Here is a 72,089-nt window from a genome sequence, read left to right as displayed (position 1 = left end):
AGAAACGGAAGACATTGATTTCATTCATATCCAATCTGTAAATGCGAAGTCAGGGGAAACAATTTCCCTAAGGTAAACGGGTTCATGCTAGATGAGGACAATAAATGCTTTTCCTATTGTAACCTCTGCCAACCATCAGTACCCTGATGTCATCACCATGATGAGAAAGAGAAGAATTGTTGATTTTTCTTTGATTGTTTTGGTCTGGTTGGTCTCTTAGGATAGAGAAAAGCTTCCAAAGTAGGAAGATAGGCTATGGCTTTTTTAGTTTGTCCTGAGTCCAATCTGTGGCCTTGTAAGTACTTGGTCCCCTGTCATACCTGCTCTGTCTGAGAGGCTGCCAGGGAAAGACACAAGACTTTGAGGGGTGAGGATGATCCTTTAAAAAAAAGTCATGGAAATTCCACAAGGCACGAGAGTAATGAACAGAAAACACTCCTCTGTATGTGTTTGGGCAAGTTGGGGATACTTGAGACGCCCAAGGATATGTATTCAGAAACTATAAATATTTAGCAAAATGTAATGACTGAGGGCCCTAGAAAGACAGTGTCTGCTGACCTGTGCCCTGATCAGAACAGGACCAGAAGAAGAGGGGCCTAGAAGGAGCATCTTTGTACAACTCTGGAGTGCATAGAACCAGTGAAAAACTTTGCCTTAAGGTGACTCACGCAGGAACGTGAGTGGAGCACATTCGATTGAGTTGGAGCAAAGTAGCAAAGGGATGAAAGCAAAGAGCGGGTGGAGGGCTGCACTGGAAACAAGGGTAACTCCAGATTTGGACTGAGTCATGGCCACGTTAAGTTAATGAAAAGGACCGGAGCAGTGCTGCATTTGCACAGGCGGTTTCTCTCCCCGCAGTAGTTATTTTTTTATTTTTAACTTTTTTTTTTCTTTTTTCTTTTTTTTTGACAGGCAGAGTGGACAGTGAGAGAGAGAGACAGAGAGAAAGGTCTTCCTTTTTGCCATTGGTTCACCCTCCAATGGCTGCCGCGGTAGCACGCTGCGGCCGGCGCACCGCGCTGATCCGATGGCAGGAGCCAGGTGCTTCTCCTGGTCTCCCATGGGGTGCAGGGCCCAAGGACTTGGGCCATCCTCCACTGCACTCCCTGGCCACAGCAGAGTGCTGGCCTGGAAGAGGGGCAACTGGGACAGATTTGGTGCCCCAACCGGGACTAGAATCCGGTGTGCCTGGGCCGCAAGCCGGAGGATTAGCCTATTGAGCCGCGACACCGGCCTAACTTTTATTTAATAAATATAAATTTCTGAAGTACAACTTTTGGATTACTGTGGTTTTTTTCTCCCCATAACCTCCCTCCCACCCGAAACCATCCCATTTCCCACTCCCTCTCCCATCCCATTCACATCAAGATTCATTTTTAATTATCTTTATATACAGAAGATCAACTTAGTATATACTAAGAGTTCAACAGACTGCACCCACACAGAAAAACAAAGTATAAAGTACTATTTTAGTACTAGTTATACCATGAATTCACATAGTACAACACATTAAAGACAAAGGTCCTACATGAGGAGTAAGTTCACAGTGATTCCTGTTGTTGATTTAACAATTGACACTCTGATTTATGGCGCCAGTAATCACCCGAGGCTCTTCTCATGAACTGCCCAGGCAATGGAAGGAAGCCTCTTGAGTTCACAAACTTCAATCTTATTTAGACAAGGTCATAGTCAAAATGTAAGTTCTCTCCTCCCTTCAGAGAAAGGTACCTCCTTCTTTGATGGCCCCTTCTTTCTGCTTGGATCTCATTCACAGAGATCTTTCATTTAGGTGGTTGGTTTTTTTTTGTTTGTTTTTGTTTTTTGCCAGAGTGTCTTGGCTTTCCATGTCTTAAATACTCTTGGGCTTTTTGGCCAGATCCGAATGCCTTAAGGGCTGATTCTGAGGCCAGAGTGCTGTTTAGGACATCTGCCATTCTATGAGTCTGCTGTGTATCCTGCTTCCCATGTTGGATTGTTCTCTCCTTTTTAATTCTATCAGTTAGTATTAGCAGACACTAGTCTTGTTCATGTGATCCCTTTGACACTTAATCCTATCATTATGATCAATTATGAAAAACTGATCACTTAACAAGTAAGATGACATTGGTACATGCCACCTTGAAGGGATTGAATTGGAATCCCCTGGCATGTTTCTAACTCTACTTTTAGGGGTAAGTCTGAGTAAGCATGTGGCAAACTGTATATCCTCCCTTTTTTATTCCCACTCATGTATTTAACAAGGATCACTTTGCAGTTAAATTTAAATGCCTAAGAATAATTGTGTGTTAATTAAAGAATTCAACTAATGGTATTAAGTAGAACAAAAAAATACTAAAAGGAATAAAATAGTAAGTTGTTCCTCAACAGTCAGGACAGGGGCTGATTGTGAAGATTTATTTTATTGATTTGAAGGACAGAGTTACAGAGAGAGGTAGAGACAGAGAGAGAGGTCTTCTATCCACTAGTTCACTCCCCAGATGACTGCAACAACCAGAGCTGGCCAATCTGAAGCCAGGAGCCAGGAGCTTCTTCTGGGGCTCCCATGTGGGTGCAGGGGCCCAAGGACTTGGGCCATATTCCACTGTTTTCCCAAGCCATAGCAGAGAGCTGCATCGGAAGAGGAGTAGCCGGGACTAGAACTGGTACCCATATGGCCAAGGCATCAACCCGCTGTGCCATAGTACTGGCCCCTAGGCTTACATTTTATAAAAATATAAAAACATCATCTTTGGTAAATTCATCTTTCCCTACCTTGCCTTCTCCCAGTATATTATAACTATATGTACTTTAAATGTTACTGTAAATATTAAATAATTTGGTACTTATAAGGGTCTTAGAATCTTGTCTGGTACACAAACATATCTCACTATGTAACTGCCAGATAAATGTCACTACTTTATTAAATTTCATACCTGGAATTTAAAAAGAATCCACATTTGCAAGGTTATATTTAATGTAGTATTTTCTAACCCTTTCACACATTATTAGAAGAGAGGAGAAATCCTGTCCTTTAGAATTTTATTTATCTTTGATTTCCTTATATTTACTTACAATGAATACACACACTCAAAATAATACAGCAATGAGCAATATTTAACTTGATTCTCCATCTTTTGAGAGTTTTCTACTATTTTCCTTCATTTATTTAGTATTCTTATCATAAGTAAACCATTATTTAGAAATGGCATTAGATTCTTTGTGAAGATATGTACTTAAAGAAACACTAACATGGAAGAGAAAGAAGACATAACTTATTTATCTATTGCTTTAATAATATTGTCTCAACATCTGTTGCTGTAGAATTGAACTTTGCTCTGAACAGTGGTTTTCAAATCTAGCATGAATTGCAATCACATGAACAACCTCTTAAAACACAGATTGCTGGGGTGGGCATTTGACACAGTGGTTAAGATGCCTTTAGTGATGCCCACAAACTGTATCAGGGTACCTGGATTTAAGATCCAGCTCCATTCCTGAATCTACCTTCCTGCTTATGTACACCTTGGGTTGCAGCAGTGATAGCTTATGTACTTGGGTCCCTGGCACCCACATGGGAGATCACAATTGAGTTCCTGGCTCCTTGATTCAGCACTTGCTGTTGCAGGCACTTGGGTAATGAAGCAATAGATGGAAGATCTCTGAATCTGCCTTTCAATAGAATAAATATTTTAAAAAATTTTTTGAAGACAGCTGATTCCAGCTCAAAATTCCTGACTCAGTAGGTCAAGGTAGGTCTAAAAATCTGCATTTTTTTAACTTTTATTTAATGAATATAAATTTCCAAACTACAGCTTATGGATTACAATGGCTCCCCCCTCCCATAACTTCCCTCCCACCCACAACCCTCCCCTTTCCTGCTCCCTCTCCCCTAACATATTCTCAGATAATATAAAGCTTGGGCTCTCTACTTTGTGAATGTCTACTCTAGATACACATTTTGTAGTCATTTGGGTACATTTTTAAAACTCTATGCCTATTAAAATTAGAATCTGTGAAAATCGGTCTGGGCACCTGCATGTTTGTCAAGACTCTCCTGAAGCGAGTCAAAGGTGGAGCCAAGATTGGGAACTTCTGCTCTAGAGAAAGATCCCTCATGTCACTCAGGACCTACAGAATCTCAGGTAGTTTTCACAACATACTGAAGTTTGAAAACATCACTAGTTCAGAGGTAAGAATGAATGGGTTATAATTCTTTCTAGCAGGTGAGAAGGAGAATGGGAAACCTCATGGTTAAGTTAATGGTTGGTTCAGTGTTCCAAGGCACCATCTTTGGGGGAGTAGGAGGAGAAGGATCTAACCAAGAAGGCAAGCAGAAAGTAAACATGATGGGAGGGAGCTAAACAGGGAATGCTGACAGTGAGTCTCTCCGCTGAGCAGATCCAGCAACCCCACAGCTGGCCCCTTCTCCAGTGCACCCTGGCACAGGTGAATCCGTGTTCCTTCGACACACAGTTTTCTGCTGACAGCAAGGCCAGCTGCTGTCTCATATTGAAAAAGTGCCAGAGCAAAGGAATTTTGCAAGGAAATTTTTTCTTTATTTTCCCTTCTAAATAGAAAAAGGAAAACCATATTTGGGGAAAATAGGATGTGAACATGATTTTGCTAAGTACTGAAAACAAAGATTAATGTAAAGTAAAATTTTTAGGATAATGGGAATTAACAGACTGTCCTTTCTGAATTTGCTTACCTTCCTAACAGCATATATTCTAAATTTATCAATATTTACTTGTATATAATCCTATGAACAATTATTTCAAATAGTGTTTCTAAGCATTTCTGCCAGAAAATGCAAATGAATGCAGAATTCTCACATCACTTTGGAAAAATAAGTATCACCTACTATTGCTGATATTGGCATAATCACTCTCCACCGGTAGATGGCTTATCAGATTATGTAGTTTTGTGCCTAGATCTGATGATTTCCTGATGCCTTTGTAACAAAGGGGAACCCAACTGTATTAGCTAGATTCCAGGTTAATCTCTTGGCTGATGTGTTCCACCAGCCTACAGATTTTTTGTGCATTGGCAGCTTTGGCAATGCAAGGGTTAGTAAAAGAAAAAAGCAATTGGTTATACTTGGTGAAATCCACCAAAAAGAATTGTACAAGTTGTCTTCAAAAAGATGATGAAAATATTATGAAAAACTACACACAGATTTCAGTATTTTTATGCCAGTATAAACTAATCTTGAAATTCCATTTTTCATGGACTTTTTGAAGACATAGGTTTCTACAGAAATTCTGAAATAAGACCTCCTAAGATGTAAATAGTTCCCCGATTAATATGACAAAACTCCATGCATCTTTTCTCCAAGAACACAGGCTGGGCATTCTAACTCCTTATCATGATTTAAACTTTTATCATGAAAATGTCAAGTACATGGAAAATCCATCTAAACGTATCAAAGTTTTAAAGTCAAATGAGTCCACTATGATTGTTGCTGAAAATAATAGGAAATTCAAAGATTTGTTTTACTTCCACTTTATCTGAAGCAAACAGAGGTTTTGATTAAAAAAAAAAAAAAAACTTATCCAATTTGCTAAGACTGTTCTCACTAAAATGAAACTGATTCTGGAAAAACCAAAGTCCCAACATTGGGCAATTTCTTTTTTTTTTTTAATATTTATTTTATTTATCTGAAAGAGCTAGAGAGAGGGGTAGAGACAGAGAAAGAGAGGTCTTCCGTCCACTGGTTCACTCCCCAGATGACCTAAACAGCCAGAGCTACGCCGTTCCGAAGCCATGAGCCAGGAGCTTCTTCTAGATCTCCCATGTGGGTGCAGGGGCCCGAGGACTTGGGCCATCTTCTTCTGCTTTCCCAGGCCATAGCAGAGAGCCAGATCGGAAGAGGTGCAGCCGGGACTAGAACCAGCGCCCATATGGGATGCAGGCTCTAAGGCCAGGGCTTTAACCCACGCCACAATGCTGCCCCCCTCCCTTTTTTAAAATATTTATTTTATTTATCTGAAAGACAGAGCTATAGAGAGAGGTAGAGAGAGTATTTCTTAGCATTATAGAAATTAAAGTTATTCTATCATTATTTTCCAACTTTTTGGTAGACCATTTGCCATAATTAATCAGGAAAATGTTCGAATACTTCTGGAAACCATGAATAGACTAGATTTTGATGCTAGGAATGAGAAGAAAGGCAAAAAGTGAACAGGAGCAGATCCCTGTAGTACAGTTAGATTGAAGGCAGCAACTGTTCCTATGTATGTCAAGAAAGGACAATTTGCAAATCAAAAATGTTAGCTCAGTTTTCACTACATTTTGTAAATAGAATTTTTTTTATGATTTATTTTATTTATCTGAAAGACAGAGTTACAGAGAGAGGTAGAGACAGAGACAGAGGTCTTCCGTCCACTGGTTCACTCCCCAAATGGCTGCAATGGCCGGAACTGCGCCGATCTGAAGCCAGGAGCCAGGAGCTTTTTCCAGGTCTCCCAAGTGGGTGCAGGGGCCCAACGACTTGGGCCATCTTTTACTGATATCCCAGGCCACAGCAGAGAGCTGAATTGGAAGAGGAGCAGCTGAAATTAGAACCGGCACCCATATGGGATGCTGGCACTTTAGGCCAGGGCTTTAACCTGCTGCGCCACAGTGCCAGCCCTGAGAATTTATTTATTCTTTTGAGAATGACAAATTCTTACAGCACTTGTCAGAAGGCAGAAATATCACTCCATCTTCCATCGACCATAAATACAATGAGGTAAAATTTATACATTTATACACGCACGTCTTTGTTTACAATCAAAAGCACTACTATTTCCTGGGATGAACTCATGATTTTAATGAGAACAATATTAGTATAAGCAAAAAAAAGTAGCTACATAGTTAAAAGGCAAGCATGTTGAACATAAATATAATGTCTAATTTCCAGTGCAAAATACAACATACAAAACGTGATACAGGATAAGACAATTTACCTTTTTTTTCTTATGACAAGACTACAACAAATACATTTACCACTTTCTCTTATAATGTTTTTGCCTGAGCTGTGCAATATGGTATTAAATATCACTATTGTTAAAAAGGAAAATTTTCAATTTAGTTAAACTGATTACTAACAATTGGAGAAAACATATGCTTTAAAAAAAAAAATGATAGGAGGCCAGCGCTGTTGCACAGTAGGTTAATCCTCTGCCTGCAGTGCTGGCATCCCATATGGGGGCCAATTCTAGTCCCAAATGCTCCTATTCGCATCAAGCTCTCTGCTATGGCCTGGGAAAGCAGTAGAAGATGGCCCAAGTCCTTGGGCCCCTGCACCCACATGAGAGACCCAGAAGAAGCTCCTGGCTCCTGGCTTCGGATTGGAGCAGCTCCAGCCATTGCAGCCATTTGGAGAGTGAACCAGCGGACAGAAGACCTCTCTCTCTGTCTCTCCTTCTCACTGTCTGTAACCCTACCTCTCAAATAAATACATAAATAATACTAAAAAACACAAATGATTGGAATTTCTATTTTAAGAGACAGTTTCTGAGGGCAACACTGTGGCACAGTGGGTTAAGCTTACATCAGCAGTGCTGACTTCACATATGGACAGCAATTTGACTCCCTGATGCTCCACTTCCAACCCAACTCTCTGCTGTTGAACCTGGGAAAGTAGCAGAGGATGGCAGAAGTGTTTGGGCCTCCACATCCATGTGTTAGGCCCAGACAAAGCTCCTGGCTTCATAGTATAACTGCCCTGGTCATTGCTGCTATTTGAGGAGTGAGCCAGCTAACAGAATGTCTCTATAACTCTACATCTTTAAGAGAGAGAGAGACAGACAGAGAGGAGAAGAAGAAGAGAGAGAGAGAATCAAAGGGTAAATAGAAAACCTTAAACTGTATTCTACAGACCCTTCAGGGTTCCTGAGAATTTTTCAGGGGATTGAGAGGACAGTAATGTCTTTTTAAGTATGCTACGGTTTAACTGCTTCTTTCAGTGCGATCACATTCGCACCAATGGTGCAAAAGCTAAAGTGAGAAAGTAGTACTTAAACACTAAATAAGTGGTATGCCCTCAAACTTCATCTTTAGTCACTTTTAAGTAAAAAAAAAAAAAAAAACTTCAATTTAAACTGTCCTTGATTAAATGATGTTAAAAAATCTTTAAAAATCTTGTTATTTTAGTCAACGAGACTTTAACCGGCTGTAATATAATGAGTAGTACATATAATACACTTCTGTATAATGAAGTACAACAGTTCTCACAAGTAATAGCACATGTGCAGTTTTCTGAGTTACAAACAGAACTGGCTCCTTTTACATGAAATGTCAGTTTTACTTGAAAGACTGGCATACAAATTATCATTATGTAGATTTGGCCATTTGATAATTTCTTTAAAAGCGAAGAATTGAGCCAACAATTTCAAAGAAAATAATTGACAGACTTTAAATCAAAAAAATACAATTTTGAAAGGCTCCTTGGGTTTGATAACTTGTGACAATGCCATTCAAAGCAGTGTTACCCTTTTGAGCCAAGTACCTGTGTCAGGCTGGACTTTTCATAGATTTCATCCAAAACAACATATTACAAGATACTGACTACAAAGCAGATGTGAGACAATCAGTTATGTTTCATTAAGTCAGACTTTAAGACCTTAAGAGAACTGAAAAAAGCATAAATAACATATTTAAGTAGTTATAAAAGTATTCCATATATGTTATCATTTTAAAATTTATTTTTTACATTCTGAATTTTACCTTCTGACTCAGTAAACACTGAAAGATATCACACACATAAACAAGAGCTTGGGGAGTCCTCAATAACTTTAAGTTCAATGTGTTCCTGAAACATTTGAGAACTGTTGCACTAGCCTAGGGTGATCATCCTCACTGTCATCGTGAGAACAAATTGTGGCCATGGCACACTTAGCCAGAGAAACATTATGGCATATATACCATTCAGAGAAGGCTAGAAGAGTTGGCACAGATTCTGAAAGGTTCCAGTAACCTGCATGTTGTGACATTCTCAGTGTCCTCCTGAGCCAGTCTCCAATCACACACAGTAAAGGTGCATAACATTACCCTTACTTGACACATTGGTTTTGGAGATTAAGGAAGTGTACATGTATATTCCAGCAGTTTAAGAGTAACAAATTTTCCTTGGCAGGAATGAACAAATAAAAAGAAGTCAGAAGAAAAGAAGTCAGAAGAAAAGAAGTCAGAAGAAAGCCAGTTCCAGGGAGTCCCAGAGTCAAGGCCAATGTAATGGGTTTGGTGTCACAAAGACTGAAATGAGAAAAAAGGACAGAAATTACTTCAGCAAATGTTATGAAACCTGTTTATTCTACTAATACTTTCATATTTATTGATATACTTGAGAATCTTAAGAATCATCATAGAAGATACCTATGGTATCTCACACATTCCATATCCAAAGCTAATCTCCTATAAGAGCTTATTTCTACTTTCGAGTGCTTTCAATCAGGGCTAAGGGAGAATGAAATGGGGAATGATTGGCTGATTTTGTCGATGGTGTTTCTATCACCTTAGCTCTACCATCAGGAAACTGAAGTCACTTCGTTTCTTTCTTTGTTTTGAGAGACAATGCTCCCATGACCACAACAGCCAGAACTGGGCCAGGCTGAACCCAGGCTCCTGGAACTCATTCCAGGTCTCCCATATGAGTGGCTGGTACTCAATTACATGAGCCATCACCCACTGCCTCCCTGGGCGCATGTTAGACAGAAGCTGAAAATGGAATCAGAGCCAGGACTCAAACCTGGGGACTCTGGTGTGGCATGTGGGTCCCCACAACAGCCAGAACTGGGCCAGGCTGAACCCAGGCTCCTGGAACTCATTCCAGGTCTCCCATATGAGTGGCTGGTACTCAATTACATGAGCCATCACCCACTGCCTCCCTGGGCGCATGTTAGACAGAAGCTGAAAATGGAATCAGAGCCAGGACTCAAACCTGGGGACTCTGGTGTGGCATGTGGGTGTCCCGAGTGGATGGGCAACCACTTCACCAAGCACCCACTCCCATGTAGATGTTTTAATAGAAACAATGTAACTGAATGGATTGTGAGGTGTTATGGAAGTAGACACTGCTGGAGACAGCTAATACTCCCTAAATCTGAGGAAGCAGAGAAAAGTTGTTTTAACAACTTAAAAGTTTGGAAGAGCAGCCCTATAAAAATGGAACCCACATCTCTGAGGCACAACTTGTGTTGGACTGATACTGGTGTGTGAGATACCTGAACAGAGGTGCTGCCCACCTGGGCCCACGTGGTGCTGATGATGCCTCAGTAGCAACAGTGTGAGTTGACTTCTAAGAACAGCTATTTCGGGTACAGAATGCTTAGGCATTAGTGGTCAATCTACCTTGGAATTGAGAATATTCCAAGTGAAATCAAAAGGAGAGAAAAGTAGGGCCGGCGCTGTGGCACAGTGGGTTAACGCCCTGGCCTGAAGCATTGGCATCCCATATGGGTGCCAGTTTTAGTTCCAGCTGCTATACTTCTAATCCAGCTCTCTGCTATGGCCTGGGAAAGCAGTAGAAGATGGCCCAAGTCCTTGGGCCCCTGCACCACCTGCGTGGGAGACCCGGAAGAAGCCCCTGGCTCCAGGCTTTGGATCGGCGCAGCTCCGGCCGTTGCAGCCAGTTGGGGAGTGAAATCAGATGGAAGACTTCTCTCTCTCTCTCTCTGCCTCTCCTCTCTGTGTAACTCTGACTTTAAAATAAATAAATAAATCTTAAAAAAAGGAGAGAAAAGTAAATAGAATATTGTGCATAGGATTATACATACACTAGACTAAATTAAAGCTGATGAGAAGTAGTAACAGGAAAAAAAAGTATGATTCAATTACTAGAAACTTAAAAATGAATGTAGGATTATGTCTATCAGCATAATTTTGAATAATTAAAATGACAAAACTATCCAATGTGGTGTTAAAAATAATATAGACTGATTGTAGCCATCTGGAGAGTGAACCAGTGGATGGAAGATGTCTGTCGGGAACTCTGCCTCTGAAATAAATTGGAAAGTTCAAGAGGGCAGAGTAGGGATGGAGCTTACTGTGCTAATCTAGGAGAAGATAATTTTTAAAAAGTAGAGAGTGCAGTCTCAAGGAGAAGTTAGGAGAAAACAGCAGAGGAAACTCCACGCAAATTAGAAGGAAATGGTGGACCTACATGGAGGGCATGGATACCCAGAAATCAGGACTCCAGCTAAAAGCCTACACACCAGTGTTGGGAAGTGAGGTGAGACCAGAACCACGGCAGCCAAGTCATTAGCAATAAAACTGCAGGAAGAGCTTAGAGGGAACCTGGCTTGGAGCCCCATGGGAGATAGTGCACCTGCCAAACTAGAGGAGGAAAAACAAAAAGGAGGGACACATTTCTCTCTCTCCAGTCACTTTACATTGGCATCCTGTAACAAGCCAATGAGGGGGGGGGGGGTGCCATTTTGGACATATATAACAGCTGCACTGCAGTAGAATGAGAAGGTCATGCCAAGATGGCCGCTGGCAAGCGAGCATCAGTTACTCAGGAATGGCTTCAGAAACCACCTGGGAAACCACCTGGCAACGGAGCCAGCTCTGTGAGGGTGAGCACAGAGCCCACCTCCTACACCCCTTTCCTTGCCTTGTCCTCGGTCGAAGTGACCCCAGGTTAGGCACACACTGCCTAGAAGCATAACACCGCTTCTCGGCTCCTCCTTTTACTTTCGGTTTGCCTGGCAAATTCACATAAGGGATCTGTCATCCCAGAATTTGGAACCACGTCATCTTCCCTCACGCGAGAGAGGTGACACTCCAGAGACACCATATGGGCTCACAGCCTTGACCTAACAAATCAAGAAGATGTCACTATTATAAAGGAATATGCACCTAACTACAGGGCATCTGGCTATTAAAAAGAAATGTTAAGGAATCTAAATGGAGACACAGACTCCAATACAATAGTAATAGGTGATTTCAATACCCCATTTTCAGCAATGGACAGATCAACCAGATAGAAAATCATCAAGAAACCAGAATTAATCAAAATTATATACCAAAGGGACCTAACAGATATCTATAGAAGTTTTCATCCTACAGCTGCAGAATACATATTCCTCTCACCAGAGTATGGAACTCTCTCCAGGATTGACCACATACTAGGCCATAAAGCAAGTCTCAGCAAATCCAACAAAATCAAAATCAGACTATGCAACTTCTCAGATCACAATGGAATGAAGCTGGAAATCAACAACTCAGGAATCTTTAAAATATACGCAAACACATGGCAAGTGAACAACATGCTCCTGAATGAACAGTGGGTCACAGAAGAAATCAAAAGAAAAATAAAAAAAATTCTGGAAACAAATGAAGACAATGCAACATATCAAAACCTATGGGATACAGCAAAAGCAGTAAGAGGAAAGTTTATAGTAACTGGTACCTACATCAAGAAACTGATAATAGCTCAATAAATGAGCTATCAATGCATCTCAATGATCTAGTAAAACAGCAGTAAAACAAACCCAGAACTAGTAGAAGAAAAGAAACAAATAAACTTAGAGAAGAAATCAACAAAATTGAATCAAAAAATACAAAAGATCAGTTGTTTTTTTGAAAAAATAAATAAAATTGACACACCATTGGCCCAACTAAAAGAGAAAGACAACACAAATCAATAAAATAAGAGATGAGGGGCTGGTGCTGTGGCTCACTTGGCTAATCCTCCTCCGGTGGTGCTGGCATCCCATATGGGCTTGGGTTCTAGTCCCGGTTGCTCCTCTTCCAGTCCAGCTCTCTGCTGTGGCCCAGGAAAGAAGTGGAGGATGGCCCAAGTGCTTTGCCCTGCACCCGCATGGGAAACCAGGAAAAAGCACCTGGCTCCTGGCTTCAGTTCGGCGCAGTGTCGGCCGTAGCAGCCATTTGGGGGATGAACCAATGGAAGGAAGACCTTTCTCTCTATCTCTCTCTCTCTCACTGTCTATAACTCTACCTGCCAAATAATAAATAAATACATTAAAAAATAAATAAGAGATGAAAAAGGAAATGAAACAACAGGCACCACACAAATAAAAAGAATCATCAAAAATTACTACAGAGAACTGTATGCCAACAAAGTTGGAAACCTAAAAGAAATGGATAGATTCCTGGACACATACAACCTACAAAAATTGAGCCATGAAGACACAGAAAACCTAAATAGACAAATAACAGGACAGAAATTGAATCAGTAATAAAGGCCCTCCCAACAAAGAAAAGCCCAGGACCAGATGACTTCACTGCTGAATTCTAGTAGACATTTAAAGAACAACAAGCTCCATTTATTCTCAAGTTATTTGCAACAATTGAAAGGGAGGGAATCCTCCAAAATTCTTTCTATGAAGCCAGCATCAGGTTAATTCCTACACCTGAGAAAGACACAACAGACAAAGAGAATTAGAGAACAATTTCCCTGATGAACATAGACGCAAAAATCCTCAACAAAATTCTAGCCAGTCGAATCCAACAGTGCATCAGAAAGCTCATCCAACCAGATCTAGTGGGATTTATCCCTGATCCCCAGGGATGATTCAATTTTGCAAATCAGTCAATGAAATACCACATTAACAAATTGATGAACAAAAACCATATGATTATCTCAATAGATGCAGAGAAAGCATTTGACAAAATACAACACCCTTTCATGATGAAAACTCTAAGCAAATTGGGTATAGAAGGAACATTCCTCAATATAATCAAGGCAATTTATGAAAAACTCACAGCCAGCATCATATTGAATGGGAAAAAGTTGGAAGCATTCCCACTGAGATCCAGTACCACACAAGGATGCCCACTCTTACCATTACTATTCAACAAACTCCTGTAAGTTTTAGCCAGAGCCATCAGGCAAGTAAAAGAAATCAAAGATATCCAAATTGGGAAGGAGAAAGTCAAACTATCCCTATTTGCAAATGACATGATTCTACACATAGGGAATCCAAAAGGCTCCATTAAGAGACTATTGGAGGCCGGCGCCGCGGCTCACTAGGCTAATCCTCCACCTTGCGGCGCCGGCACACCGGGTTCTAGTCCCGGTCGGGGCACCGATCCTGTCCCGGTTGCCCCTCTTCCAGGCCAGCTCTCTGCTGTGGCCAGGGAGTGCAGTGGAGGATGGCCCAAGTCCTTGGGCCCTGCACCCGCATGGGAGACCAGGAGAGGCACCTGGCTCCTGCCATTGGATCAGCGTGGTGCGCCGGCTGCAGCAGCTACCGCGGCGGCCATTGGAGGGTGAACCAACGGCAAAAGGAAGACCTTTCTCTCTGTCTCTCTCATTCTCACTGTCCACTCTGCCTGTCAAAAAAAAAATTTTAAAAAAAGAGAGACTATTGGAAATCATAGAAGAGTTTGGTAACATACCAGGATATAAAGTCAATACACAAAAATCAACAGCCTTTGTATACACAGACAATGCCAAGGCTGAGGTTGAGCTTCTAACATCAATTCCATTCACAGTAGCTACCAAAAAATCAAATGCCTCAGAATAAGTTCAATCAAAGATGTCAAAGATTTCTATGATGAGAATTACAAAACATTAAAGAAAGAAAGAAGATACCAAAAACAATGGAAAAATCTACCATGTTCATAGATTGGAAGGATCAATATCATTAAAATGTCCATTCTTCTGAGGCAATTTACAGATCCAATGTGATAACAATCAAAATACCAAGGACATTGTTCTCAGATCTAGAAAAAATAATGCTGAAATTCATATGGAGGTACAGGAGACCTCAAATAGCTAAAGCAATCTTATTCTATATGAACAAAGCTGTAAGCATCAAGATACCAGATTTCAAGACATACTACAGGGCAGTTATAATCAAAACAGAATGGTACTGGTACAGAAACAGATGGATAGAACAATGTCACAGAATAGAAATGCCAGAAATCAATCCAAACATCTACAACCAACTTTTATTTGACCAAGGAGCTAAAACCAATCCCTAGAGCAAAGACAGTCTCTACAATAAATAGTGCTGAGAAAACAGGATACCCACATGTAGAATATGAAGCAAGACCCCTACCTTACACCTTACATAAAAATCAACTCAACATGGATTAAAGATCTAAATCTACAACCTGACAATACCAAATCACTAGAGAACATAGGAGAAACCTTGTAAAACACTGGCACAGGAAACAAGTCCTTGGAAAAGACCCCAGAGGCACAGGCAGTCAATATCAAAATTAACAAATGGGATTACATTAAATTGAGAAGCTTCTGTACTGCAAAAGAATCAATTGACCAAGTAAAGAGGCAACTGACAGAACGGCAGAAATTATTTGCAAACTATGAAACTGATAAAGGATTAATAATCAGAATATATAAAGAGATCAAGAAACTCCACAACAAAACAACCCAATTAAGAGACAGGAAAAGCACTTAAACAGACATTTTTCAAAAGAAGAAATCCAAATGGCCAACAGATACAGAAAAAAATGTTCTGGATCACTAGCCTTCAGGGAATTTTGAATCAAAACCACAATGAGGTTTCACCTTATCCCAGTTAGAACGGCTTTCATTCAGAAATCAACAAACAACAAATACTGGAAAGGATGTAGGGAAAAAGGTACCCTAATCCACTGTTGGGGGGAATGTAAACTGGTAAAGCCACTATGGAAGACCGTATGGAGATACCTCAAAAATTCTATTAGTTGGTTTACTCCTTAAATGGCCACAATGGCCCAGGGTGAGCCAGGCTGAAGCCAGGAGCTTCTGTCAGGTCTCCCACATGGGTGCAGGAGCCCAAGCCCATGACCATCTTCAACTGCTTTCCCAGGCACATTAGCAGGGAGCTGAATAATAAATGGAGCAGTGAGGACTCAAATAAGTGCCTATATGGGATGCTGGCGCTGCAGACAGCAGCTCCATCAGCTACACCACAGCACCAGCCCAACCAGCATATATTTCAAAGGAAAAGTTACAGCAAAAACAAATTTACTAACTTTTTAAAACAAATTTACTAGACAAGGGAAAGAGAAATGTCAAAATTATATTATAACTTAAATGTATTTGATAAAAATTTTGACATCTAGTTTGCAATGAAGAAATGTCAATGACAACATATTTTTTTCAATAACTAAACTAGTTGGTACATAATACTAGCTTAATAACCCAGAGGAAGTTCAGTGCATATGCTACTGAACAGTGACTTCAAAGTAGACACAGAGATAGGCTCACTAAGTTCCTAACTGGCACCACTCTGGTAGGGAAAGCAAATAAATTGCATTAGAATTTAGAAGAATCTCCAAGTAATGGAATGCTATGATAAAACCAAGAGATTCAATTTATCATGAATATAAAATCATGGTTTTAATATTTTAATTATACATCCCAGAATACTAAGGTCCAGGCTTGAAAATATTTGCATTGAAAAAATTATCAGATAGGCCAGCTGATCACAATATGCAATAAAACTTCCAAAAACACTAAAATGTACTGTAGTTTATGTGAAAAATGATTCATTCAGTATCTAATCAAGTTATCAGTGGAAGGGATCATTTCACTATAATTTCTAAAGTTCAGATTACCTGTGGAGAATACTTATGGAGAATCATATCAATATATTCACCTGAAAGAAACTGACAAAGCAAACTTTATTCTTAAGACACCACACAGACTAATTAATGTTTAGAGATCCAAAATTGATAAGCTCCCGACTGTTCATACAAAAGCAGGAAAGAATAATCACTCTCAAATGTTAAAAGAATATCTGTTTCTGTATTTTATACTTTGTGTTTCTGTGTGGGTGCAAACTGTTGAAATCTTTACTTAATATATACTAAATTGATCTTCTGTATATAAAGATAATTGAAAATGAAGCTTAATGAAGAATGGGATGGAGAGGGAGTGGGAGATGGGATGGTTGCAGGTGGGGAGGGTGGTTATAGGGGGAAAAAAGCCACTATAATCCAAAAGTTGTACTTTGGAAGTTTATATTTATTAAATAAAAGTTTAAAAAATAATATCTGTTTCTACTCAGAATTTCCAAGAACTTAAATTATACCCTTTATAACAAAGTACTTTAAATGATACAAGAATCAATCACAGAGCAGGCATTTGGTCAAATGTTTAAGGTGTTATTTGGATGCTCATATCCCAGCTCCACTTTGGGTCTAGCTTCCTAACATGCATGCCGTGTAGGACATCAGGTGAGGGGGTCAAGAACCTGGAGCCCTACTACTCACATAGGTGATCCAGACTGAGTTGCAAACCTCTGCCTTTAGCCTTAGCCAAATCCGGCATGTTGTGGGTATTTGGAGATGTGAACTCTGACTTCCACATAAATTAAAATAAATAAATAAAAACAGAAAAGGAGAGTCTCCTAATAAAGTCGGCTCACAAAGGACCATCAGTGCCACAAGAACTGTCCCAAGAGAAGCCAAACAATCAATGTCAAGTATAATGGAAGGATTTCTTCATTTGCTGGGAAATTTCACTAGCTTTTTCCTAAGATTTCTACCACTTCATACTTCTTTAATTTTATGCACAGTCAATATCTGAATACATCCAGCTGTGTAGTTAGCAAAACTGTATTACTCAGACCTAAATTGTTCTTCCTATATTGCCCATATACATTAAGAGAAGTTAAAGCAACAGCTGAATTATCTTGATGACTGGAGCTATGAAAACTTGGGTAGAAATGGAAAAAAAAATCACAACTATTTATAATGAAAAGCTACATTAATTGTAAGCCCATAAACGGATCTGCCATTACAATAGTAACATGATAATAAAAAGTAAATACACATCCCTGAATGTGGCAAAGCAATGTTTCATCGTACATAGTCTGTGAGAAATAAACTACTGAAACAAAATTCGATTTGGGTTTTACTGGGCTGTTCTCCTACCATGAGTCTCAAAAATCCTACTCTACTCAGACATGTGGAGACAGCCTGGTTCCAACACAAATTTTACTGGGGTTCTGCATTTCTGGGCTTTATGAAGAAACAATTAGAATAATTGAGAGCCAGGAACTCATTAACAGACACCAGTATGTACTGCAGTCTCCAAGGGAGCTCTAACACCATTTCCCAGTTAAGCCTCTACAGGGGGCCAGAGGCAGACTTTTGCAAGAATAATTAAGATAATGTTCCCTGTCTGAATAAAGTTTGGACAACTGTGTTTTGCTATGGAAGGCTGTGGTCCTCTGTGTGCTCCGTTTTCCTGTCACCTTATTGTCTCTCTATTCCAACAATATTTCCTTCTTTCAAGAGCCTTATTAACATGAGAGCAATTCCTACTTTGTTAAATACTTACTGAAAGATAACTTTACATATAAATTAACACACATAAACTAACTACAAAGGGGCACTGCTTCCCTCTAATAGGTACTACAAAATGTCTGCTCTTTCTAGTATTATTATTACCTCAAAATACTTTTTTCAAAAAGATTATTCATTGGAAAGGCAGAGTTAGAGAGAGGGAAATAGAGAGATCTTCCATCCATTGAATGCCTCCCCAAATGTCCTCAATGTCCAGGACTGAGTCATGCACAAGACAGGAGACTGCATCTCTCTCTGGGTCTCCCACATGGGTGCCAAGGGCCCAAACATCTGAGCCATCACCGCCTAACAGGCTGCACCACATTGCTCACCCCCCGGAATACTATTTCTTTACTTTGCTCCATAACATAAATGTCCTTTACCTCTTCACAATCAATACTGTTTTTTCTCTGAATTTTGAAGGCATTCATTCTGCAGTCTGTCACTGTTCTAAGGATAATACATTCTAGTCTCATCAACAGAGAAACCACCCAACTGGGGGCTATGTTAGGGAGGAAATTAGACTTCTAATAAAGCAACTTCAAGACTACATGATACATTTCATACTACCCATTACCCACTAATTGCCCTCCTTCAGGGGGTGTCTCCATGTTTGATATGGTTTTGTTTTCCTCCACTTCAAGACCTCAGTTTTGTACAACAAATATGAAAATAAAAGCAATAAACAACAAAGACTGAAAAAAATTAAGAGTTTATCTCACTCTGTTTCCTAGATAATCCAGTCCTAGTGTATTCTATTAGTTAGAAAACATTTTTACACGGAAACCTCATTCAGCAAAGTTACACCTTTGCTTTGGCATGGAATTCACTTCTGGTTAAAAGCCACAACCTTTTCACTTGGCTGTGATCAGGGACATCTGATCCTGTATTTTCTGTCAATTATCACTGTGGAGTCAGTGCATTCATGACCCTTGCGGACTCCAGTGAAATGGACACAGAAATAAGAGGTCTCATTGCTACCAGACTACTTTGTGAACATAAACAGCCCTGTGTCTCAATTTTTGTGAACCAGGATTTGTATTTGCATAGAGTTAATTGTAGTTTATTTAACATGTGCCAATATGCAACCCAATTTTGAATTAAATAAGGTTTAGAATGTGGTCTAAGTAGATTTTTAAATGTTATTTCTATGGGGAGATGCAGTCTTTTTGAAATAGTTACTTTGCAAATTATTATTAATATATAACCTTTTATAATTGATGCACTATACTGCACTTGCATTCTTCAAAATTATACATGCACCATAGATACTGTACAAGATGCATTTTTCCTAGTAGATCTCTCCTATTCGGATATAACTAGCACTAAATATTTTTAACAAAGGCAACACCATCTGGAACTGAAAATAATAAACTATCAGGTATCGTGTTCATGCTGATTTGTCCCAGCTTGCCTCGACTTGTAAAAAACAATTTTCACTCTGCTGAGAGTGGTGACTGCCAAAAAAGCAAAAATACAAATAGATTTGATTCACGCCTGCTAGGACTCAGGCAACGGACAGCTTCTGGAACTGGGCCACAAGTGGGATAGGTGATCTATCACTTCTGTGCAATCATCTATGTAACCCAAACAATCTCTGATTGCTCAAATGGTGGCTATTATCCAGATCGAATGAGAAACCTGGCAGACCTAGATTCAGGTCAAAAATTCTTTGGAGTTCTACTGTTTCTAAGATTTACAAGGAGCTCTATGAAGAACATGATTCCACACAAAGCTCCACTGCTTTCCCATTTCACAGGCTTGCTGTATTCAGTATCAAAATACGCTTTTTAAGTAGCCAGAAATATTACAAATTACTCTTATCTAATGGTTTCGAACATGTTTTGAAACAACATGGTCTTAACACACCCAATGAGAAATGAGGAAAGGAGAATCTAAGGAATGCGGGTTTTTTTCCTCAAAAGTAACTAAGAAGTGAAGTTTCAAAGCACAGTGCTGAAAAAATTTTTGTAAACTAGTAACAACAGCTGCTTAATAAATGGCTTTTGTTGGGGTCGATTAAGGAGTGCCCGCCTGCATCAGCTCTCCACATTGGCAAGCCAAACTTATGTTAAGTCAAAGGAAATTCAACAATGTTATCTAAAACATACAAAGGGCATAAACTGATATAACGTAAAATCAACTGTGTAAATATTAAGAAGCTATTATTTAAAAATCAAATGTTTTCTTTTGTCTAAACTATGAAATATGGAATTGTGTAGCTTTGCCATTTCCTTTCAGAACTGTTTAGGACTCAAACTATTTTTATTTCCTGTTTTTTCATCCTACTACTATGAACTCAGAAATATAAGCATAAATCTAAAAGAAAAAAATAGGTCTGGTCTTGCTCAATGTGTATTGTTTTAGTCAGAATCAGGTGTATGTGACAAAAACTAACAAGAGGTTTCCATCTCAGAAAGAACGTGGTGTTTTGGCCTCTATTTTACTTTGAATTACATAACATGATAAAGGACTCCTTTTCCCTAACGTTTTCTAGCAATTTCCCAATCACATTCAGTAGCCAATATTAACAAGTGTTTGTTTCCTGTTTTTCTTCTTATATATGGGGTTACAGAAATATGAAGAATTTAGCATTAGACTACAAAGCTCAACAATACCCATTGGCAGAATATCAGAAAGAACATGATAGGTACAGTCCTATATGCTACTAATAATCAGTAGGAATTCAAAGGGAACAAAATGTAAGCAGTACTGATGATTAGATAAGAATTCGCTAGGGATTAAAAGTACTATGATTATTCAAAGGACTCTTAGGATCAAGAGGGAGGAGGAGGAAAGATGGGAACATGGACAGAAGGGAAGGTAGGGTGAGAAGTATTACAATGTTCCTAAATTTATATATATGTGAAATTTGTATACCTTAAGTTAATAAATAAATAAAAACAGTGCACAAAAATATTATTATAGTTTTTAAAACCAGCAGCAATTTATGGGAGATGGATGTTGTCTCTCTGAACAGATAAGCGTAACTGCACTCTGAGGGAACATGACCAGATCCATGCTACCTCCTTCTATCTCTACAACATTGCAGGAGCTTACTTACTGCCAAGTAGTGAGAACCTAGAAAGATTGTTCTCATCAATCACAGAGAATCCATACAACAACATAACAAACTGGGATGAACCCAAGTTTTACTATCTGGCACATCCACACAGCATAACCCTTCCTGAGACTTTAAATTCTAGAAGTCAATATTTATGTTAAAAAGTCTGGAGTAGCCTGAAGAAATACAAAGATTCAGGCCAAAATCTGGCATTCTCCCTGTTCAAATCAGGCAAGGCATCCAGGCTCTTTTATCAGCTTGATCAAGAAATAATTGAATCAAATTATTCTAAGGTCTTTTTCAGTTCAAGCTTCACACATAGTAGTACTTCCCCAACTTTTCATCAAGAGTCTCCTTTCCTATTCTTATTTTTAAAACCGCTGTTACAGATGAGATACTTAATCAGTTATCTTCCTATTTTATCAATAAAAGATACAGATGTGCACGATTAATATCACCCCAACATCATAACAACTGGATATTTAAACTAAGCTGTGCAGCCTTATTTTGGGTAAACAAATGTGGAACAGCTTTGGGGTAAATTAAATATTAAATGCCTAGGGAACTAGGCATTCTTGATTGAAAAGCTGGGAGAAATAAACTATCCAATTGCACTAAGAGAAATTAATTATGTCTGTTTTACCTTCCTGATTCAGTGACCTAGAAACAAATCATTACCTTCTAGCCATCTCTCCCAGAAACACACCTCCATATGTCCTAATCCTATATCTTGAGTGGTTTGCTGTTCCTCTTGTGCATGTGAGGTCTGCACATTAGTACATAATCATCAACTAGTGGTCAATCATCAATATTAAAACCTATCCCATAGCGGGCATTTAGCCTGGAAAGGTAAGATCACAGTTAAGACAGCTGCATCCCATAATGGAATACCTGAGTTCAATGCAAGCTCTGGATCCAGACTCCAGCTCCCTGCTAATTTGGATGCTGGGAAGCAACAGTTATGCTCAAGTAATTGGGTTCCTTCCATTCATGTGGGACACCTGGATTGAGTCCCTGGGTCCCAGTTTCATTGCCAACCAACATCAATCAGTGTGTACATTTGGAAAGTAAACCATCAGAAAAGAGTGTGCTCTATCTTTATGTATCTCAAATTAATTAACTTAAATTTTTTTGAAAAGCAATCCAACAAGCAGAGGACTAGAATCTCTGGTGCTTTCAGTCACTTAAGTATTTCACATGAAACGCATTTTTAGAGACTTTTGTTTTTGAAAATTTACTTATTCCAAAGGCAGAGTTACTGACAGAGAGATCTTTGACCCACTGGTTCACTCCCCACGTGGCTGCAATGGCCAGTACTTGGCCAGGCCAATGCCGGGAGCCTGGAACACTATCTGGGCCTCCCATGTGGGTGTCAGTGGTCCAAGGATTGTATCATCCTCCACTGCTTTCTCTGGTGCATAATCTGGGAACTGGATCAGAAGTGGAGCAGCCAGGATATCAACCAACACTCATATGGGAAGCTGGTGCACTCATGAGATGCTGGTGTCACAGGTGGCAGCTTAATCTGGTACTCCACCATACTGACCTCTAGAGACTTTCAAGGTGACTCAAACTTCTCATCAGTGTTTGTTCAAAAAATGAATCAACCAGTAAATATTCTATGTACTAGTGAAAACAGTAGTTACTATACACAAGTGTACTTCAAGAAGCTCAAGGAAAGTGTGTATTTAAAAAATTATACACACATTTCAAATTTTTTGCACCAAAGGAAATTTACTTTTTAACTGCATTTTCCATGAACTTTTTCATGTGCTTTAAAATTCTGAGGGTTGGAAAAAGATGCACAGGAAAACTTCAAGTAGTCAAAGAATATTACATTGGGAAAACAGGACACAAACACAAGAAACTAAGTAGTCATGTGGCATGGGGAAAATACTTGGCTGAATCAAGTAGAGAGCAACTTTAGCCAAACTAGCTTTAAATTGATAAATCGAAGATAAGAGTTTTGGGTATTTCTAATACCACAAAATCAGTGAAGACAATTGAGAAGCAACTAATGAAGTTAGTGGTGGATTTATCTTAAGTTGAAATTGAGCTGAACCTAAAGGCCCACATATGGTTTGCAGAGTTAGAAAGTGAGAACCAAATGAAAAAAGAAAGACCAAAGTATGATCAAATAAATAATAACTAAGTACACAGAGTACAAAAGTGTTATAAACAAAAAGTGGATTGCAATTTTGAAAGGCAATTCTGGGGTTACCATGGAAGTGTTCTGACAGGATAACTGCATTCAATTCATTTATTAGTCCACTAGCATGTAATTATAGAACATATTCTAAACACAAGGCTTATTTGGGAGACTATGGGAGGATTCCAAAGTGAAAAACCTGTGTTCTTCAACTGTAGGGAAATGTAGAGACAGCTAGGGAAAGCAAGACACATGTGCAAATAACCATATGACACATGTTTCAGCTAAGTCATTCTGTCTTTTGAGATTTAGCTGAAAATTAAATCCCCATCCAAACTGAGAAAGAAATTTCCTAAGCCTCCCTTCATGAGAGGTTTACATTGTGCTTCACTACTTCTAATTCCAGTCTTGGCACAAAAGTTCATCAGTGTCTTAGTCTTGCCTCTTGCTGTGACTCCTTTTTTGTCTCCTATTGACCCAAACATAAGACAGGCCCCCTTTTCATTGATCTTCCTAAACAAAAGTCATATCATTTGTATGTGCAGGGTATTTTCTGGTTGCTCCTCCAATCACTCCCTCCATACTACTTTGCCTTGTAACATCAGAGTTTGAAAAGTATGCCTGCTCAATGATTGCCCATGCTCACTGACTTCCAGTTGACTTTGTACAATGGAAGATGTTGCCAGGATCAGAACACAGAGATAAAGTAAGGAAAAACTATTTCCCTTCCTGATGGGTTGCTAAATTTTGACTATAGTTCATCTTCCTACAGCTCTTATCAAGTGACACATTTCTCATTCAACTAGAGCAGTTTCTTCTGTGTTCCTTGTGGCAACTGCACCCTCTCTATAACCCTGCACGTCTATACAATTACGGTATCCCTCTGGGTTTCTCTAAATCCTATTCATGATATGCAATGTGCAGAGTGATCCAAGATGCCTGAATGGGGAAAAGATGTGCTGATTTTGACCACAGGAAGAACACAGAAGAAAGTGGAATAACTGCATTGCCAGGGAAGAGTTGGAGAGAAGTTTGCAGTGGAATTTCTACATAAAGAAGAGAACTGTGTGACAATACAAACACAGAGCATCTAGCAAGGATACCACCATTCACTCCTGCAGCTGGGGGCTGGCAGAGATGCTATCTTCTTGGAGCAAGGTAAGAAGAGTCTCGGGGCTGGTGCCGTGGCGCAGTAGGTTAATCCTCCACCTCTCTGGTCGTTGAGGCCATTTGGAGAGTGAACCAATGGAAGGAAGACCTTTCTCTCTGTCTCTCCCTCTCACTGTCTGTAACTCTACCTCTCAAATGCATAAATAAAATCTTTAAAAAAGAGAAGAGTCTGCAGCAGCCTGTGTCACTGTGGATATTGCCTGAGGAGAATGTTGTGGATCACACTGACTCAGTCTATTCTGTAGTGCTATTGGTGGGGACAGGAGCAGACTCTGTGAAGGGAGATCACAACGACTTCCTTACATCCCCCCACAAAGGTGCCCAGTGACTAGCAGGGAGGAAGAGCCATCTTAATAAGCCAAGTATACACTGCAGTGGTTTGTGCAAGCATACAAAACTAAGGGATTTTATCAGGGGGATAAATCGCAGTCCCCACTGACTTTCAGTCTAGCCTGCAGTGTTGGGAAGGGACAGGGAGCGCACTTAGGACTGGGAGGCACTCCACTCTGCTCACTCTGTCATGGGCACTTGGATTAACGTTGTCAAATTGGAGCACCAACAGGCAGCTGACTTGAAAATTCCTTGGCTCTCAACATGGACAGGGCAGGTGTGAGGGGCTGAATGGATCGCTTGCTCCCAGTAACTGTGGGATCCCTGTGAGCCATGACAGTGGCAATTCTCTAACTGTACAATAAGACATGGGGTATAGTCTGGCTCCAGAGGCTCAGAATTCCCTGACTGCCTGGGGTTAGGTCATTATATGGAGTTCCATTTTCACACTGGGAACTGCACAGATCCATTGTGTGGTTCATATACCTGCCTAGGTGAGGTGTGTAGCCACTGTGGGCTCGCCCTAGGCATTGATCACCTTGGCTGACAGGAGGTGACACAGTAATCATACCAGGTGACTTGATCATAACTCCCCCATACTGACAATAAACGAGATCAACCATGCTCAACTTGGGTGTCACCCTGGACTCTTGTCCCATATTCAATCATTGACCTGAGCTCTCTGGCCCCACCCAGAAGACACTCCACTAAGGGTATCCACCGAAGGAAGATGTATATTTCAAAAATAGAAGCCATCAGAAGGAAAAACCAACAGGTATTTCCACAAATGCCTAAATGCCTAAAAATAAACCTAACAAGAAGTAAGAACAAGGAAGACAATATTATTCTGTAAAGAACTAAAAGAACAAAACTGTCAGCCCACAATATGTACCCTGCAAAGACCCATTTATAAATGAAGGTGAAATAAAGGTGTTTCAAAAAAAAAAAAAACAGAAATTGAAAGAATTTGTCACTACTCATCCAGCCTTACAAAAGATGTTTAAGGATGTGCTACACAAAAACGCAGAAACATGATCATCACCATAAAAGAAAATGAAAGCAAAAAAACTAACAGTAAAAGTATGAAGGAAATGCAAAGTAAACAATAGGAATATTTATGGAAAAATGGTGGGTACAAATTGTTATTATCAATAGTCGCCTTGAATATAAATGACTTTAACTCTCCAATTCAAAGATATAGACGGGCTGAATCTATTAAAGAAAAAAAAAAAGACACCCATCTATTTCTTGCCTACAAGAAACACATTTCACCAACAAAGATACAGACAGACTGAAAGCAAAAGAATGGAAAAAGTTATTCCATACTAACAGAAACCAAAAAAGAGCTTCTGGAGTCAGCCTAATATCAGAGAAAATAGATTTTAACACAAAAACTGTTAAAGTAGACAAAGAAGAGAACTATGTAATGATTAAGGGATCAATGCAAGTGGAAGATATGACTATTATAAATGTACATGCACCTAATTACAGGGCACCTGGCTACTTAAAAGAAATGTTAATGGATCTAAAGGGAGATATTAGACCCCAATTCACAGTAACAGGAAACTTCAATACCCCACTTTGAGCAACAAACAGATCAACCAGACAGAAAATCAGCAAGGAAACAACAGAGTTAATCGACACTATAGACCAAATGGACCTAACGGATATCTACAGAACTTTTCATCCTACAGTTGCAGAATACACATTATTCTCACCAGTGCATAGAACTTTCTCCAGGAAAGAGCACAAGCTAGGCCATAAAGCAAGTCTCAGCAAATTCAAAAAAATCAAATCACACCATGAATCTTTTCTGAACATAATTGAATGAAGCTAGAAATTAACAACTCAAGAATCTCTAGAACATATGCAAACACATGGAGACTGGAAGACATCCTCCTGAATGAACAGTGAGTCATACAAAAAATTAAAACAGAAATAAAAATGATGAAGATGACAATACAACTTATCAAAATTTATGGTATAAAACCAAAGCAATGTTAAGAGGAAACTTGATGGCAATTAGTGTCTGCATCAAGAAATTGGAAAGGCATTGAATAAATGAACTGTCAATGCATCTCAAAGACCTACAAAAACAAAAGCACACAAAACTCAAAACTAATGGGAAAAAAGAAATAATTAAAATTAGAAAATAAATCTGAAATCAGAAAAACAATAACAAAGATCAGCTAAACAAAGAGCTAGTTTTTTGAAATAATAACAAAATCAACACACCATTGGCCCAACTAATCAAGGAAATAGGGAGAAGAGGCAAATCAATGAAATTAGAGATGAAAAAGGATATGTAATAGCAGATACCAAAGAAATAAAGAGAATCATTAGAAATTATGACAAAGAGCTGTATTCCAACAAATCAGGAAACCTAGAAGTAAAGAACAGATTCCTGGACATAAAAATCCACCTTAATTGAGCATGAAGACTGAAAACCTTAACAGACCTATAACTAAGACAGAAATCAAATCAGTATTAAAGACTGTCTCAACAAAGCAAGTCCAGAACCAGATGACTTCTCTTCTGAATTCTACCAAGCATTTAAAGAAAAACTAACTCCAATCTTTTTCAAGCTATTCAAAATAACTGAAAGGGAGGGAATCCTTCCAAACTTTTCTGAAGACAGCCCTAAACCTGAAGTTGATACAACAAAGAAAATCAGAACTACAGACCAATTTCCCTAATGAACATAAACCCAAAAATCTTCAACAAAATATGAGCCAATTGATCCAACAGCACATCAGAAATATCATTCACCCAGATCAAGTGGGATTGATCCCTGGTTTACAGGGATGGTTCTACATTTTCAAGTCAATCAATGTGAACAAAACATTAACAAACTGCTGAACAAAAGCCATATGACTATCTCAGTTGATGCAAAGCATTTGATAAAATACTACACCCTTTCATGATGAAAACTCTAAGAAATTGGGAATAGAAGGAACATTCCTAAACATAATCAGGGAAATTTATGAGAATGTCATGACCAGCATCCTATTGAACAGGGAAATATTGGAAGCATTCCCACTGAGATTTGGTAACAGACAAGGATACCCACTCTCACCATTACTATCCAATATAGTCATGGAAGTTTTAGCTAGCCATTAGGCAAGAAAAAGAAATCAAAGGGATACAAATTGGGAAGGAGGAAGTCACATTATCCCTATTTGCTGATGTCATAATTCTATATTTAGGGCATCCAAAAGATTCCACAAAGAGACTATTAGAACTCATAGAAGAGTTTGGTAAAGTGGCAGGACATAAAATCAACACACAGAAATCAATAACCTTTGTATACACAGACAAGGCCATAGCTGAGAAAGAACTTCTATGATCAATCCAATTCACAGTAGCTACAAAACATCCTAGATATTGGAATAAATTTAACCAAGGATGTCAAAGATCTCTACAATGAGAATTATCAAACATTAAAGAAACAAAGTAAGATGCAAAAATGGAAAAATTTTCTCTGTTCGTGTTTTGGAAGAAACAAGATCATCAAAATGTCCATGCTACTAAAAGCAATTTGCAGATTCAATGTGATAATCAAAATACGAAGGAGATTCTTCTCAGATATTGAAAAAATGATACTGAAATTCAAACACAGGAGACCCTGAATAGCTAAAGCAATCTTATATAACAAAAACAAAACTGGAGGCATCACAATACCAGATTTCAAGACAAACTACAGGGCAGTTTTAGTAAGAAAAAAAGATGTATAGACCAATAGAACAGAATACAACAAATCTACCCATGCATCTACAACCAACTTAACTTTTACAAAGGAGATAAAATCAATCTCTGGAAGAAGGACAGTCTCTTCAATAAATGGTGCAGCAAAAACTGGATCTCAACATGCAGAAGTACAAAGCAAGACCTCTATCTTACATCTTACACAAAAATCCACTCAAAATTGACCAAAGACCTCAACTTATGACCTGATACTATCAAATTATTAGAGAACATTGGGAAAATCAACAAAATGTTTGCATAGATAAAGACTTCTTAGAAAAGACCTCTTAAGCAGAGGCAGTAAAAGCCAAAATAGACAAATGGATTACATCAACCTAAGAAGTTTCTGTACTGCAAAGTAAACACTCAGCAAAGTGAAGAGGCAACCAACAGAATAGGAGAAAATAGTGCCAACTGTGCAACTAATAAAGGATTAATATCCAGAATCTATGAAGAATTCAAGAAATTCAACAACACAACAATCCAGTTAAGAAATGGGCAAAGGACTTGAACAGATATTTTTCAAAAGAGGGAATCCAAACAGTCAACAGACACATGGAAAAATGCTCAGGATCACTAGCCATTAGGGAAATGCCAATCAAAACCATAATGAGATTGCACCTCACCCCTGTTAGAATGGCTCTCATACAGAAATCAACAAACAACAAATGCTGGCAAGGATGTGGGAGAAAAGGTACTAACTCACTGTTGGTAGGAATGTAACCTGGTATAGCCACCATGGAAGACAGTATGGAGATATCTCAGAACTCTGAATATACATGTAGCATATGACCCAGCCATCCCACTCCTGGGATTTACCCATGTGAAATGAAATCAGCACGTGAAAGAGTTATCCATATTCCCATATTTATTGTAGCTCAGTTCACAATAGCTAACATATGGAATCAACCCAAATGTCCATCTTCTGAAGACTGGATTAAAAATTATGGGATATGTATACCGTGGAATACTATACAGGTGTAAAAAGGATGAAATCCTGTCATGTGCAACAACATGTAAGAAACTAGAAAACATTATACTTAGTGAAATAAGCCCACCCCAAAAGGACAAACATCATATATTCTCCCTGATCTATGGTAACTAATAGAGCAGCTAAAAAGTAATCTATAGAAGTGAAATTGACACTTTGAGATGCAATGATTGATACAGCCCTTTTTTAGACTGTTGAGGAATAGTTTTTTATTTTTACACTATTTGTTGAACTCTACTTAGTATAGAGTTAATATTATGTATATAAAGTTAATTAAAAATAAGTCTGAGTAAAAATAAGAATGGGAATAGGAGAAAGAAGAAGGGTGAAAATACAGGAATAATCATAATGTTCCTCTAGTTGTATTTATGAAATTCATGAAGTTTGTATACCTTAAATAATATGTTTCTGGGGAAACAAAAAAAAAAGAAACAACTGAGGTAATCACATTATGGAACAGATAGACTTAATTGATATCTAAAGATTTTACCCCACAGCTGCTTCATACACATTCTTTTCATCAGTACACAGACATTTCTCTATAACAGACCATATTCTAGGCCATGCGGCATGCCTCAACAAATTCAACACAACTGAAATTGTATCATACATCTCTTCTGACCACAATGGACAGAAGATGGAAATTAACAACTTAAAAACTCTAGAAAATAGGCAAATACATGGAGACTGAACCATATGCTATTGAATGAACAGTAGATTAAAGAAGAAATCAAAAGCACAATCAAAAGACACCTGGATACAAATTATGATGACATCACCACATATAAAAATTTATAAAATACAGCAAAAACATTAAGAGGGATATTTACAGCAATTAGTGCCTTATCAACATATTAGACAGAGATGAAATAAATGATTTATAAATGCATCTTTAACAACATGGAGAAACAAGAACTAAAGCCAAAATAAGTAGGAGGAAAGAGATAATTAAAATTAGAGAATAAACAAAACTGAAATCAAAGTGATACAAATGATCAGTGAAACGAAAAAAATTCTTTTTAAAAATTAAGAAAAATGATACATCACTGGCCCAAATCACCAAAAAAAGGAAAAGATTCAAATTAATAAAATCAGGGATGAAAAAAAGATATGTTACAATGGATACAGAGAAGTAAAAAGAATCATCAGGAATTACTACAAACAGCCACATTCCAGTAAATTGAAAATTTAGAAGAAATGGAGAGATTCCTAGACACATACAATTACCAAAATCTAGTTATGGAGTCAAAGAAAACCTAGATAGATCAATAATTAAGATGGAGAGTGAATCATTAATGAAGACCCTTTCAGTCAAGAAAAGCACTGGATCGGAGGGCTTCACTGCTGAATTCTACCAAACTTTTAAAGCATAAATAATCCCAATGCTTCTCAAACTACTCGAAACAATTGAAAGGGAAGGAATCTGCCCAAACTCCTTCTCTGAGGTTAGCATCACATAAATTCCAAAACCGGAAAAAGACACAAGAAAGAAAGAGAACTATAGACCAACATCACTGATAAACATAGATGTAAAAATTCTCAACAAAGCCTTAGCTAATAAATCCAACACATCTAAAGGACCTTTCACTCAGACCAAGTGAGATTTACTACTGGTATACAGAGATGGTTCAACACACACAGATCAATAAATACAGTATATCACGTTTACAAGTTGAAGAATAAAAACCATATGATTATCTTTATAGATTCAGGGAAAATATTTGAAAATACAGCATCTTTTCATGATAAAAACATTAAGTAAATCGTGTATAGGAAAAACATGCCTCAACGCAATCAAGGCAATACATGACAAACCCACACCCAGCATCATACTGAGTCAGGAAAAGTCAGAAGCTTTCCCACGAATATCCAGGATCAGACTGGATGCTCACTTTCACCACTGCTATTCATATAGTTCAAGAAGTTTTAGCCAGAGTCATTGGGCAACAAAAAGAAGTCAAAAGTACACAAATCGGAAAGGAGTAAGTCCTATTATCCCTATTTACAAATGACATGATCTTAAATATAAAGGAACCAAAAGATTCCACTAAGAGAATATTGGAACTCATAAGAATTTAGTAAAGTTTTGGGATATAAAATCAACACACAAAAAAAACATAGCCTGTGTATCAAAATGCCATGGCTAAGAACAAACTTGTAACATCAACTCCATTTATAATAGTTACAAAACATTTATATCTTGCAATACATTTCAACAAGTTAATGTTCTCCATAGTTAAAATTACAGAACATTACAGAAAGAAATAGAAAAAGACACCCAAAAATGGAAAAACTTTTCAATGTTTATGGATTAGAAGAATTAGTATCATCAAAATGCCCCTACTAATCAAAGCAATTTACAGATCAATGTGATGACAATTAAAATACCAAGGACATTCTCTCAAACATAGAAAAAACTATGCTAGAAGCTGGAATGGTGGACAGCAGGTTAAGTGCCAGCATTTGATATTGGCAATGGTTCGAATTTGGCTGCTCCACTTCCAATCCAGCTCCCTGCTAATGTGCATGAGAAAAAAAAAATATGGCACAAGTTCCTGCGGCCCTTTACCCACATGGGAGACCACAAAGAAGCTCCTAGCTCTCGGCTTCAGCGTGTCACAGCCCTAGCCACTAGAGTTATTTGGTGGATGAAAGCTCAAACTCTGTCTCACCTTCTCTAACTCTGCCTTTCAAATAAATAAATAAATCTTTTTAAAAAATGCTAAAATTCATACAGAAACACTAGATCCTCAATAGCTAAAGCAATCTTAAACAATAAAAACAAAATGAGAGGCTTCACAGTATCAGATATCAAGACTTACTACAGAGCAGTTATTAAAACAGCCTTAGGCCAGCACCACGGCTCAATAGCCTAATCCACCTGCGGCGTCAGCACACCGGATTCTGTCCCGGTTGCCCCTCTTCCAGGTCAGCTCTCTGCTGTGGCCTGGGAGGGCAATGGAGAATGGCCCAAATGCTTGGGCCCTGAACCCCATGGGAGACCAGGAGAAGCACCTGGCTCCTGGCTTCAGATCAGCACAGTGCGCTGGCTGCAGTGTGCCAACTGCAGCAGCCATTAGAGGGTGAACCAACAGCAAAGGAAGACCTTTCTCTCTGTCTCTCTCTCTCTCTCTCACTGTCCACTCTGGCTGTCCAAAAAATAACTAAATAAATAAAAACAGCCTGGTACTGGTACAAAAATGGACATGTAGACAAATGTAATGGAATAGAAACCCTAGAAAGTAATCTACATATCTTCAACCAACTTATCCTTGACAAAGAAGCTAAAATCAATCCTGGAAAATGGACAGTCTCCTTTAAAAATGGTGCTGGTAAAATTGGATCTGTGCAAGCAGAAGCATGAAACAAGACCCCTACATTATACCTTATACAAAAATGAACTCACAATGGATCGAGGATCTAAAACTACTATCTGGGGGCCGGCGCATGGCTCACTTGGCTAATCCTCCACCTGCGGCACCAGCATCCCATATGGGTGCCGGTTTCTAGTCCCAGTAGCTCCTCTCCTAGTCCAGCTCTCTGCTGTGGCCCAGGAAGGCAGTGGATAATGGCCCAGGTGCTTGGGCCCCTGCACCCGCATGGGATACAGGAGGAAGCACCTGGCCCTGCGCTTCAGATCGTCATAGTTCTACTGGCTGTAGTCGCCATATGGGGGGTGAACCAATGAGGCAAGACCTTTCCCTCTGTCTCTCTCTCTCACTAACTCTATCTGTCAAATAAAAAAAAAAGATTAAAACCACTATCTGATATGATCAAATTGGTAGAGGGAATAATCAGAGTAACTATGCACAAAGATTTTGTAGAAAAAAGCCACAAAGCACAGATCATAAAAGCAAAAATAGACAAATGGGATTATATCAATCTAAGAAGCTTCTGCACTGTAAAGGAACCATTCAACAAAGTGAAGGCATCCAACAAAATGGGAGAAAATATTTGCAAACTATGCAACTAATAAAGAATGAATATCCAGGATCTCTACAGAGCTCAAGAAACTCAACAACAGCAAAACAAAACACCCAGTTCAGAAATGAGCAAAGGACATAAATAGGAATTTTTCAAAAGATGCACATCAAATGGCCAAGAGACACTTGAAAAAATGCTCAGGATCACGAGTCATCAGGAAAATGCAAATCAAAACCAAAACAAGGTTTCATCTCAGCCCAATTAGAATGGCTATCATCCAAAAATAAAAACTGAAACCTGCGGGACAAGATGTGGGGGGAAAGGTACACTAATACTAACTTGGTGGGAATATAAACTAGTACAGGATTATGGAAGACAGTGTGGCGATTCCTCAGAAATCTAAAAGTACATCTACCATATGACTCAGCCATCCCATTTCTGGGAATTTGACCAAACAAAATGAAATCAGCATACTATAGAACACCCCCATGTTTATTGCAGCTCAAATCACAATAGCTAAGATATGGTATCAACCCAGATGTCCATTAACTGACAGGTGGATAAAGGAAATATTGTATAAACATACCATAGGTTCTTACTTAGTTATAAAAAGTGGATGAAACTCTGTCTTTTGCAACAAAACAAATTCAACTGGAAACCTTTATGCTTAGTGAATTAAGCCATTCTGAAGAAGAGAGATATCATATATCTTCACTGATATGTGGTAGTTAATACAAAATATGAAAATATTTAGGAATGCAATGCACATCTTCTGATATGACTGCTGTTTTTAGTCTTTTTTTATACTCCTATAGAACTGTGGTCTTCCTACTTTTTACCTGTTGAATACTATAGCTAGCGGTGAATTAAGCCTGTGATTACAGAGTGTATTAAAATTAAATGTATGCAAAATTTAATGAAAAGGAGGGAGGGAAAGGGAATTAAAAAGGAGGGAAGCAGAGGAGGGAGAGCAACGGAAAGTATGGGTATTTTCTTAGAACTGTATCCATGAAATCTGTACTCTTTATATTAATAAATTTTTTGAAAAGCCCTATACTAAGATCAAAGATCACTAATGAAATTCAACTTGTAAGAAAATTTTGCTGAGACTTCCTCCCCTTAACTTTTACTAACAAGCACAGAGAACTTTTGCTCCTGTACTAATAGAATTTTTAAAGTTCTGGTCTCTGGAAAGGCCCATCATTTCATCCCAACAAGTTGATGGTCACTAGTGGGATTTACAAAGCACTCAGCTGTGTAAATATCTAAAACTAGATGTGACATGTATATAAAATTAACATATAGAAAGAGAGGGTAATGACTGAAAGTTTTTGAACAGAATATTAATGTAAAAATAAAGATTGCAACAATGTTCAAAGCACCATATTGGATTCTACAAGTGAGCTATAATAAAGTGTCTGAGATAAATATGGCAAATAGACTAGGTATACTGATAGCATCAGTTTGCTGCCACCATTAAACTGACTGCTGCTGGGTGACAAACACACTGGGACACTTGAAAGTAACTGTGCATTTAGAGCTGAGTATCTTTGGTCATTTAGTTTAGAGCTAATTTTTTTATCTCAAATTGCTCCAAAAAGTATCACTGATAAAAAGGAAAACTGATATGAAATGTAATAGACACACATGAGATTCATATTCAGTATTTGTCCACCAAGAAATCAAATAAAATATAACAATTCTTTATGATTTGTTTATTTGAAAGGCAGAGTGACAAAGAGGCAAAGACAGAGAGAGATCTTCCATTCACTGGTTCACTCCCCAAATGACTACAACAGTCAGGACTGCGCCAGGCTGAAGCCAGGAGCCTGAAACTCCAGCAAAGTTCCCCAGATGGGTATCAGGGGCCCAAGTACTTGAGCCATTGCTCCTGCTTTCTCAACTGTACCAGAAGAGAGCTGGATTGGAAGTGGAGCATCTGGGACTCAGACTAGGACTTCAGCATGTGTTGCCAGTGTAGCAAGAGGAGTCTTAACCTACAGCACCATACTTAACAATAAAAATCCCATTTGAACTTAAACATTTACTGTCCTGTGTACCACTATGGCAGTTCCTTTAAAATTACTTAAGGAGAAAAGGGAAAAAAGTTTCTCTCTATTCTTAAAAAAAAACCTTTAAAGAACTACAGACCATTTTCAAAACATGAATTGAAAACTTCCACTTCTCAAAGTCAATCTTTGAAAAAACTGGGTACCTACATGGAAGTCCTGATACAACACAAGGCTGTGGCTCTCAGTGCCCTAAGTAATTTATTATTGGTTAATGATAAGTTAGCTGGTACAATAAATCACTACTTGCCAACACATACTTGTCAGGAGGTCAGGCTGCAGGTTAGAACTCGCCTTTGTGTGACCCTGCTAAGTTCACAGGGCGGCTTTTCCACCTGTAGGGTTTCATGCACATCTCTCAGCTGCCCGAGGGAGTATTATGACTCTTTTCTTTGACAAAGAGGGAAGTACAACCTGACACAGTCTGAACCTCAACAGAACCCTTGGTGCCACACTTCCAGCTCCCACAATTTGTACACAGGAGAAAACTCCAAAACAGCCTGAAATACAGAAATTAAAACTGCCACAGAGTTTTAACTATTTGCATCAAGTGAATGTTCTAATATCCTAGCACTTTTCAGTAACTAGTCACAGTCAATATCTTGAGAGCTTTAAGTCCGAAGACTGGGGAAAACAAAAATAATGAATAAGTATTGTCTCCTGCTGGCAAATTCTGTCCTCCCATTGACTCCTGTAATATTATCATTCATAAGTATTTTCTAGGGCAGCAGTAACAAAGAAACACAAACTGGATGGCTCAAGCAGTTCTGAAAGCTCAAAGTCTGATATCAATGAGGGGTAGGACTGGTCTCTTCTGAGGCCCTTCCCCTTGGCTTGCAGATGACCACGCCTCCTGAGTCCTCACACAGTCCTCTCTCTGTACATGTCTAGCTATAAATTTTCTCTTATAAGGTCACTGGTTATTTTGGATGAAAGCTTTCCTAATGACTTAATTTCCAAATATAGTCATATTTTCTCAAAGATTTATTTTAAAGGCAGAGTGACAAAGAGAAATGGACAGAGAGTGCTCCCATCCATTGGTTCACTCCCCAAGTGGCCACAACAACCTGTTCTGGGTCAGGCTTAACCCAGGAGTCCAGAACGCCATTCTGGTACCCCACATAGGTTGCAAGGGTCCAAGGAACTGGACTGTCTTCTGCTGCCTTCCAATTCTCTGCTAATGTGCCTGAGAGCACAAGTGGAGTAGTAGGAACTAGAACCAGCACTCAGATATGGAATACCTGCATGCAACTGAGAGCTTAACCTGCCAGAACAAGGCACCAGCCCCAGTAGTTACATTTTGTGACACTACCAGTTCAGATGCCAACACAATAATTTCAGGCAACATAATTAAGCCCACAACAGACAACTGAAACATTTACCAACAACTTACTATGTGTGGAGCAGGGGCTGGACACACAAAATGTCCACATCTGACTTCCATGGACTATCCATACAGATCTATGACATGGCCCAGAAAACTTGTATAAAATTCCCAAAAACAAGTGGCAAGAAAAGAAGAAAGAATATTATGGCATGTTCAAAATCATGCTGGTCCACATAATAAGTTATTTTTTCTCAACTTATCTATCCCTTTAGTAACATAGAGTAGTGAACTATAGTTTAGAATGACTCCTTAAATGGTTAAAATGTTTCCAATTTGCAGCTTTGTCAGTTGCCTGGAAAATTAACTCAAGTGAAATATTCCATTATTAAAGATTTATTAGGAGAAATTGTTTAATTACCAAGAACAGTTAGTACATAAAATATATACTTAAAAAGAGGGAGAGGGGAGGGTTGCGGGTGGGAGGGAAGTTATGGTGGGGGGAAAAGCCATTGTAATCCATAAGCTGTGCTTTGGAAATTTATATTCATTAAATAAAAGTTAAAAAAAGAAACATTAATTTATAAAATTATGACTAAATTAAGGGAAAAAATGTAAATAATAGCATGGTTGCCAATGAACAGAATAAATAGCTTTAATACACTGGCTATTTTCTGCTTTGTCTTTAAAAATTAGTTTATAAAATATTCTTTTTCTGCAGCAAGTATGATTTGCCTATTAACTTTAGAGCCACTGTTTTACAAGGCATATTAAAAACATATACTCATTATTTCCTTAGTCAATGTTTCTGGAAATTTTGTCTAACTGTATTTTCAAACTAAAAATTTAATATAAATCAATTATCTGGCAAGAGTAGCAAATAAAAATAAGCAAATGTACCATTAAAGATTCCATCAATGTAATAGAATACTCATTAGAAGAGACCATTGGAATTTCACATCTAACTCCCTGATTTCCAGTATGTGTACATGGTCTCTATATAATGTTTTCGGCTTCATTCTGAATCCTGGTTATGCTTGCCATTGTGTTTACATTTCTTTTTACTGTACCCAAACATGGATCAATTTTTTTGGAAACAGTTTGACTATTAGGTTTTTCCTTTATCTGAAATGGCAGCTCAGAGAACATCATCTTCTTTGACCCAGTGTGGACTCCCTCACTCTCTCATTATCTAGCTTTACTCTGCTCAGATAAGCAATTCAGGTATCATGGAATAATGGCAATAAAGCATCTTCTATTTGAAATGCACTGCAGAATTCTTGCTTCCTATTATAAACAGACGTCATGTAAGGAACAATTGCTTCTTTGATGTTTATTTACAATCCTCAGCCTTCACATGACAAAACGGTTGTTAACAATAATTAGTTTATTTAGCCATAAATTTTTTCAACTACAGGTAACACCATTACAATGAAAGAATGGCATTACATAAAAAGGCAAAAAAAAAAAAAAAGCAGAAGCATGACTTGGCCAACTATTTTTATTGGGTTTGAGTTGATACACTATCAAAGAAAATTGTCATTGGGTTTATGATACCTGTTAATTTTTAGCCAGCAAGATAAATTTGTTTTCACTCTTTGCCATGACTTTGTGCTTTCTTGTTTGCTTTTCCTCTTTTTCTTTCCTTATTTTCTCTTTCATTTTTTCCTTCTTTTAAATCAGAGTATATTCTCTTGCCCTTCTCTGTGTTTTCAACTTTTCTAAGTCTTTAATAATCATACTTCAATGTATTCTCCACTGTGGCAACGATCAAGAGGAAGATGTTTACCTTCTTTAAATATACCTGTGGATCCAGAAAAACTGGAGGAAAAATAATGTCTGAACACATCTAGCAGCAAATTATAAAATGTCCTACCATGATGGAGAGCAAAAAGATTGCTCCGATGTAGGGTGAGGTTCACTGTAGGATGGATTTATGGTGACAATCAATCAGAACAGCACTCTTGGGGAACCAGCGACAGAGATAAAAGAATAACCTTTCCAGTAACCTACTCAGTGACCCTGAGCAATAAACAAGCAATCTTTTTTTCTTTCACCTTGACAATTATTTTTTCTACATGCAGCCTTGAACCGTTGAACTATAGTAATGCCTCAGTAATTTACCTCCACTAATTGAAATTCTATAGGATATGAATTTGTGCTTAACTTTATACTGTGGACAATACTTTACTATACAAACTGCAGTCTTGAACAAGACTATAGAACATTAGGATGTTGATTAAACTATTTAAATATACAAACTGAGATCAAGTATTTTAAGAAGTATCATTTGTATATAAATATGTTCAATATTGTAGGCCTTATCCCACTCTTTATTGAAAAGTCTATCAGGATTTCCATTTATGTATTGGCACCCTGTTTGAGGAGTGTCAATTACAATGCATTTGGAAGACACAAATTCCCCTGTAATTGCAGCATTTTACTTCCAAGCTAAATTCATCATTGTATGCAAGGCAAACTAACAAGGCTGGGTTATGGAAAAGCTTTCAGAGACTCCAGTAATACTACGTGGTCATGTCTTTAAAAGCATCAATCGTTGTTTTCAAATGCTATATTCTCAGTGCTGTTTTAATGAAATACACAAAATTTCTATCCATTTACTTGTCACATGCTTGTTTCTGTCTTCACTTCCCCAAAGCATTCTACACATTTATCTTTCAATACTCCTTGTAATGGGAAAATATTTGTCTTTATCCAAATTTGCCTTCATGAAAAGAGGGATAATATCAGGAAAGAAATGAAAGGTATTAAAATAGTTTTTGGCCTTCTGCCATGTGTTCCACCATGTGTACACGAGCAGTTGGTCACACACCTCTACGAATTTATTTTCTCTGAACAGATTCAGTCTGGCTGTAAATTTGTACACTGCCTCCTCTCTATTCTGTGCTTCTTTTCCTAACATTTGTGGTGCCCCATGAGAGGAGGTACCAATCTGCAACTCTCTTCCTAACATTTATAGTGCCCTGTGTGAAGAGGGGAATGGGGAATCAGCATCTTGCCCAAACCAGCCACTTCTGCATTCTCTGGGTAAGAGCTGTGATCCCCCACCCTTCCTCCGAACTCTCTTTTCTGAACTCCTTCCACTTTTTACTGTCTCTGCCCACCCCTGACCTTTTCTTTCCTACAATCTCCTTTTCTCTTCTGACCTGAGCTGCCCAAGAGGTGCCTCACCAGAACATGTTCTCACTGCAGCTTGCACTTCCCATTTCCCCACAATTAGGTAGCCAGAGCCCTTTGCTGGATCTCATCACTGCACACACTGCCTCATATTCGACCTATCAGACTGGTAAGAGAGGCCATTGTCACCTCAAGTGTGCTGGGGTGATGCTTGTGATTGGTTCATCCCCCACCCAATCATAGGGCCTGGGGTATTTGGTCAAATTGGTTGGTTTCCCTCGATTAGAACCAGGACACTGGTCTATGCTTGGGATTTCTTGCTCTCTCCTCTTAGGAGGACTCAGAACTTCAGTCGGTTCTTGGTTGAGGTAATCCCTTCCCAGGGGATGCCCTGTGAGAAGGACCCCCATCCCTCAGGCTGTATTCTGCCTAATCCATGGGTTCCAAGATTTCTCACATTGCACCCTACTCCCTTTTGGCCTGCCTCTTAAAAAGCTTGTGCAAGCTAGGCCTAAAGGGAGAGAGAAAATGAACATGAGTAATTAAGCTCTGTACTAAAATTTGGCCTCAATATGAATTAGAGAATGGATCAAAATGGCCATAATTCAGCACTTTTCATCTCCCAATTCTCTGTGACCTTAATAGTCTCACAAAGAGAAATAACAAATGGTCAGTGGTCTCTTATGTTCGAGCTTTTTTCCCTCTTCAGGGTGAATTTTCCTCACTCCAAGTTCTCATAGAAGATGTCTTAGATCCTTCTCTTAAACTTTCTACCTCCCCACCCCACCTTCTCTCTCCCCACCTGAGAAGCCAGCACCTCAGGTACACACTCCTTTGCTCACTCCACCCTTATCTCTCTCTCCCTCCTCCTCCTCTTCTATCTCACCAGTAGCAGCAGGGTCAGGTGCCACCATTTTGCCCTCTTCTTCCCCGAATTCTCTTTACCCAGTTCTCCCCAAGGAAGAAGAAACCCATTGTATAACTTCCACCCTATCGCCGTACCCTCCCTCATCTCATCCTCTCTGTGACCCTGATTCTGCTGAAGATTGCCTGCCCTATCCCCCATCCCAAGGAATTCTGGAGGCACAGCTTCCGGACTCCTCTCTGACCGACCCACCTAATCCTCCGTCAGACCCCACTCCATCTCCTCCTGCCACCCTATCCCCTCCCACCCTGCCTCCTCCCCCTACCCTACCTCCTCTCCCAATCCTATCTCCTCCTCACAGAGGATCCTGAGCCATGCAGCCCAAACCCCTTCTTTCCTTGAGGGAGGTGGCTGGAGTGGAAGGTCCGGTTAGGGTCTATGTGTCCTTCCCTCTATCAGAAGTTAGCCAGATTGAGGAACACCTAGCCTCATTCTCAGAGAATACCTCCAAATATTGTAAGGGATTTCTCCGCCCGACTCAGTCCTATAGCTTCGCTTGGAATGATCTGTCTTTAGTTCTATCCTCTACCCTAACTCCAGACAAATTTGAACATATCTGGCATGCTGCTGAGCAGCATGCAAATAAGATGCAGCACCAGGCCCCAGACAGACGCTAAGGGGCAGCTAGAGCTGTCGCCAGAGCCAACCCTAAACCAGATTGGACCTACCAACCTGGAGACCCAGGGGGCTCCAGACCACTTGATCTCATGCCTGCAGGTGGCTATGGATAAGAAAAGCCATAAACAGATTAATTATGAGAAGATCAGAGAGGTCACTCAGGAACTCAAAGAAAACTCTGCTCTATTTCTGTCATGCCTTCCAGAGGCAATAATAAAGTATACTAACACCGATCCCAATTCCCCAGAAGGACGGCTGTATTTAAATTCCCACTTTATGTCCCTAGTCAGCTCCAGATATCTGTCACAAACTCCAAAAATTACAAGATGGTCCACAAACCCCGCAGAGGGACCTCATAGATGTAGCTTTCCACGTTTTTAACCATAGAGACAAGGAACTAAGGAAATACATAGAAAACTGAAGTTTCAGATGCTTGCCTTTGTAATCCAAGACCCAAATTGCCAGCTAAGTCCCACCCCTCGGGGGCCTTGTTATCAATGCCACAAAGCTGGGCGCTGGGCCAAGGCCTGCTCCAACTCAAAGCCCACCTTACTTAAAGGCTTTAGCCCTCCTGGGGTCTGCATTAAGTGTGGCAATACCGCACATTGGGCCAGGAGCTGCCCTAACCTAAGGCCTCCCCCAGTCTCATGTTCCAAGTGCAGACAATGGGGTCACTGTAAGATGGACTGCCCCCAGGGAGGGAAATCCCCCTGTGTGGAACAGCCTCTGCTCAAACCCTTCCAGCACAGGACATCTCCTCTCTGTTAAACTTAACAGAATGAGGAGGCCCAGGTTCCACAGCCCCCATCACAGATGAGTCCAGGGACCCAAGGGTAATAGGGACAGTGTCTGGCAAGCGAGTTTCTTTCTTGGTGGACACTGGGGCTAGTTTACCTGTTTTAAATGAATATTGTGGTCCACTCCTTCCTTCCTCAGTCTCTGTTGTTGGCATGAAAGGTCTAATCGAAAGGCCTGATAAGACCCCTCCCTTATATTGCTCCTTTGGAGATGTTACTCTCCTGTGTTCCTTTCTCATCCTTCCTAACTGCCCCCACCCCCCTCTTAGGTGGGGACCTTCTCCACTGCTTGGGGGCATCTATCTCCATTCCCACTGGGAATAAAACACAAGCCTTTATACATCACATTATGGACTTTCCTCTCCCCACCTCTCCACCCCAGACCCTCTCCCTTCCCTAGGTTAATCCTGCAGTGTGGGATATCTCCCACCCAGTAATCACCACCCACCATACCCCCATTCACATCTCTCTAAAAGATCCTACAGAAATTATTGCTATTCCCCAATATCATTTAAGCCCAGAAGGCCATAGAGGTCTAAAACTTATTAGAGACCACCGCCTTCAGGCTAACATACTCACTCCCACTCACTCCCCACAAAACACACCTATACTCCTGGTTAAAAAATCAGATGGCTCTTATCATTTAGTATGGGACTTCTGATGTATTAATGCCGCTGTTCATCCCATATACCCAGTGGTGCCAAACCCCTACACGATCCTTTCCCAAATTTCCACTATGACTTCTTTCTTTTCTGTCCTGGACCTAAAGGATGCTTTCTTCACAATTCTTCTTGACACCTCTTCCCAACCACTCTTTGCCTTTATCTTGTCTGACCCTGATACTTACAACAGCTCACCAGGATTGTATTACCCAACGTTTCTAGAACAGCGGGTGTGTCTTTGGGCAGGCACTCTAGGAGAAATGGCCTCTATTAACCTGTCACCCAGCACACTTCTTCAATATATTGATGATCTCCTCTGAAGCCTCTCCCAAGAGACCTGTCTCCAACATACCACTAGTCTTTTAAACTTTCTAGCTGACAAAGGTAATAGGGTATCTCCAAAGAAATCTCAGCTAACTTCCACTTCTGTCACCTTCTTGGGACATCTAGAGATGCCAGACACTCACACAATTTCTCCAGTCCAAAAGCAGGCAATACCTTCTCTTCTTTTCCCACATACTAAATGAGACCTCCTCTCTTTCTTGGGACTCATGAGATATTTTCGCATCTGGATTTCAAGCTTTTCTCTTATTGCTAAACCTCTCTATGAAGCTACCAAGGCAATCTAGATGAGCCCTTACAAGAGGCTTCCTCCCTAGAGACCCCATTCCAAACCCTAAAGAAGGATCTTCTATAAGCACCCACCTAGAGCCTTCCTAACCCACTTAAACCATTCTTCCTCTATATTCATAGTTCTAAGGGGCAATAATTAGCCCTCTTGGCTCAAAAGGCCAGAGACTCTATTACACCTGTGGCCAATTTCTCCAAACAATTAGATGGGGTTTATCAAGGCTGGCCCTAATGCCTTAGGGTCCTGGCCACAGCAGCCCTTCTCATACCTGAGGCCCAGAAGCTAACCATTTATCAACCCCTACAAATCTGGTCTTCTCATGGGTTGTAAGACTTCCTCAGCCACCAGGCTTTTCAATCTGTATGGCCATCTCACGTCCAAGTTCTTCACTATTCTTCTCCAACCTACCATTGCCTTTCATCGCTGCTCTTCTCTCAACCTAGCTACGCTCCTCCCCACCACCCTCTCTGATCCCCTCAAACCCCATTCCTGTCCTGACTTCCTTGATTTTTCCTTAACTACATTTCATCAGCTCGCAGGCACTACTATTCCCAAAGCCCCGGATTGGTTCACTGATGGTAGTGCTTCTAAAACTCCCTTTTTCCTGCTGGATACATGATAATTGAGGGGCTTCGTGATGACACCTCCTCTTCTTCCCACATAGGGTCGTAGAGGTTAGGCCCCTACCTCAAGGCACTACCTCCCAACAGGCTGAATTGTTAGCCTTAATTCCAGCCTTCACCTTGGCCAAAGGAAAGATGTTTAGTCAATATATATACAGTTTTCCGATATACCTATAATATCATCCATTCCAATGCCCAGATAAGGCAAGAAAGGGGCTTTCTGACAGCCCAAGGTACCCCTATAATAAATGGCAAGCTCTTCTTGATGCTGTCCAGCTGCCAACAAAAACTGCTATTATTCACTGCAAAGGACACCAGAATGATAAACAATACCTATCTGAAGCCAACAAACAGGCTGATGACAGCTAACGCAGTGGCTCATGGGGAGATGATCCCACCTTTTCTCTCTAACCTAGTTCCTGTATATTCAAACTTAGAAATCTTTCAGCTCCAACAACAAGGGGCATCTAGAAAGGACTCATGGTGGTTTCTAGATGAAAAACTAATACTCCCTTCTCTCCAAGCTACCTTTCTAAAAAACCTCCATTCTCTCTAACACTCAAACTCTCTTCACTTCCTGAGATCACATGTACTCTTAACTCCTGCCATACGAGAAACTCTGCATAACATATCTCAGACATGTAGCATCTGTCAAACTGCTAACCCCAATTCTAATATCAGGCCACCCCATTCCCCACTCACCAGACCTGTGGATCACTCTCTGGGAGAGGACTGGCAGATTGACTTCACCCATATGTCAACAGTTAGGCAAACACGTTACCTTCTGGTAATGGTGGACACCTTCTCCGGGTGGGTGGAAGCTTTCCCCTCTACTAACAAAAGAGCTTCCACAGTTTTCACTATATTATTAAATGTTATTATCCCAAGACTTAAATTACCTGCTTCCATTCAGTCAGACAATGGACTGGAGTTTACCTCTCAAATTACTCAAACAGCATCTGCTTCTCTTCATATCTCATGGCATTTTCACATTCCTTATCATCCCCATTTTTCAGATAAAGTAGAATGGATGAATGGAATTTTAAAACAGGCTCTAACTAAACTCTCCGTCCAGGTCCACCTAGACTGGGTAAAACTCCTTCCTTTAGCTCTGTTAAGAATTAGGTCTCTTCCCTGGAAGCCCTTAATAATGCTTAGCCCATTTGTAATTCTCTATGGAAGAGCTATTCTTTCACATAACTTCCCTCCCCTACAGAACTCTGAAGCTATTCCTCTCCTCTCACTTTCCCTCCCAACTATGTTCCTTTCTACCTACTAACTGGGTTTTTCTAGAACAAAATGAGGCTGCTCTAAAGCCAAAGTGGAGCAGACCCTACCAGGTGATATTGACTACTCCCACCACTGCCAAACTCAAAGGGCACCCCCTTTGGATACATTCTACTTCATTAAAACTAGCAACATCTCCCTCATATAAGTCTATCCCACAGGACCCACCTCTCTCAGACTGACACACTAAAAAATGAAATTCAAGGTGACTCTGCCTCATTTTGGCCATTTGAGAAATGTCTCTAGTATCTTTTTTTGTCCTCATAATCATAGTACTCCTATTTCTGCCATGTATAATTAACTTATTCCAAAGGTTCTTGCAGGAACGAATAACTGCTATATCTCAAGCCATCTCATAGGAGCAACATTAGACTGCTCTTCTTCTTCAATCAATCCAATTTTGAGTATAGACCCCAACTCAAGTCCTGGCTCCATGTCTATGTCCCATATCAGCAGGTAGTAGCCAGAGAGAAATTGGTGCCCCATCTCCTTATCTATACTTGGAGACAGGATTGGTGGAACAAAGACATAAGTCTCAGCCACTTTCACCATTGTCCAAAGGAGATAAACACTGGAACTCATTCCTTGTCATTGAATCCCACCTGGGTCCCACACCCTATTACCTTCATACCCTGCTCCCCATAGCCATAGTCACCCGAAAGACCAGTTGCTGGAACACCTGAAAGACGAGTTGCAGGAATTTATCTCTGCTTGCTGTCTCCTACACACCCCCCATCCCTAGCCCTCCTAAAGTACAAAAAGGCCCAGTCCCTGAGGTCAGAGCCTTCTTCCACGTGTTCCTTCATGTGTATGCTGACAGTTGGTTACCCATCTCTATGGATTTATTTTCTCTGAATAAATTCAGTCTGGCTGTAAAAAATTTTTTTTTTTACAAAATGTCACTAGTGTCCTGCAGGTCCCAAACATTAAAAATAAAATCCCATTACAATGAGGCCAGCCAAGAAGTAATTGGCAAACAACAACTACAAAATGTGACTGTTTCATGGAAATAAAGGCAAAACATAACATAACCCAAACCACAAGAACAGACAATTTGACTACTTCAATCGGATAATCCAGGTTCTGCTTCCTGCCTCAGTAAGTCTTTGGGCAGATGTCAAACAGCTGTTCTCTTTGGAACCCATTGCATTTGATGATAGGTTGAACAATCACCACACCGATAACACAAAATTCTTTTCTGCAGGGGAAAAATGAGTATCAATGAAGGATAATGAAAAGATCATGCCATCAATGGCCCTTACATGATACAACTTTGATTAAAGATAGTACACTATAAAAGCATTATCTTATACTATTTACAAAGGCAGTCAGTGGTTCTCAATTTTAATTCCAAGATGGACCAAGATCTGTTTTATCTCCAGGCTGTGGCCTTTTTCCATTGTCTAACATTTCATTTTAAAAACACGAGTCATCCTCATTTGATTATTTCCATCATCAAATTTTAAACTTTAGATAACTGCCCATGAGGAAAGCAATTTAAGTCCCTTAAGGAGATGGACTACTCTATATTAAACTACTGGATTTAGCCATCTGCTTTATAATTAATTACAAAGAAAGCAAAGAGAAGAAACTATACTGAGTGCCACAAAGTACAATGAACAACAGAACGACTAGTTCTAAATTTTCAGTTCTTGTGAGATGGCATTAGATTTCCTACTCTGCAAAATTAGTAAGCTATACCACATGCCTTATAAAGATTGCAATATGGGACCTCGTCTGGGCACCTCTGCTCACTGAGACTCCAGGCAAATGTACCAACCACCCTATTCTGCCATCCCTTGTCCATTGGATATCACAGCGAAGCACAGAAAATGGTGAAAAGCTTTTCCCAATGGTCTCAGAAAATTCACGTTGGGAAGCACCAGAACCAAGTTTTCTTCTTCTAAAAGATGTGATCAGTTTCTCATTAATACACAAACAAGAGGAGAGTGGTACTTGACCCCTGATGCAGGTTGAAGCTGAGGGAGGGACTGCAGGAAGGGAAACACGGTGGTGTATATGTAAGAACTTGGGAAACCCTCGACCAGACACATCACTCTCAATTCACAGGCATCAAGCCGCCAAAAGGCAGTTTAGTTGACCTTATCCTTTTCACTCAAGACAGAGAAGGTGCAATCAGCAAAGTTGTTTGACCAGCACTTTCAACTCAAAGGAGTGCCATGTTCTGGCTTTCCTGCAGGAGCAAATGAGTGCAGGGAGCATGAGACTTAGCATAGTGGCCTTGAATTATATCTTTCATAGATTTTTCTCAACATCCATATTTACTTTACATGTCTAATAACTGCCAATTTTAGACATTGTTCCCATGTTAGCAAGGAATGCAGGAACCCACCTGATATTGCAAAAACTATTTTTGCTCACATTACAACCACTCCTATTCCTAAACTAGCCCTCAAACCTCAGAAGTTTCTTTAAGCAAAATGGAAATATGTACAAAGTCTTTTCATGATACTTACTTCCCATGTATTGTCAAAAATTTGTACTAAAATAAACTCACAGTTTAAACAACAAAATTATTTATTGGAGAGGCAAGGAGAGAGCAAGTTCTCATCTGCTAGTTCACTCCTCCAAACAGCCACAATAGCTGAGGCTGGACCAGGCCAAAACTGGGAGCTTGGACCTTGAATTGTGTCTTTTACATGTGTGCTGGGAACGGGAGTACTGAACTATCAGCTACTGCCTCCCAGGGTATGCATCAACAGAAAGCTGGAATCATGAGTGGAACAGGGACTCAAATCCAGGCATTCCAGTGCGGGATGCAGGCATCTTTAAAGGTGTCTTAACCACCAAGCCAAACACCCACTGTAAATTCGAACTTTAAAAAGAAAGATTTATTTGAAGGGAAGAGTTATAGAAAGAAAGAGGGAATGATAGAGGCAGAAAGAGATCAGAGATCTTCCATCCTCTGGTTCTTTTCCCACATGTCCCCAACAGGCAGGTATCAGCCAAGCTGAAGCCAGCTTCCTGGCAAGACTCCAATTACTTAAGCCATCATGGCTGCCTCCTAGGGTCTGTATTAGGAAGAAGCTGGAGTCAGGAGCTAGAGCTGTGTATCAGGCCCAGAGTGCTCTGACATAATCCCCAACCAAAACACCATGCCTGTGTTTGTAATTTAATAGTTTATATTATCAGCTTATAAAACTATTAAAATTTTTTGAATTGAATTACTATAGTTTCAAATAGTATACAATCAAAATAGCATATCTGAAGTTAGGTGATTTTTAAATCTAAAAATTAAATTTCATTGGAAAACTTTTATTCCAGTAGGTGTTACTCTCTTTAAAAAAATTCACATATCTGAGTGAAAAATTCTTATAGCTACAGTAAGACTGTGTTCTGATCACTTTTGTTCCTATTTTTCATTTTTATAAATTTAAGCTCTGAAAAAACTTTCTCACATAGAACAAGTTGGGAATGGGAGAACTTCTGTGAGAGTAATGTCAGAACTTTGGAATCTAAGCTGAATTACATGACAGATTAACAGATCAATCAACAACGTGAATAGGAACTTTTATGTATTTTTTTGAAGGGGCGTAATTGGAAGTAGCCAGATCTTGCAAAACGGTTTGTTTCACAGTCACCAGAGTAATCTACAACATTACCCCAGTAACTCCAACATTCCATTGATCTTCAGATCAATCTGACACCCTGGCACACACTGATTCAGAACCTGCAAGAGAGCAGATGCCGTTCTAAGGAAGGAAAATGGAGATGGAACAAGGCATGGGTAGACAGGCAGAGAAAGCCTGTTTCATAGGAAATAACTGGCATTTTCATTAATTAGAGCAGAGGGGATTCTTGTAACCTGAGAATCAAGATGCTGACTACCTTAAATTATCAGCATTGGTATAGTCCTTGGAAAGCCTCTTCATGCTTCCATGCAAACGGACATCTGGGTAGAAATCCCATGACTGTAGATACTGTGTTGCTTGCAGAGCTCATAAAGTTAAAAGATGGGTATTTCCAGGATAGTTGAAATTACAAGCTTTATAATTTGCCGAAATTACTATCCAATGATAATGGCATACTCAAGCTTAAGAGGCAGGTTTTGGCATAACGGTAAGTCACCATTTGGGACACTATATCGCATTTCAGAGCCCCTGGGATCAAGCCCAGCTCTCATCTAGCTTCTTGCTAATGCACACCCTTGGATGCAGGTGACTGGGGTCCCTGCCACCCACATGGAATATCTGGACTGAATTCTGGGCTCTTGGTTTCAGCCTGGTCCAGCCTTAGCTGTTGCAGGCATTTAGGAAGCAAATTTAAAGATGTCTCTTTGTCTCTGTCTCTCTTTCAAATAATTTAACTAAAAATTTAATAGGTACTTCATATGATTTGTTTTCCATTAAGAATAAGTTTGATATTGACCATACTTCTTTAGGGGATTTTTATTTTCACAGTAAGAGTAAGAAGTAATCATATTTTGCAAAGAGCAAATTAATGCACATCTCCAGTTTTCAATATATTACCGGCTATTTCACAATCACTAAGGTCCTACAGATTCTAATACAGTGAAATGAATCCCCCTAACTCTAAAATTAATGAAGGTGAGATGAGAAGACAAAGCACAATCATCAAGAACATGTATTCAGTGTATATTTCAAAAAGCCTAGTATCTTAAAAGCTTATTTTTCCCTGATTAAAAAAGTGCCATTTTTGAGTTTTTGATGGTTGGCTTGGTTGCTTGTTTTTATTCCATGTATGTAATATATATATATGTATATTATATGTATAAATATAATATATATATATATATACCTGAAGTGCCTTTCATATTTTTATGTGGGAGTTCAAGTATTTTGAACACACTTTCTGTCCTTTCAGTGACACTTTCCACATGGATAGAGTTCACAGGATGAATTCAGTGATACGTGACAAGTGTTTATTAACATCTCCTCTGTATAAAGTATTATACACAGTGACAGAGGAGATACAGGAGTCAATAACTTAACAAGTACAGAATCTGTAGGAGAGAAACACACACCAAAAATTCTACTTAAAAAGTTGACAAGAAAATAACAGCATGCCTCAGGGTGTGCAAATTCTTTCAAGGGAGAGAAGAAACTAATTATTTATAGGAAAATTAAAGTCAAGAAATACAAGCAATCTTAATGGGAATTTTATTACTATTTGATTGTTATAGCATGTATATGAAAGCATTCATTTAGCATAGATTACTTAAGACTCTACCACATGCCTAGCAGAATACAAAAGCCAGAGGTAGTGAGAAGAGATCTTTCATGTCCTCCTACAACCATGTCAAGGAATCTACCTTACCTCTGCTTATTTTTTAATCCTCACAACACAGCCCAAAATTAGTTCACAGTAGCTACTTAATAAATGTTTCTTACGCCAATATTGCAAAAATAATTCTGCTCCATAAGAAAGAGCATTGTAAATACCCACCATGTCTAACATATTCAGCTGCTTAACTGACACATTATTAAAATGTTTTGAAATAATCCATACAAATAATATTTAAAACATATTCAGCTGAACTGCTTTATTCTACTCTTTATGCAAAGATAAAAAGAAACTTATAGCAATGTCATTCTGTTGGCAACCTAACATTTCTTTGGTTGATAGAAAACAGCCAAACAAATGACAGAAAGCTAAAAAAGGAGAGTGCTTACTGCACTGTGATAACTTATTGTTGGCAACCAGGTGAGGCTTATCTAAGATTTAGGGAATAAACAAACATTATGTTTCATCTTAACTTGACTGTGATACAGGGGAATAAATACAATGTAGAAACAATAACACATTTAACTGACTCGGAGTTTACCAGTTCTTAGATGGAGAGCTCAGGATGTATCTTGAACCTTTAAATACATAAAAAGCAAGTCTGGGATGAGCACTAATTGACAACTGAATAACAGTCTTACTGTGGGGAAGAAGATACTTGTGCTTATTAGCATAAACCACACTGTGTAGGATTACATAGCTTCTCAAATCTAACCCAACTGATCCCAACACACAGGAAGCCCATCAGTCTCACAAATAAAGTTGAGTGCTTCAGAAATGCCCAAAGAAGAAAGCCATAGCTCGGAAATTTCTCCTTCATTGCAGTATGATTCCACAAACATTAACCGAATACCTTATATCCAAACACCACTGCAATAGTAATTGGGCACAAAGATTCTAACAGCTACTCGGCTACCTCCTATTTTTATGTAGTTAATGTATTCTTAGATTACAATTTGGTCTAGGAAAAAGGAGCTTGCTATTATTTAAATGCACATCATGGAGAAAAATAGTAAATTTACTGAACATATAAATTGAGGATTACAATCGCTCCCTACTGTCTTCTAGTATTTGGGAGCTAAACTATGACCACTAAACCCTTCCCCTCCCATACTACATACACTGTCTCTTACTTAATACTGGATGGCTAAATCTGTCTCCATTCCTCTCCACTCCTATCAGTTTGCCTTTTCTTTCTTTTTCCAAGACCCCTATGTGTGTATTCCAGAGACTTAGGGATTCCCCTCTCCTTTCCTGCAATGAGGCAATATTATATTTAAGGTCACACTCCAAAATGGATATGTATCCCACTCCCTGAGATTGCTTTTCTCCTAAACTTGTTAGTTCTTTTGTGTTCTCTTTTTCATGTGTTCTTCCAAAGTTGCACATACAAGGACACTTCAAAGAGTTCACAGAAAATTATTTATTGAAAGATAAGCTTATTCTGGTGCAAAACTTTCAAAGCCTTGCATAGCTTCTTCATCTTACATACTTTCTATAAGCTTTCTGATGAACCCTAGCTTTAGAGACCAGTGGGCTGGCTACAAGAGCTGTGGTACACTGTGGGTTTTCTCCTGCTTTCCTCCATTCACTCCTCCCCACTGGTTCCACCCATCTCAATTCTGCTGCTGGGCTTGGCTCTCTGCTCCTTTGCTCCTTGTGCTTTCATTGGAAAAAGACTCACTACAAGAGGAGAGCCTGTAGGAACAGCATCTCCCCCAGAACACAAGCTGCTTGCTCAGCCATTTCTTCCCCCAACACACACACATATACACAGGTACACACACAGAGAGCTAGAACTAGAATAATTGACCAGGAAAGTTTTGGGGTCTTTATATTCTGGGTTTTTCCTTATTTTTTATTTGAAAGGCAAAGAAACAGAGACATCTTCCATCCACTGATTCACTCCCCAGAGGTCCACAACAACCAGGACTGAGCCATGTCGAAGCCAGGAGCCCGAAACTTAATGGAGGTCTCCCGCATGGAGGACAGGAACCCAACTACCCAAACCTGTCTTCTGCTACCTCTGACAATATACATTAGTAGGAAGCTGGAGTCAGGAGCCAAAGCCAGAATTTGAATCTAGGCACTGGAATATGGGGTGCTGGGGCCCCAAACAGTTTTTGAGCCACTACACAAAATCTCTACTTTGGGCCTTTGCATTTTCCTACAAAGACCTGCACTGGCTTACATGGTGAAGTTGATGTGTGAGACTGTCATACTGATTCTAATTTGGATCTTTTACATTTCTTTCCCTATCACTGTCACTCTAATGACTGTTTATGTACCAAAAGGCAGGCAAATATGAAAACCAAGAGCCAGAGGAACAGTTCCCAAATAAGCAAACTTGGCACATATTTGAGAATAGTTACCCTAGATTAGCTTAAAATGTTTGAAAATGATGAAAATCTCCAGAGGAAGGGTAAATAGATAACCTTTGACCACAGAATGAGATATTATGTTCATGATGTCACTTGCTACTTATTACAGTTTTTAAAGATTAACACATTCCTCTCTAGATCTTAAACATTGTGTAACATCAAATTTAACATCTAAACAGAACATTACCACACTAATTTTTAAAGATGTAAAAAAAAAATCTGCCCATATTTTTGTTCATTTTGAAAATTGTCCTTGCCAAGGAAGGAATACACTTGTTCATTTATGTGGTTGGCATTGAAACTCTATTATGGAAACTGTGTAATAATTGGTAGCATATTTAAGTAATTACTAAGACTTTACCCTTCTCCACCTCATCTTAACTTGCTCATAACGGAAGACCTGGTAGGGTCGTCAGCAGTCACATGTCCTTCCTTTGTTACACATTGTCCTCCTCACCACTATAAAACAGCTACCATTCATTGACATCTGTGGGTGCTCCCATTTAAATTTTTTTTCATGAAATGATGGTCAATTTTATTAGTTGTGGAGGAAATATAATACAAACCCAGCATAGAATACAAGTAGACACTAAACAGTATCAAGTGTTGCTAAGGGTGTGAACAACTAGAACAGATGATAGGACTGATGTCTGCCCTGAAGGTAGCTTGGTAGAATTACTAAAGGAGATATAGCATCCATAATCTATAATTAAGTAATTCCATGGCTCAAAATGTGTACATATGTTCACAATGAGGCTTGTATAAGAATGTTCATAAACTCATTGATAGTGAAAAATTAAAACAACTGGACATCCTTAGACATTAAAATTATTAAATATGTTGTGATAGAGTAACACAATTTATCAGTAAAAATTTAGCAGTAAAAATGATCAAATTACAACTAAACCTGACAAGTTGGATAATCAATTAAAACTGAAAATTGCTAGAAATTATATCAAATGCAAAAATTAATCTAGTTTAGAAATCAGAAAAGTGCTGATACTTATTTTGAAGTGGCTAGTGGCTGAAATAGAACACAAAACTTTTTCGATAGTTTCATATCTTCATTTAGGTACTAGCTGAATGAATGTTTTCAAAAATTCATTAAGGAGTGCACTTAAAATATACTTCAAGAACATTCTTAATAACAAGATTTGTAATGGCTTTTTAAAAAGGAAGTTGGCTGGTGCTGCGGCTCACTTGGCTAATCCCCCGCCTGCAGCGCCGGCACCCCGGGTTCTAGTCCCAGTTGGGGCGCTGGATTCTGTCCCAGTTGCACCTCTTCCAGTCCAACTCTCTACTGTGGCCTGGGAAGGCAATGGAGGATGGCCCAAGTGCTTGGGCCCTGCACCCACATGGGAGACCAGGAGGAGGCACCTGGCTCCTGGGTTTGGATCAGCGCAGTGACGAACATAACAGCCATTTGGTAGGTGAACCAACAGAAGAAAGACCTTTCTCTCTGTCTATCTCTCACTGTCTAACTCTGCCTGTCAAAAAAAAAAAAAAAGTAAATAAAAAGAAAATTAAAAAAATAAAAAAGGAAGCTAAGTCCATCATTAAAGATAGGTTAAATAATCACATACTTTCTATAGAATAATATGTAATTATTTCTATGTAACGTTAATATACATTATATATATGTATATAGAATATACATAAACATACATAGAATGTTTAAGATAACATTGTAAAAAAAAAGAGCTTATGTGTGGTATACACATTGGCCCACTTTTTAAAAATTTTGTTTTACTTATTTGTAAAGAATTATTTTATTTGGAAAGTAGAGCCAGACAGCGACAAACAGAGACACAGAGATATCCATCTGGTGGTTCATCCCCCAAATGGCCGCAATGGAACTAGGCCAAAGCCAAAAGCCTGGGATTCTGTCCAGGTCTCCCATGTAGGTGCAAGGGCCCAAGTACTTGGGCCATCCTGGAGCTGGATCAGAAGTGGTGCAACCAGGACTGGAACCAGCACCCATATGGGATGCTGACAATGCAGGTAGCCACAGTGGCTTAACCCACTGCGCCACAACACCAGCTCCAGGCTGACTTTCTTAAAGTAGAGGGTTGTGTTAGTCATTATGTATATTTTTTCAGGTAGTAAATATGGAATGATAAGCTCTCAGGTACTAACATTTGTTGACTCTTGCCGAAGGGATTTGGGGCAATTGTATCTTTTTTTAAAGACAGACTTATTTATTTATTTATTTGAAGGACAAAGTTACAGAGAGAGCAAGAGGGAGAAAGAGATCCTCAATCCACTAGTCCACTCCCCAAATGGTCACAACAGCCAGAGCTGGGACAGGCCAAAGCCAGGCACTTCATCTGTTAGTCTATCTCTCCCTCTATCCCTACAACCATGCTCTTCAAATAAAATAAATAAATCTTTAAAAAAAAATGAGTGATCCATAGTAAATACTAAATATAAAATCGTTTCTTCCCTGTACTTTGTAAAATATTTAGCAATATTATTCTATTAACATGAAATTTTATTCCTAAGAAATTTTGACAATATTTTCAAGAGTTGAAATAATGACCGTTTCTTAAAAACATTTTTTTAGAAGAAACTAAAAACACAGAAGCTCTCACAGCACCTCAGAATAGCCATTTAATGTGGAAGCAAGGCAGACAGCTGTTAAGACAGTAAGTAAATGGTTCATTTTCAGCTTTGTTTAAGGATTTAGGTGGACAAGTGTGTATATTAATCAGCAAATAAAATGTTATTTAACTGTAATGGGACAATATGTGTATTTTTCATAGTGTTACTTTTTTTCTATGTAGAACCTCGGTTCACTGGGTTTCAAAAAAAAAATCTTCTTTTCTTATTTGCAGGATAGGCTGCCTAACAGATTGTAGGTGTTTGAAAACCAGAACAAAAATAATATAGTTTATTCTTCTAGACTTTTCTGTCCCTTTTCCTGCAAAATTTCCAAGTTGGTTCCTCTTATGTGGCAAAATGGCTGCTTATCTGAAACTTTATAGAAATGGCTTGCCAAATCCTCCTTTTGTTGTATTTTTGAGGAATCTTGTTGATTGAATTCTTTGCTGTATTGGAGGTACTTTTAGGGAAAACGCTAGTTATTGTCTTTTATCTGGTTCTTTCCTTATAAATGGCTTAAAAACTTTGGTACTTGCATCCTACTGATACTCTGGGTAATAATTACTCAGCCTTCCCAGCTCTGGACATTGTTACTTTCACTTCAGAAAACCCATGAATTGGGGTCAGACCTTTGATCTGGTCTTACCAACATCCATTTAATTCTTATACTGTCGTATCAATTAGTGTTATTATTCCATTTCCATGGAAAGCTGATGCTTGATAAGATGAAGAAATCTGCCCAAGGTCTTATACCTAGTTAAGTGATAGGGCCAGGATTTGACACTGGGCTTTTCTGTTTGCATTTTGACAACATGACAACATTTCAGTGCTTCTTGGATGGAGTATGGGGGCAAAACTCCTTAAATGGTTCCAACAGCTCACAGGAGGTTGTTGTAGGATGTAGTTTAAAAAGCTAAGGTTTTCATTAAGAATGTGCAATGATTATGTAAGCTTATCTTGATCAATGAAGCACAAAAATATGCTTCTCTTAATTTGGAGTTATGCAAACTGAAAAAAATCAGAACACTCAAAAAGCATGGCTCAGTTTTGCTGCAAGTACAGTGTTCTGTCAAACAAATTGTGAAGTATTATCTACTACTCCATTGTTAATGACTATTTATTAACATTCACCTTATAGGAGTCAAGTTGAACATCTTTTCTGTTGATTATTGTTGGTAGCCCTTGTCTATTTTGTTGCTCAACTATGGTTTTTATACTTTTTATTTCTTGAACTGCATTTAGTGGAGCATTAAGTTTTTGACTATAATGTAAATTGTAATTTCAAAAATAATTAAAATATTAAGTTGAAAAAGGCATTTTAGAGTTTACACACAGCCTTTTCCACTTGAACCCAATGTAGGAAAGCAGGACAATCTCAGTTGCTCTCATGTTTACAGAACAGTAGAGTACCTGACAAAAAGACTGATTTGATCAATACCACACAATTAGACAACAGTGGAATAAAAACTGAACCCTGGGTCTTTTCAGTCCCATCGACATGCCTTTTCCAATACACAACAAGGAGGTCCATATTTATGAACCACGAGAGAAAGCTCTCTGGACTTTGCTCCAGGACTCTCATTTAAAAAAAAAAAAAAAAAAAAAAAAAAAAAAAACTATAAATCAACCTGAAATATACCCACTGAAAACCTCATTCATACATTAAATTTGGCAGTGGTAATAACAAGCATTTCAAGAACATTCTACTCTCTTATGCAGCACAACCTGTGCTACAACATGCATGAAACAAAAGAGACAAGGAATTCAAGAGTAGCAAAACACCTAAAACCATTCTCAACCTAATGGGTTTAGTCACAGTTGCAATAGGACCTTGCCTAAGCATTCTTGGGAATTATCTTTCATGCCAACTTCTTTGTTACAGATTATTTTCCAGAATGATACAGATATACCATAAACGGTTCTCCTGTTACACATGATAAATCATATTTGGTAAAGTCCTAATGTACATTACTTAGGTTTTAAACTTTTAAATTGGTAACAACTTGTATAATTAGGACATGATTTATGTAATACAAAGTTTAACAGAAAATGAGGAAATAATTGAAATTCACACACAAATGGAAGATAATTAGTCTTATAAAGATCACTTGTAACTAGAATTACTGGGTCTGTTTCATTCTGATTTGCCTGAATACTGATGCAAAGTCTCACACTTATTGAGTGTCATCAAACCAATGTGAGAATGAATAGATTTTACTTACATATTCAGTCAAATATTTCACAATGCACTATCATTGAAAATGAGGAAGGAAAATAAACACTAAAATAGATTAAAGAACACAAAGTTAGTTGAAAGTATAAGCATAATCATAACTCTTCAACAGTAAATAAAATGATTAATTTGTTCCTTTTGAGTCAGGAACAAATTACTTTTTTTGAATTTTTTTTGAAATTTGAAATAATTTTTGAAAAATTATTTATTTGAAAGGTATAGAGAGAGATGGAGAGAGAGGGAGAAGATGAGGGAGGGGGCAGAGGGGAAGAAGAGAGATAGAGAGAATAAGAATCCATCTGCTGGCTCACTTCCCAAATGGCTGCAACATCTGGGTGGCCGGAGCCCAAGCACAGGGGACTATTTTCTCTTGCCCTCCCAGGAAGGCAGGACACTTAGCAGGAAACTGGGCAGGAACAGGAGTGGCAGCGACTCCCACCAGCACACTGACATGAGATGCTGGTGTTGCAAGCAGCAACTTGACCTACTGCACCACAACACCAGCCCCTGCGGAGCATTCTTGAGTGAAATCCCACCTGCTCTACTATATTTTCACCTGCCTGACAAATTTTCATTATAACTAAAAATGTCACTGCAGGCCTAAGCTGATCAGATCTTTTGCAGATGCTGCTGGTAGTTAACCCAATGCTGAAGCAGAGTTAGTCCAGGAAGGGAAAGAAACAGCATACATGTAGATAATACTAAAAATCTCTTAGTATCTTCATGAAATTCTAAGAGTCAATTAGCCCCCATTTGGTAATCACTGGTCAACATAGCAGCTTTGTGCAGAAACAAAGCCACAAACCAAGAGTGCAATGTTCAAGCTACACTCCCAGGTAAAATGCAGTGAATTTGGCCTATAAGTGAATATGCACCCCTTAGGTATCACACACACAAGGCCCTCCATCTTCACTGATGTTTTCCTAGAATGTACTAGAATCAGAAACAACATGTACCAAAGTTAGCTGGAGGCCAGCACTGAGAATTGTTCAATGATACAGTTTGTATTGCTGCATCTGGCAGCTGACGAGGTTATCAGGAGACTTAAAAAGGAGGAAAGAACTGAAGGGAATTTATTCCAGTTAACCAAATGCTTAGATAGTCGTAACTGAGGTGACGAGTTTGACAGTTTCTTCAATGACTAACATTTCTACAGCCATTAAGGAAAATAGTTAAATTATTCATCATGAATCTGCATTAAAAAAAATCAGCCTAATAAAGAAGAATCAAGAAAACAATAAAAATGAAAACAATTCATCGTTTTTTTTTTAAAGCACAACTCAAAACTAGGAATTCATCTCCATTATTTGCACTTTATCCAAAGTTTGTATGTGACTTCTCCCAACTCATGGTGTGTTTTTCTACATGTCAAACTCTGATACTTTCACTTCAATATCATTTTATGTCAAGAACACTTACAACTCTCATCAGATACTTAAAGGGTTACAAAAAGATGGTGGAGAAATAGTACTTTAGATTCTACCTTTTTCTTTGATTATTGATTTCAAGAGTACAGAATTCTGGGGCCGGCACTGTTGTGCAATGGGTTGAAGCCCCAGCCTGCAGTACCGGCATCCCATATGGGTACCGGTTCTAGTCCCAGCTGCTCCACTTCTGATCCAGCTCTCTGCTATGGCCTGGGAAAGCAGTAGAAGATGGCCCAAGATCTGGAAGAAGCTCCTGGCTCCTAGCTTGGGATCAGCTCAGCTCTCACTGCTGCAGTCATTTGGGGAGTGAACCAGCGGAAAGGAAGACCTCTCTCTCTCTGGCTCTACCTCTCTCTGAAATTCTGTCTTTCAAATAAATAAAATAATTCTTACAACAAAAGAGTCCAGAATTCTGAGGGTATTTATTTTCCAGACATTATGGAGAAAGTCACAGCAGCACCAATAAGTACCAGAGGCACAGCACTTTCCATCTGCTTCTAAAGCAGAGCTTCACACACAGTGCAGGAAACACTAAGACGGCTGCCACTGTTTTGTTACTAATAAAAACAGCTTTCCTAACTTCCCCTTGAAATTACACTCTCTCCTTCTTTATCCACATGCACATTTTCAGCACTTAATTAACTTTATTCTACTCAAAACCTCCTTGTAAGAATGACTCTCATATCACTTCGTCTTTGAAATATTAGAACATTTGCTTTTTCCAGGTTTTACCTATTAAAATGCTACAGAAAATTATGAAAAATATGGAGTTAAAAATTATAATTGCTAATATACCATCTCCCTCTACTGGATAGAATGAAAAATTTACTCTAATATATGTGCCTAAAGTTGTGTCTGTATAGTCAAGTGACAAAGAGGACTAAATCAATTAGCCTAATGCATTACCACCATCTCTGACTTTGCCATGAAAAACAATGTCCTAAGCGTTGCTCAGTTTAACTAAACTTACTCCATGACTGCTTTCTTCTAGTCTGTGTTTTGTATGACATATAAGTAATAATATTTTTATCTTGACATGTCAAAATACCTGGCCACAATGATTCGGTCCAGGTTTAAGGTACAATCTCTTTTTAAAGACAGAGATCTATAACTGTAATAGCAGAAGAGCAGGTGGTACTGTTACTTCAAAGCCAAGATTCCAAATTTCATTCTCGGGTCAAATTTTTGGGTGAGGAAGTTAGGCTACACTGTTCAAATTCAGCCTTTCATATCTTTAATCTGATAATGGCCTTTGCATTAGATACTTGTGGTGATATACCAAAACAGAATTTATTCTTTTATATGGCATATTGTAGAGCAAAGGTCTGTTTTCAAGCCCTAAACAAGCCTTAGCAACTCTGTCACCATAGCAAGTAACAATCCCAATTAAGTTCCATTCCCTCATAGCTCACGTAGAAATAATCAACTCATGTACTGCTTGTTTCTAGGATTAAATCATAAATCATAAAAAAGAACTGATCAAAGTGTCTTGCATAAAAGGGGTGCTTAACAATGTTACCTATTTTTAAATAAAGCTAAACATGAATTTAATGAAATTATTCATGACAGATTTAAATTATGTGAATGGGCCTTATTAAATTGTTAGTATATGTCAAGTCTTCTTTCTATATTCTTAAGTAAAATGATTGAGGAATATAGTACTCAGTATATGGTACCCATCAGATAAAGAGATGTAGGGTGAAAATCCAGACCCTCCCTCAACCCTAGTCCTGATTTAGTACACTTCTTAAAACCTCAGACTTTTCTCTCAAGATGCTCTTTATGTCCTGTTAACTTTTTACAATGCATGAAACAAACAGAAATACATGCCACAAGATACAAACTATGATGATGTCAAAATGTGAACATGAACTACTAAATTCCCTGGGAAAGAAGTCATAAAAATAAATTTGGCTTAAATTATGTACAGTATGTTACACTATTTCTCTTCGAATCATATTTTCTTACTTTATTCATAAGTCAAAGTGGGAAGGACATATCTTTTTAGCTGCATATTAGGACCCAGAAAAGCATAATCTCATAGTTACTGACAGAATCCTAGTCAAAGGCTGGCGCCGTGGCTTAACAGGCTAATCCTCCGCCTTGCGGCGCCGGCACACCAGGTTCTAGTCCCGGTTGGGGCGCCAGACTCTATCCCGGTTGCCCCTCTTCCAGGCCAGCTCTCTGCTATGGCCCGGGAAGGCAGTGGAGGATGGCCCAAGTCCTTGGGCCCTGCACCCGCATGGGAGACCAGGAGAGGCACCTGGCTCCTGCCATCGGATCAGCACGATGAGCTGGCCGCAGCGGCCATTGGAGGGTGAACCAATGGCAAAAAGGAAGACCTTTCTCTCTGTCTCTCTCACTATCCACTCTGCCTGTCAAAAAAAAAAAAAAAAAAAAGAATCCTAGTCAAAATCATCTCCACTATTTGCATTGTGATGTGGGCTTAAGCCATGAAATTGATTTCCCTATCATTAATAAACTTTAAAAGTATTAAAAATGGAACTATCCAAATTAACGCATACTTTGATGTATATAAGATGAAAAATGCACGTTAAGATACATGTATCCAGCGTTTGACCTCAGAGAAATGGTCATAGTCATGGTTGCATTTATATAAACTCAATAGAAATTTACAAACTACTTCCTATAATGTATCCTTCAAAATAAGTTTAAAGTAAAAAATCAACCACAGATAGATTAAAAATCTGTCATTAAAGTATCTAATATTAATAAGTTGCCTTTCTGCCGGCGCCACGGCTCACTAGGCTAATCCTCCGCCTGCAGTGCTGGCACCCCAGGTTCTAGTCCCGGTCAGGGCGCCGGATTCTGTCCCGGTTGCTCCTCTTCCAGTCCAGCTCTCTGCTGTGGCCCTGGAGTGCAGTGGAGGATAGTCCAAGTGCTTGGGCCCTGCACCAGCATGAGAGACCAGGAGGAAGCACCTGACTCCTGGCTTCAGATTGGCGCAAAGCGCCGGCTGTAGCAGCCACTTCGGGGGTGAACCAACAGAAAAAGGAAGACCTTTCTCTCTGTCTCTCTCTCTCTCTCACTGTCTAACTCTACCTGTCAAAAAAAATAATAATAAGTTGCCTTTCAAGACTCATAAAAGGCTTTCAAATTTGAATGCAACTTACAAAATTACCTGAGCCAACTCCTAAGATTTCAAATTGATTTTTAAAAATGATCTTCATTTTTCATGTCCCTTTAAGGATATTCTGAATAGTTGATAATACAGTAAAAACAATTCTATTGCCTGTACTTTAACATTATGATAGGTCCTGTTGATGTAAAAGCATTATCACTACCCACCCTGGCCAGATAATACCTTTCCCAGGTACTAGGCAATAAAGATTTGCCTAAGCCATGTTGTCAGGATTGTAAATTCTCTCTGAGAAAAGCAATTCACCCCCTTTGCCACGTGTATTGCTAGGATTAGGAGCAAGCAATGGAGTCCTAGGCAGAGAGCACCTTCAGTGCATGGTGTTCAGAGCCTTGGCTTTGCACGACAGGCAGCAGCAAGAGGAGAATCTCAGCCCCTTCCAGGGAGCTAACCGTGACTGTGCCTGCAACGTGCTCAATGGGAGATGTCATCATCATGGCAGGGCAGGGCAGGGCAAGACAGACTGAAGTTATATGAGTGCTTAGAGGAAGGAGATTCTAGTTCAAGGTTCTAGTGGCAGCTGGCATAGTGAAAAGAGCATTGCACTTTTAACTGATCCCTATTCCTCAACCTATTTACTGCTGGCATGACGTGAAGCAAGTGTGTTACCCTCTCCATGCCTGCCTGTTAAACACAGCCTTAGGAAAGTTGCCTAAGCTTTTTATGTCTCCATTTCTTCATTGGTAAATGTGTCTCAGGGTGGTTGTAGATTAAACTGAGGTGATCCACGTAAAGCCCTTAGAATAGTGTCTGACATACAGTAAGCAGTATGAGGGTACTTCAGAATGCTCACGGAAAAAAACTAACTAAAAGATAATTATTTTGGTGCAAAAAATCTTGAAATCCATAGCTAATTTCTCACAATATGCATTTTCCATGAATCCACATATTCGAATGTTAGTTATTTGTGATTATCTATCTGTCCCCACCTCAGCTGCACGTGTGGGAAACGAGGACAGCAGAGCACACACGTAGAGCTGTTCTGAGGACTATGTGGAAACTGGGTATTTCTTCCGTGAAGGTAGCTGTTCTCACTATCACTTCTATCGTTTTTCTCTGCGCATATTGATTGTGGTGTCATATACTATTATGCTAACTGAAAATAAGGAACGGTATCTTCCTCTGGGTGCAGGGTGACAACTATAACCAGAAATTTAACCTTAGGATTTCCTAAGTAGTAGAGATATTATTCCCACATGCAGTGGGTGAATCGTTGATATTAGGTTAAAAAAAATCTTTCAATCAGGTAATAAAATACGACTATAAAATACACTGTGGAAAAAAAAAAAACCACCCTCATGCGATGCAGTTTAAAGATCTCCAACATAAAATGTATTTAATGCAACAGTTCTAAGAGATAGTGTCAGTGGCAATATGGCAAAGACTAACGCATGATCAAATAAAATCCTCATTGTACTCTTCATTAAGAACTATATATATCCTTCAGGTTAGACAAAGGTAGGTGACAAAAAAACAGTCTGAAATTTTTCTGATCATTTTTTGCACAAAGACAGCAACAACATTACCAGTGCTGTCAGCATTGATGGGCACTGGAGAAAAAAACTGAGCCTGCATTGTAGGACCAAACTAGCAAGAGGCAAATGAGTCATTCATCTTGGGTGCAAGAAACTCAGGAGCCGGGCCGGCGCCGCGGCTCACTAGGCTAATCCTCTGCCTTGTGGCGCCGGCACACGGGGTTCTAGTCCCGGTCGGGGCACCGGATTCTGTCCCGGTTGCCCCTCTTCCAGGCCAGCTCTCTGCTGTGGCCAGGGAGTGCAGTGGAGGATGGCCCAAGTACTTGGGCTCTGCACCCCATGGGAGACCAGGAGAAGCACCTGGCTCCTGCCATCGGATCAGTGCAGTGCGCCGACCGCAGCGTGCTACCACGGCGGCCATTGGAGGGTGAACCAACGGCAAAAAGGAAGACCTTTCTCTCTGTCTCTCTCTCTCACTGTCCACTCTGCCTGTCAAAAAAAAAAATATATATATATATATTAAAAAAAAAAAACCTCAGGAGCCAAGATCAATAATGGTGTGGTGTGGTATTTTTTAAAGCAAAACAAATGCAATATCCAAAATGCAAAAAATCCATGATTAGCAAAAAATATGAAAATTTTAAATAATGACAGAGAATACTTTAAATTTAGTTGTAGAAAATAACACAAATACACTATCCAACATATACCACAAATCTGATACAGATTTCACTCTACCAAAAATGAGATGTTGGCAGGGACTCTGCTTCTCCCGGAGGATTGGGGGAATATTTGTTCTCCTGCCTTTTCCACTTCATGGCAGCTGTCTGCACTTCTCTGCTGCAGGCCTTTTATCCCACCTTTGAAGCCAGCAACCAGGGGTTGAGTCCTTGTCACATGCAATTCCTCTGACCTCCTGCCTACTTCTACTTTTAAGGACACTTTATGGTTACACAGCATCTGCCCAGATAATCCTACATAATCTCCCCATTTCAAAGTCTTTTATTTAATCTCATCTGCAAAGTCTATCTTGCCATGTAAAGTAATACACTTAAAAGTTCTGGAGATTGGGTCTTGGACATCACTGGAGGCCACTGTTTTACCTAATGTAGATGGATCTTACTCTCCAAGTGCATAACCTTGCCTCACTATTATTTATCTAGACCCAGGTCATGGCTTAGGACATGTTAGCCTCAAGTTTTCTATACCTGTAGCAGCATATTCAAGATACATAACAACATTGACAGAGTTCACCAAGCAAAGTTGTTCTAGAAGTGACCCATAAATGCACAAGTAAAATTCAAAAAGTTCATGGAAAAATGGAAAATAAAAACTTTTATTTGAGACAGGTATTGAGCTTACTAGTTAAGACTCCATGGGGCCAGAGCTGTGGTGTAACAGGTAAAGCTGCCACCTACAGTGCCAGCATCCCATATGGGCACTGGTTCAAGTCCTGGCTGCTCCACTTCCGATCCAGCTCTCTGCTATGGCCTGGGAAAGCAGTAGAGGATGGCTTGGGCCCCTACACCCATCTGGGAGACTTGGAAGAAGCTCCTGGCTCCTGCTCAACTCAGCTAGAGCCATTGCAGCCATTTGGGGAGTAAACCAGAGGGCCAGCGGGTAGAATACGTCTGTCTGTCTGTCTCTCTCTCTCTCTCTCTCTCTCTGCCTCTCTGCCTCTCCTTTTATCTGTATAACTCTTTCAAATAAATAAATAAATCTTTTTTAAAAAAAAAAGAATTTAGCCTGGCTCATCCCAGCTGTTGTAGATATTTGGGGAATGAACCAGCAGAAGGGATACTGATCGATCGACCTCAATGTCTTTCACACAGATTATTTTTTAAATGTTTTTTCAAAAACCATTTCAAAATCCCTGGGTAGCTTTATAATACATGTTCCCCAAGAACTCTTTGAAGGTCCCCTCATGCACATGGATTTTAATATTTTTCTGCATGGAAATAAACTTATCTTTGAATTCTATTTTCCATTAGAAGTAATCAGAAAACTGTACAACAAGCACAGTAAGTTTATGTGGAAAAGTACAAGCCTAGCAATGTTTAGAAGCTTATGAAAAGCTAAAACTCATCTCTAAACCATCAAGGACATGTTCTTTTCCTCTAAAATTTTTACTCTATTATCTTTATTTTATTCTTGATATTTAAATAATTTTTATTTTTACTGATTTGAAAGGCAGAGACAGAGAAAGATAGACAGGCATCTCCCATCTGCTGGTTCACTCCTGAAAGGCCCACAACAGCCAATGCTGGGCCAAACAAAAGCCAGGATTCCAGGAATTCAATTCAGGTCTCCACCTTGGATGGTAGGACCCAATCACTTGCACTATCACTGCTGCCTCTAAAGGTACTTATCAACAGGAAACTAAGTGGGAATGACTTTCCCAGATCACCCAAGATATGAACCTACCCCCACCATGTTCTAGAGTCCCTGCCCTTTCTACTTATTCTCACCCCAATTCTTTTTGTGCAAGTATACTTCGAGAACAGCACTATTGGAAGAAATCTGTTAAGCTGTGGACATCCAAACACAAGCTTAAATCAGCAGCTATCTTTACAAGTGCCATACCACTTACCCGTACTATAAAGGGAAATCAAATATACTGTTCCAAGTACAAAATACAGAAAGGCCATTTTTTATGGAAAAAAAAAGTCTACTATCTAAAACATCATTAAAACAATTTGAAAATTAAGCATTTCAAGTCCCAAAAACGTATTAACTACCCTTTTCCTGATCAAAGGAAAGCAATTTAACTTGCTATCAAAGCATTCAGGGAAGTTGGGAGAAAGACTCTGTTGACAGTATTCTTGCCAATAGGGCCAATTAAATTAAGACCTTCTCCTCACTCTCAACAGATCTGTATCTAAACACATTACACAAGTTATACTCAGAAAATTTACTGCTAGGAGAATATTTATACTTATTAATCCTAAGACTGCCTTTTGCAATGTTTTTTTATAAAGGAAATTCTTGTTGTTACCCTAAAATAATGGGAATATTTATTTGTACGTACAAGAACAATTTTCTCCTACTCATGCCCTTACCAACGCAACTACTACCAGCAACAAGATCACTAGGTACAGCTTCCAGCATCCTTGTAGGTATTGACTCCTTCAGCAAGACAGACTCTTGCAGTAATGCCATGAAGAGTAGCACATTGTGGGCGTTTCCTGCAGAGCACTTGCAACCAGCTTCAGGCTGCCATGCAGAGGTCAGCAACACATCGAATGCCATGGGCCCTTCTTGCCAAACCACAGTTCACTCAAGGGTGCGCAGCACTCCACAGGGCACATATCATTCTAGATAAACAGTTCTCTGGCATTTCACTCTGCAGTCGATCCTCTTTTCTCCCAAGCCCCAATATTTGTTGCAGCTCAGACCCTGAAAACAAACCAATCAAGTAGCATTGTGGCAAAATGCCATGTCATAAACATAAAGAAGAACAAAACAATGAAGATTTGCTCAAGTGAATGTCAGATACAGATGTTAACAGACTTTAACATCCTATTTATCTATATAAGGCTTGCTAAAAAAAAAAAGAGTTCTTAAGTAAACACATTATGGACCTAGGTTTTTGAGGAATAATTCTTTCTAAATAATAACCAGGACACAAAAATATTTTTTAATCTATCAAACAGGTATTTCTCAAATTTTGTTAACAGAATCATCTTGCAAGATTCTAAAAATACAGATTTGTGGGCTTCCACTTATATGTAATGAACCAGAATTACACAGAAAAGTATCTTATAATCTGAATTTTTACCAAGATACTGACAGTTGGTAAGTTGAAGCTATATTGAATTAAGCAAACCAATTTTAGTGTCCTACTATATGTCAGATTTGCACTGGACCCTATAGTTAATACATTAATGGCATGACACATGGCTCACATATTGGGAAAATTTGAAATTTAATAGGAAAAATCAAAGAAAAAATTATACTATGAACCAGAATATAACAGATGTCTTGAGAGTGGTTCTACAAAAGTAGATTTAAGATTTAAAGAAAACACACATTACATCAGGTAATTGAGTGGAATAGGGAAATGCTTTAAGGAGTATTTTTTCATTTGAGATGGACTTTCCATAACTATAATATTGATGGGAATCAGAAAAGTCAATGGCATAAAAAGCATTACATGAATGAGAAATAGCACGTGACAGTGTTTGGCTCCAGGAAGTAACCAGATGAAAGACAGGAAATTTAAACAAGTTTTCAAGGAAAAGAACATTGAAGGTTTCTCAGTATGATGTATACTTAATTTTATAAGAGATGGGATCAATGAACAGACATTCAGTCAGCTGATGATGCAATCAACAGCATATCTTACAGACATTAACCAGGCAGCATTATTTACCAAGAGCTAGAGAAGTTGAGGAAGCTAGAGGTGTTTGCAAAACCCTGGAGAAGTCATGAGCTCATCATGTCCTATGGCAGAAACTGAAAAGGAGTCAGGATGGAATGGATACTGCAAAGGTAACTTCCAGAGAACCTGATCTCTAGTTTCAAGAGACATTAGAGACACTCAGCTGAACACAAAGACAGGAGTGGACTCAGGATGGACAGGAAGAGGAACTTGATAATGTGATTAATACTGTGAGGGACAAGGTGATACCAACTCAAAGTCAAATGCAAAGAAAGACACTGAAACAAAGCATCTTCCTTTTTTTCACCTAACTTTCTATAGTAAAAATGGGAAACATTTCAGTAAGTTTAAGATGATTCCTAGGCCAGCGCCATGGCTCAACAGGCTAATTCTCTGCCTAGCGGCGCCGGTACACCAGGTTCTAGTCCCGGTCGGGGCACCGAATTCTGTCCCAGTTGCCCCTCTTCCAGGCCAGCTCTCTGCTATGGCCCGGGAGTGCAGTGAAGGATGGCCCAAGTGCTTGGGCCCTGCACCCCATGGGAGACCAGGAGAAGCACCTGGCTCCTGCCTTTGGATCAGCGCGGTGCGCCGGCCGCGGCGGCCATTGGAGGGTGAACCAACGGCAAAGGAAGACCTTTCTCTCTGACTCCCTCTCTCTCACTGTCCACTCTGCCTGTCAAAAAAAAAAAAAAACAGATGATTCCTTGAGGCTGGCACTGTGGCGTAGTGGGTAAACCGCTGCATGCAATGCCAGCATCCCATATGGGCACAGGTTGGAATCCGGGCAACTCCACTTCCAATCCAGCTCTCTGCTATGGCCTGGGAAAGTAGTAGAAGACGGCCCAAGTCCTCCGACACCTGACCAACATGGGAGACCCAGAAGAAGCTCCTGGGTCCTGCCTTCTGATCAGCGCAGCTCTGGCCATTGTGGCCATCTGGGGAGTGAACCAGCAGATGGAAGACTTCTCTCTCTCTCTGCCTCTGCCTCTCTGTAGCTCTGCCTTTCAAATAAATAAACAAACCTTTAAAAAATGATTTCTTTTATTTTTATTTTTTTAACTTTTAATTAATAAATATAAATTTCCAAAGTACAACTTTTGGATTATAGGGCTTTTTCCCCCTATAAGCCCCCTCCCACCTGCAACCATTCCATCTCTCACTCCCTCTCCCATCCCATCCTTCATCAAGATTCATTTTCAATTATATTTATATATAGATCAATTTAGTATACATTAAGTAAAGATTTCAACAGTTTGTACCCTCACAGATACACAAAGTATAAAGTACTGTTTGCATCATAGTTATACCATTAATTCACATAGTACAACACATTAAGGACAGAGATCCTACATGGGGAGTAAGTGCACAGGGACTCCTGTTTTTTATTTAACAACTGATACTCTTATTTATGGCATCAGCAATCACCCGAGGCTCTTGACATGAGCTGCCAAGGCTATGGAAGCCTCTTGAGTTCATCAACTTTGATCTTATTTAGATAAGGCCATAGTCAAAGTGGAAGTTCTCTCCTCCCTTCAGAGAAAGGTACCTCCTTCTTTGATGGCCCATTCTTTCCACTGAGATCTCACTCACAGAGATCTTTCATTTGGGTCATTTTTTCCCCCAGAGTATCTTGGCTTTCCAAGCCTGAGAAACTCTCAAGGGTTTTTGGCCATATCTGAATGCCTTAAGGGCTGATTCTGAGGCCAGAGTGCTGTTTAGGACATCTGCCATTCTATGAGTCTGCTGTGTATCCCGCTTCCCATGTTGGATTGTTCTCTCCTTTTTAATTCTATCCGTTATTATCAGCAGACACTAGTCTTATTTATGATGATTTCTTTAACAGCACCTTGGTTTTCTACCCTACCTTTGGGAGGAAAGAGCAGAAGAAGTAAAAATACCTCTTCTGAAACCTCATCACCTATCAATTTCCCTCAGAAACACCAGTGACGCCTCTCTGGCCAGATCACTTCATTATAACTCCAGCCCTAGTGCCTTTGCAAAACTGGTTCTTTCCACCTGAACATTTCTTCATCCAGGGAGCCACATGACCAGCTCCTCCCGTCCTCTATGAATTTTCTTTCTCAGTGAAGCCAACACTGACTTCTATTTGAAACTGCAACTCACAATCCATATCCTGTACTCCTGATTCCCGCTATTTTCTCCTTGTATTTATCACTGTCCAAAACATTTATATAGAATTGACTGACTTATTATTCCCTATTGAGTGTTCATCCTCCACCACTAAAAAGAAAACCCCACAGGGATACAGATTTGGCCAGTTGCATTCATGGAATGCATCCCACATGGCACATTGTAGGTGCTTGATAAACGTGAATGAATAGTTGAGGGGAGATAAAAATCCAAGAGTAACAGATGAGTCAGGAGGGAAAATGTCTGAGGAGTTATGGTGAACAAATAATCTACAAAGAATTAAAGAATAAGTAATGAGCTCCAAGGAAAGCATTAAGAAATACAAGGAGGAGAGGATGGTGTTTGGCACAGCAGTTAAAATGCTGCTTGGGACACCTGAGTCCCACATGGAAACAACTGGGATTAAGTACCAGTTCTGCTCCCAATTTTAACTTCCTGCTAACGCCTTGGGAGGCAGCACTTGATGACTCAAGTAGTTAGGTCCCTGCCAACCACATGACAGACCCAAACTGAGTTTTGGGCTCCCAGTTCTGGCCAGGCCTAGCCCTGACTATTGTGTTCATCTGGAGAGTGAACTAAGGAATGGAAGATCAATGTCTGCGTGTGTGTGCACACGTTGTGTGTGTGTCTACCTGCTTTTTGAGAAAATAGATTATTTTACATTTATTTGAAAGGCAGAGAGAGAGAGAGAGAGAGAGAGAGAGAGAAATAGAGATCTTCCATCCACTGATTCATTCACCAAAAGCAGCAATGGCCAAAGCTGGGTAAATCCAAATCCAGGAGCTTCTTCTGGGTCTTTCACATGAGTGCAAAGGCCCAAGCACTTGAGCCATCTTCTGCTGCTTTCCCACACACATTAGCAGGGAGCTGGATCAGAAGCAGAGCAACCAGGACTCGAATCAGCATCCATAATGGAATGCTTCATGTGGTGGCTTTACCCACTACACCACAGTGCTGACCCTACAAAAGTAACTTTTTAAGAAAGAATAAGATGAGGAAAATAGAACCTACTATAGAGAAACCATGGAAGTTTTTAATGCTATGATGCTTTTAAATATTTTTATCAAAATTCTGATGTAAGTGAACATTTTCTAATCCTAAGAAACACAAAATTATTTTAGGAAGAGACCTAATTTTCAATTTTGCTTCTCAGCAATCATTTAATGCAAATTAGTAATAAAAATGATTCAAGTTCAAAAGGACAATGAACTAGCAATAAACAAGGAGAAAATACAGGGTTTTTTTCCTAGTTAAAAAAGAATTATAATTTGAAAAAATGAATCTTCGAGTCCTGGCTGCTCCAATTCCAATCCTGCTCTCTGCTATGTCCTGGAAAAG

Source organism: Lepus europaeus, chromosome 6 (genome assembly GCF_033115175.1).
Source record: "Lepus europaeus isolate LE1 chromosome 6, mLepTim1.pri, whole genome shotgun sequence".
Taxonomy (NCBI): Eukaryota; Metazoa; Chordata; class Mammalia; order Lagomorpha; family Leporidae; genus Lepus; species Lepus europaeus.
Note: the sequence above shows the minus strand (reverse complement) of the source record.